Source organism: Diabrotica virgifera, chromosome 7, assembly GCF_917563875.1.
Source record: "Diabrotica virgifera virgifera chromosome 7, PGI_DIABVI_V3a".
NCBI lineage: Eukaryota > Metazoa > Arthropoda > Insecta > Coleoptera > Chrysomelidae > Diabrotica > Diabrotica virgifera.
This window is the reverse complement of record NC_065449.1, coordinates 224,130,787-224,202,875: the sequence shown is the minus strand read 5'-3', so window position 1 is coordinate 224,202,875 and position 72,089 is coordinate 224,130,787. Positions and strand designations below refer to the sequence as shown.

General features: G+C 32.4%; 1 protein-coding gene and 1 non-coding gene across 2 annotated transcripts; one reads left to right on the top strand and one right to left on the bottom strand.

The window, feature by feature from the left end:
* Positions 1–19,604: 19,604 nt before the first annotated feature.
* Positions 19,605–67,105, top strand: LOC126878445 (microfibril-associated glycoprotein 4-like). Its single transcript, XM_050657189.1, has 6 exons — positions 19,605–19,744; positions 27,328–27,370; positions 30,420–30,641; positions 33,424–33,645; positions 42,840–43,073; positions 66,813–67,105. Exons 1-6 carry the CDS (start codon positions 19,685–19,687, stop codon positions 66,992–66,994), a joined length of 963 nt encoding a protein of 320 aa, XP_050513146.1. The 5' UTR covers positions 19,605–19,684; the 3' UTR covers positions 66,995–67,105.
* Positions 45,421–45,621, bottom strand: LOC126889174 (U2 spliceosomal RNA). The gene has a single exon (XR_007699943.1). It is a non-coding gene; the product is annotated as a U2 spliceosomal RNA (small nuclear RNA).
* Positions 67,106–72,089: the final 4,984 nt, after the last annotated feature.

Sequence of the window (72,089 nt, the reverse complement as noted above, 5' to 3'; positions counted from 1 at the left end):
TAATCGAATGAACTATCTTTTAGTAAAGTCGTCCCAGGAACGCAACTCATAAATATTGGCGATATCATTTTAAAGTCTGCTACTTTAAAATGTATAATATACGTCTGAATTGCCAATATAAATGAGTCAGATTAAATAAATTATTCGAAGAATTTTTTTACTAAACAACAACATTTTTGTTTAATTTAGTAGTATTTTGTATTTTGACAACGAAACCCGATTTGGGCTTCGAAACGTTAATAAAATTATTTTTTCAATTTAATTGTGGCTTATTTCCCATCTAAATAGTTAATCATAAAAATTCCACAAGGAAATAGCTTCAGAACAACATTCCTAAATAAGATCTTTAATATTATAGGACAAATATTAGCTTACTATACAAGCTTCCGACAAACAGATTGAAAGTAAAACTCCATTTATACCACTAATAATCCGGTCAACTTAGACATCAAAATGCTTGACAAATAACAAAAATTGCCGGAGAGCCAAATTTTGGTGGAGAGCTAGGGTATACCATAACAAATAAAGTTTAAAAAGCCCCCATCGATCCCATGTGTGCGTCAAAAGTTATTCGGGGTCAAAGGTCAACATTTGAAATTTTTTGGATTTTTTTCGAAAACGGTAAGTTTTATCAAAAAAAACCTCAAACCAAAGTTGTAGATCTTAACATTCTCTACAAAAATTGTCCTTACAATTTTTTTCCTAAGAGTTACCATTCCTGAGATATCGCGATTTTAAAAGTTACTTTATACATTATTGCACATATAAGCCACGTATATACATATGTGGCCCTTAAGGCTATGGGTACATAATTCGCAAATATTTTACGTGTATCCCTACTTTTCTGTCTTTACACGGCAAACTACGTGTAGTAAAATTCACACTGGTATGGATATGTAAACATTACTAGAATGTCATTCTACTTGAAAATGTCATAATTAATTTAAAGAGATGGCTTTTGAATGTTCTTGGATAACTGTTATTTTTATAATTGCAAATTATTAATTCAGTTAATAAATGTGATAATTTTTTCACTAACTATGTTTTCAGTGATTGTAATAATTTATTTGTACAACAAAAACTAATAATCAATCGAGAAAAGAGGAAAAGTGTTAAAGTGATTTTTTAATAATATGTTGTTATTTTGGAACGCTTACAATTTTGAACATCTCTAACAATAAAATACTCTCACAAATAATACACAATAAATAACTTTTTATTAAGTTCACGTCTTAAATCAATTATTTATCAAAAACACTATATATCAATAATATTTAATCAATTTCTCAAAATATTCCCGATGCAATGTGAAATATTTAAAATTGTCACTGATTGTCAGTATCTGACTGACAATATATGCTGACAATATTATATTCGGTTGAGTGCGTTGTAAGACAAAGACAAATTTGGAAAATATTACCACGGCATTGTGTTCATTTTTTTCAAATCCTGAAAAAACCAATATATATTTTTGAAAAATTTAAACGCAGAATGAAAGACTAAATTATTACCGAGGGCCCAAAGTCCCTTAGAATAAATAAAAAGTTTATTTTGAATGAGATATTTGAAATTAAGAATCACACTAAATTTTCTCTTAGTTTTTTCACCCCTGTAACTTATTAAAATAAACATTATAGAAGTTCTCAGGGACTTTCGGCCCTGGCTAATAACGTAATCTTTCATTCTGCGTTTAAATTTTTCAAAAATACTTATTAGTTTTCTCAGGATTCGAAAAAAATGAATCCCCATTTGAATAGCATTGCAGCCGAAAATACGTACCGATCCTCTTAAGACAAGTATAAATGCCTATTTGTGTCTCTTTTATATAGTATATTATACTATTCTGAAAATATTTCTTCAAAAGGTAATCAGTCCCAAACTGAATTTCCTCTATCCACGTGGCCTTGAAAAACATTTGGCTATGCCATTGTTTAAAAAAGAACAGATTGTCTATTATAGGCAATGGCTACAGTATTGTCCGTAGGTCTGGTTCATAATATTATCTGTTTCTTTTAGTGCTAAAGGTTTAGTTCAAGTGAATATAAGTACTTATTACAAGCGTCTACCATTTAGTACCGTTACCGTTATTTGTACAATTTTATAGTTTTAAAAATGTCTCAGTTTTGCTTTATTTGCAATAAACTTTTAAGTGAAACTAAAACAGTTGTGGTTGATTGTGGAATGCCAAATTTAATCGAGGCTAGTGTCGAGAGAGGTGATGAGTTTATTGAGTATTTAAGAACTCAAAAATCCGTTACAATACACGTGAATTGCAGAAAATCATACATTCGGAAAACTTCAATCGCTGCAGTGAAAAGACAACGTGAGGAGGAACAGCCTAGTAGGTACTTCAAAAGTAAGTCCATCTCATACTAGAACGCGAGTAAGTAAATCACATTTTTGTTTTAAAAAATACTGTTTATTTTGTGGCAATGAAGCAAATGAAGAATCTGAGATAAAGAAAGCACAGCATCTTCGAAAAATAATTCGTAACGTGACTACACTAAAATTCAAAGAATCCCTTTTGAAATTAGCTAAAGATCGTTCTGATGATGTTTCGAAGGCTGTTCTTGAACGTATTAATTTTGAGTATGATTTAGTCGCTGCTGATGCAAAATACCATGACAGTTGTTACAAATCTTTCTTAAAACCTAATACTGGTCGTAAAATTGGCCGTCCACAAGATGAAACTGTAAACTATGCGATGGAGAAAATGTTTCAATTCAGAGAAACGAGTGATGATTGCCAGTTTTCGTTGGATGAATTAAGGAATGTTTGTCAAGATGTAGTTTTAGATGACAGAACTATAAAAATACGATTGAAATTGAAGTATGGTAGTAGAATTATTATTAACCGATTAAAACCTTACTCCCACCTACTCCAGAAAAACCCCTTAACACTATTTTTTGCAATTGCAAAAAAGGTTGTAGTGCCAAATGTGGATGTAAATAAGTCGGGTTGCTGTGTTCTCTAGTGTGTATGAACTTCCAAGGTCAGTCTTGCTCAAATGTCCAGTTTAGTACAACAGAGGAAGACTCCTGTGATTTTAATGAAGAGACCAATGACTCAGTCACATTTGAACAATTTTTGAACATCCAGCAAGAGGAAGAGGAAGAGGATGAAATCGAAGAAGACTTGACTGTTGAAATAGACTTTCAAGAATATGAATCTGATTAAAATATCTAAAGAAATCAAAACAATAGTTAACCTAATAATCAATAGCAATATCAATAATCAATATCAATAAGGTAATATCTAGAACTTGACCGGTATTGTTTCCTTAAATTATCCTAAAATTGTCAAAACAGTTAGTGGAGTAGGCCTACAGGGAAACAACGGTAAAAAAAACGCGCCGAGTACACTACCTCACAGGTGGTGTGGAAACGTGTGCATGTGCATATCATGTATAATGTGACTCTTTGAATCGCGATATCTCAGGAATGGCAACTCTTAGGAAAAAAATAGTAAGGACTATTTTTGTAGAGAATTTTAAGATATACAACTTTGGTTTAAGGTTTTTTTTTTTGATAAAACTTACCGTTTTCGAAAAAAATCCAAAAAATCTCAAATTTTGACCTTCGACCCCGAATAACTTTTGACGCACACATGGGATCCATGGGGACTTTTTGAACTTTATTTGTTATTGTATACCCTAGCTTTCCACCAAAATTTGGCTCTCCGACAATTTTTGTTATTTGAAATGTCTATATAGACCGGGCTATAAGAAGATTAAGCAAGATTTCGGTGTGGCCACGGAATATAAATATGAGCATTTGCATTACCTTAAACTATAGTCGAACAGTCTATCAAATATAATAGATCCCTGGTTCTTATTTTTGTTGACTTCCACATTTTTGAAAGAATTGCTTCACTGCAGACAAGTGAAGTCGGGGAAGATTCACAATGCGATGGACTGACTACCTCAATAGTATTATGCCCAATTGTGTAGCAGAGGCGCAGAAAAGTAATAGGAAATATCTAGAGGAGGATTATCTACCTATTCTGTTATAAGTCATAAGAAATATACATGTGGGGTAGAAAATATTAGTGGTTGGGTGCTATGCTGGCAAAGGAGTGGAATGGATATATTAGCAGACTGGAAGAAAGAAGAATGGTCAAAATCGGACGAGAAAGATCGCCAGCGGGACGGAGAAGTATAGACCCAACCAGAAAAAGTTGGAGCGACAATCGCAACGTTAATGCAGCTGGAAGAACTTTAAAAAGGCAACTCACCTTTAATAAATAAAGAAAAAAGAAGAGAAACATTAGAAGATGTTAGAAAAATGTAGTTTTATTACTTTTTCCTCTTTGAAAAAGGGTTTAAAAAAGAAATAGTTAGCTGTACGATTAGAAACTATTATTCCCTATTAGAATCCGAAGCAAAAATGATACACAAAACTGAATCCATTATTTTAATGTGATACTTTAATAAACATTTGGTATCAAATATTTTAGAGGTCTTTTTAACGTCGAATCAATTATAATACCGCTGAAGATAACAACAAAAATGATAAAATAACATTTTGTTGAAAATTTACAAATATTTCAGATAAGAAAAACCCCATACAGTTTAGTGGGTGTTAGATATAGGACAACAAAATTGTACTATTCTTTTCCTGTACGATGAAACATATAAATAGCGAAATTATTTGATATTATTTTAATAAATCACGATCATCTCGTGTGTGGTTCTTTTCTTAATATGTGCCACGTTCGGTGTAGGTGTTCACTACACTCCGGCCGAAGAAGTAAGTAGTACAAACAAAAATAAGAATTACTTCTTACAGTATAATTCATATTTCGACACAAAAAATGATTTTTTTTAATAGTTATATTAAACCTATTGGGTATTGAATATTGATTCAAAAAACCGAAAACCGGTTTTTGGAGTAACCGGTTTTTTTGACCGGTTATAACCGCCAGGTTAAACCTCATGTTAAAAAAAACCGGTGTTTTATCAACAACCGCCATCCCTAGCTGTTTCTAACCAACATGATTCCTGTCATTTGATATGTTCTTCGTGTTCCACTCATTAAAATGCCCAGTTGGTTATAAACACCACTCTGATTTTTGCATGAGTGTTTAATGAATTGGTAACAAATCAATTGGAAACTCTGTCCGACAAAATACATGGAACGTTTCCGTAGTGTGCCGTTCCAAATTTTTAACCTTCTCCACAATTAAAACTTCCCTTGTTTCAGTGTTCCCATACATCAAAGTTTGTCCAACTAGACACCGTTAATCTATTAACAAATTTTCAGCTTGCTATTATTCAACTTTTGTTTGGTACACGGGATCTAGGTCTATTATGTTAATACATTAATATTTCTAATAAAAATTTAATTACAGTCTAACCCGCTTATTAGGATACCTACCGGTTTTATGTTAATTGTTATTTTATGGTTAATTTAAAAAGGTGCCACCCTCCACAATTAGGTCCCCAAAGAAAATCTAAAACTAATAGGCCTGGATCCAGCGTACCAAAAAAAGTTGATTAATAGCAAGCTAAAAATTTGTTAATAGCTTAACGGTGTCTAGTCGGACAAATTTTGATCTATGGGAACACTGGAAAAGGGGAAGTTTTAATTATGGAGCAGGTTACAGGTTTCGAACGTTACACAACAGGGTATTACCAGAGAACGGCAGTTCCCGCCAGTGGCGCACACCTACACCTCCTACACGCAACACTATATATACACGAAATTTTCGATTTTCTAGATCTGACTGAATTGAAAATTGGGTCAACTCCCATCTTAAAGGTCAGGAGAAGACTCACCCATTCATATGTCAACCATCCATTTTGGTCCAAGGGTGTGGATTTTACGGCCCTTCCTATTTAGGGTCTGTTTTTAGTTCTCGTCCCCAAAACTCCCAAAAACTTCGAAAATTTAACTCCGACCATTGAGGCTTCTATGAGAAGCGATCATTACCTTTCCAACGCATGTCTAATTTTGAAAATCGGTTATACCGTTCAAAAGTTACCGAGCTCAGAAATATGAGTCAAGTTTTATTGACAATTGATATTTAGGAAAAAGTGTTTGTGGATATGTATATTATATGAGAAAATAAACTGCTCGTCAAAAGTTAGGGATATAGAAAATTATACTGATTTTCATAGTTGATTTTTTCGCGAACAGACGGATTTCGCTATTTTTTTTTTTATTTTAGCCTTGTCTTTAGTATTTACACAATTGTGCAAAGGTTTACTCAAACATATTTTTTGTACTTATACCGGGTGGAAGAAAAAATATGTTTTTCTTGTGTTAAGTTTGAGACACCCTGTAGGGAGAACGAGGTACAAATGTGAGTATACATCAGAATATTATTGTAGTCTTATGTTTTGTGAACATGTTGTTGTTTGAACGTCCCTGATATCTTTAAAAAAATAGACAGTTTTGTAATTTAACATGTGTTTTAACCGAAACAAAAGTTTGAGACACCTTGTAGGGAGAAAGAGGCACAAAGGTGAGTAGTATACCCCGACATAATGTTGTAATCTCACGTTTTTTGAATATTTTATTTTTTAAATTTCTCTGATATCTTTAATAACAAAGAAACTAGACGGTATTATTCTTTAATATGTTTTTCTATATTTCACATGTGTAATATGACGCATGTCGTCAGTTAAAACACATATTAAAGAGTAATATCGTCTAGTTTCTTTGTTATTAAAGATATCAGATAAATTAAAAAAATAAAATATTCACAAAACATAAGACTACAACAAAATATCGAGGTATACTCACATTTGTGCCTTTTTCTCCCTACAAGGGGTCTCAAACTTTTGTTTCGGTTAGAAAACATGTTAAATTACAAAAACGTCTATTTTTTTACTTCTAAAGATATCAGGGACACTCAAAAAACAAAATGTTCACAAAACATAAGACTACAATACGATTTCGATATATACTCTCATTTGTACCTCTTCCTCCTTACAGGGCGTCTCAAACTTAACATAAGAAATACATTTCTTTTCTTCCACCCGGTATAAGTACAAAAAAAAAGTTTGAGTAAACCTTTGCACAACTGTGTAAATACTAAAGAAAAGTCTAAAATAATAAAAAAAAATTAGCGGAATCCGTTAATCTGTTCACAAAAAAAATCTACTAAAAAAATTCAGCAGAATTTTCTATATCCCTAACTTTTGACGAGCAGTTTATTAACCTTGAACTAGCTTAAGTTCGCCGCCTTCATATTTTCATCGTACCATTCCCAGAGAAACCGCTGATCAAGCAGCAGAAGAACTTTGTACGAACCGTTGGCCAATATTCATGGGAACAGCGATTCAGCACTTCATACCAAACCTATAAATTACCATTTTCAGATGCCGGTACCACTCTTAGCTTCAACTTCGACTAGTCCAGTTATTGTAGTAATTTCAATTTAATTTTGTAATGTTTAAATTTTAATATTTATTGTGTAACAAATAAAGTTCTTTTTTAAAAAGTCAAATGCGTGATTAGTGATCTAACAATTGGCACAGTCAGTAGGATCCGTTTAACGTTGCTAGAACACGTGTATACTCACTGACAGCGGCGGATTCTCATCCCTTAACGGAACAAAGAATCTACGGAAGTCCTCACTCCTGTGATCTACGGAAGGAACACCTAGTGAAGCCCCTGGTAGCCGATCAGAGAGAACAAGACGACCCTTAAATAAGAAAGAATCTCCGAACAACCTCACTCCTGTGATCTACGGAAGGAACATCTAGTGAAGCCCCTGGTAGCTAAGCAGAGAGAACCAGGCGTCCCGATGTTTTTCTTTATATTCTATGGACTCCTTTCTATCGTCCAATCCCAAATTCTTCTCACTCCCGTTAATAATACAATTGGAATATTTTTTTCATGAAAAAGGAACTATATGAATATCTAGCGACAAATGGATTTTATTTGTTTACAGAGAATTATTCCTTATCAAAACTACAATATCCAACAATGACAGGATTTTGGAAAACCTATTAGAAAAATTTATTAACGTACCGAGAAAAATTGCCTTTCAAGCCGAAGTACAGACACATTCATGTTAGTCTGCTAAAACAAATCTCAAACTCCGTTAACTTAAAATATAAAGAAATAACCTCTGACACAGTACCTTATAATATACGCGTAAAACGCGGTTTAGTAAATGGTATCGGAACAATATGGAAATCCATTACTGGAAATGAAATTTTGAAGCTTCTGACGGCGAATACTTTAATAAATGTATAAATGGGATAAATTCCGATGAAACTCAAATTGAAAATCTCTTAAAAAATCAAATATCTGTTACTACTTTAGTTATAAAAACTTTCAACACTACAATTCAAAAATTGCAAATCGACGAAGAAACCTTTAACAAAGACTTAAAAACTATCGAGACTACACTTCTGGACATTAATAATGACATCTCCTTTTACCAAGCACAATTACAAATACTAGATTTATGTGAGTCCTTAACCCGGCATTGGTCGCTAGGTAGGTTGTTACGCGAGTGGTCGCCCGTGAGATTTTCTCTCACATATCCAACTTTTGCCTTTCTTTACAAAAAAAGATGAGGTTTCATCAACGATAAAGCCATTTGCTTTAAAAATCACGACGTTTTTCTGTTTTACTATTATTATCTTTATATAAAATGTGACTAGTGATGCTGCCAATATTTAACATTGAAAAATATATGGTAAGTGACCATCCTAAAATAACCCGTGAATCAGAATATAGGATTTTCATATCATCGACCACATCCACGGCGCCTTTTATTACCTCATAAAAGGATACTATTTTAGGTTTTAAGGGCAAAAATAAAATTAATTTTTATACACAGTTGGTGACGCCGGTGGTCGCTTGATGAGAGAATCTCTCACATGAAGCGCATTGACTCAACAATATGGTGATACTAAGTAAATTGAGTCCGTATCTGAGCAGAGGAGCCTATTATATTGTCGAGGGAGGATAGTTAGGAGACTAGAAGCAACTACAGCGAGTATAATTTCCCAGAAAAAAAGTTGTGCGCAATTTTCTGAAACCGTGAGAGAAAACCTCATATAAAGACCACTGGCGGGTTAATGGAGAGCTACGTATTTTTAGAAAATTATTTAGTTGATATACTAAGTTCTATCATATTTCTCGCCTGCAAATTTTACATAGTTCTATTATTTCGCCCATAGACTTAATGAACGCATTAAAAGAAATCTCACAGTCATTACAAAATAACGAATTGCCTCTACCCACTTATATGTCAAATATAGCTCAGTATATTGACCTAATAAAACTACAAGCTTGTCAGCTTGACTCAAAAATTGTTTTTGTTCTCGAAATTCCGTTAGTTGATCCCGAAATCTTCACCTTGTATCAGTTATATTCAATACAAATATTAGATAATCAAACTGGTTTTCATCATATACTTTCAACTGTTCATAAATACATAGCGCGAGATGATGATTCAATTTTATATGTCTTACCCATGGACACCGAAAAATGCAAACAAATCAGTCAAAACCAAAGAATGTGTACAGACATTCTTCCGTATCCCATAGACACCGATGCTATATGCGAAGCCCAGCTTTTGAAACCTCTCAGCCCAAAAACTTGCCAGATGACCATGCCCTTGGCACAAGGTTACAATGTACAAAAAATTTACCGAAATTTATGGTTACTCACCATTTCCGATCCGTTACCAGTAACAATCAAATGTGCAAGAAAAGACGTCACTACACAAATAATCAAAACAAATTCAATCTTAAGATTAATTCCCGAATGTACTGCATTCATCGGCATTACCAGAATTCATGCCAGAGACCAAATCTAGAAATATACAAACGTACCCTACAGATGCTGTGACCATTTTGAGACAAAGAGTCACCTATCAAAATTGAAACCGCTAAAGCTCAGTAAGATCAACGTAGATGACTTAAATATTGCACAACACAAATTGGACCAATATTCAGAAGAAATGGACCATATCATGTGCCAATCATTCATCGAGGAACATTTACCCTTATTCACTATATCAACTTTATCCCTGATTATCATCCTAGTTATCTTATACCTTTGCTGTAAATATAGAACCAAAATATTCCCAAAAATGGCAATCTCCTTGTCCCAGGATCAGCCTCCAACTTCAACACCACGCAGAAATCCCATTAGACAAAACCTTCAAGACTTTACCTCTTTCAGAAGAAGACCCAATGTCCTACAAGAAACTGAAGAAGAAGCAGAAACACCAATTACTCTGTAAAAGTCAAAGCAATGGCATTGACTTTTCACTAATAAGGGGAGCTGTTATATGAGAAAATATTAACCTTGAACTAGCTTAAGTTCGCCGACTTCATATTTCATCATACCATTCCCACAAAAACCGCTGAGCAAGCAGCAGAAGAACTTTGTAGGAACCGTTGGCCAATATTCATAGGAACAGCGATTCAGCACTTCATACGAAACTTATAAATTACCAATTTCAGATGCCGGGACCGTTCTTAGCTGGCACTTAGACCAGTCCAGTTATTGTAGTAATTTTAATTTAATTTTGTAATGTTTGAATTTTCATATTTATTGTGTAACAAATAAAGTTCTTTTTTAAAAAGGCAAATACCTGATTAGTGATTTAACATGTATGTATGTATGTATGTATGTATGTATGTATGTATGTATGTATGTATGTATGTATGTATGTATGTATGTATGTGTGTGGAAAAGTTAAACCGATCTGAATTTTTTTTCTGTGTTTGAAGAAGCCGATTCAGAACCGGTGTAGTTTGTGAGTTTTGACTACCCATAACCCAGCTACAGGACTTGGTAGGTACAAAACGGCATATTTTTGGCGGTATATATCTTCGGTTCAAGAAGAGACAGGAGAACAGTATATACACCAAATCAATAGCGTTGAGTTAAGCTTTCAAATGGTGTCAGGATTAGACATATACACGGCTCAGTATAGCCAAAAATCTGAAAAACTAACTTTTGAAAATTTTGGTTTTTCGACAATTACTCAAAATTTCAACCTACGAATTACGGCAATAACTGAGCGTTTGTAGAAGGACTCTAGACAAATCTATCGGCGTATACCTTATATCCGGAAAAATTCGAATTTTCAAGTTATAGGCTTCTTAAGTATGATTAAATCTATTTCTTATGGGAAAAACGGTTTTTCAATCTCAATTATTCCTGTAATAGCCTGTAATATTCAGTTATCATACTTGACCTTAGATGCATAAGATACTACTTGTCAATACGTTTCAAACTCACGTTTAGTGAACAAAATCGGTTAAGCCGTTTAGAAGTTATTAAGCTACAAAAGTATAATCCAATTAACGATTATTCCAATTTGCTAATTTGATCTGGCAACGGGCAATTCGAGTTCATTTACCGGCCATCCCAATATTTTTTTCAATCTATTTCGAATAGAAGAAAATCTAGTGTACATGCGATGGACACTAGACCATTTGGGAGATAATGCGACAAAGGCGACCATTTATAAAGCTTAACGTGTAATCGAGAAACATTGCATTCAACTTTATACATTTAATTTATAAATAACGTTGAAAAACTCCTGATACAAGAATGAAAAACCGCTAAACGCCGTAAAAATGAGTGGCGCATAAAATATTCCAGCTACAAAAGATCTGATATGAATATTACGTGGCGCGAAAACGTATTTTCATTTTGATGCAAAACAAAATTCTAGTTTCTTATATAGATTTTTTTCATATTATTTGCTAAATTTGAAGTAAACGCGCCACAAAAGAGTTTCAAAATTTAAACTGTAAAGGATTGTAAATTGTGGCGCGTTTCACTTCAAATTGAGCAAATATTATGAAAAAATCTTTTAAAATAAAACTAGAATTTTGTTTTGCATCAAAACGAAAATACATTTTCACGCCACGTAATATTCATATCAGATCTTTTGTAGCTGGAATATTGTATGCGCCACTCATTTTTACGGCGTTTAGCAGTTTTTTATTCTTGTAAAACATTACAACAGTAATGTCGAAACAGTACAACAAGGTATAAAAATTTGTGGACAATACTTGAACCGTCTAAGGTACACTGATGACATCGTATTTATAACCGAATTGTTTGAAATAATGAAAGAACTGGACATACGTAGAATCTGGAAAGATAGGCCTTAATATGAATGACAGCAAGAACAAAATCATACCAAATACAGATGAGGAAATCATAATGAGCATCGGACAAGATGAAATAGAGCAAGTTCATGATTATATACAGATATCTGGGACAAATTTTAATCTTAACAAGAAAAGCCAAAACAGCAGAGATCAAAAGACGAGTTAGACTGGCATGGGCGGCATTTGGCAAACTAAGCTACATCGTTAACACGTTGACGGACAGTGCATCAAATGTATCAGCAAGTGTTGTGACACTATATGTATTTTGCAAAGTAGAATAAGGAAATATGCAACGTCTATAGACACTGTGTCACATTACATCAATGGAAATTAGACGTATATAGACGTTCTGTTCGTCAACGTGTTAAAAACAAACGATATCCAAAACATCTTAAGACCAAGGTATAAAATCAATGAGTATTCCCTGTTCTCACTTACGCTTGCCAAACATGGACGTTTACAAAAGCAAATATGGACACAATCATAAAAACGCAAAGATCAGTGGAAAGACAAATGTTACACATAAGACTAATTAATAAAAAGAGAAAAGAGCGGATAAGAGAGACAACAAAAGTGAGGATAAAATAAAACTTCCATTTTTATTCAGTTGCAATGCGAAGGCAAAACTGTCTTATTTTTCACTTAGAACAGGGAGCGCAAACCAGCACTCTGAATCGACGATTTTCGATTGTTTTTGGAGTCATCATCGGAGAGGCGTAGGCTTGCTGCTGTCTGCTCGAAGTGACAAAACCACGAAAGGTTATCCCCGCACTGCAACTGACGTCAATGGAGTAGGTGACTAGCGTCATCTGGCCATTGAAAGGCAAAGTTTTCAACCTAATATAAACATTAATAATATTGAAAAATATTAAAAATATTACTAAAAGATTTTTTATTGAAAACTTATTGGTCCAATCCCCTGGTAACATCTCCATGGCTTCTAAAAATTGCAAGCCAGATGGACGGATCGAGATGAACCAATAAGTTTTCAATTAAAAATCTTTTAGTAATATTTTTAATATTTTTCAATATTATTAATGTTTATATTAGGTTAAAAATTGTGCCTTTCAATGACCAGATCACGCTAGTCACCTAATCCATTAACTTCAGTTGCAGTGCGGGGATAGCTTTCGTGGTTTTGTCACTTCGAGCAGAGAGCAGCAAGCCTACGCCTTTCCGATGATGACTCTAAAAAGAGTTGAAAATCGTCGATTAAGAGTGCTGGTTTGCGCTCCCTGTTCTAAGTGAAAAATAAAACAGTTTTTTTTTTATTTAGCTAATGCCTCGACCACTAATGGCCATTGGCATGGTAGGTACGGTAATTTTGAACAGTTAGGTACCTAGTGTCATGTGTAGTGTGTGTGTTGAGTAAGTGTCTTGTTACTTTGCAAAGTCGACGTCATTGTCTTTGCAAAGAGACGCTAATTGTATCCGAACATCTGCGGTCCCTCCGGTGAGTACCGATCCCACAAGGACAGAAGCTATATTCATTTATTAATTTATAATAAATGAAAAATTCCTGACCCTGGTGAGATTCGAACCCACAACTTTTCTGATTTTTTCGATCCAAAGGCAGGCGCTCTTACCACTGAGCCACGGAGGGGGTAAAAACAGTTTTGCCTTCGCATTTTCAACTAAATAAAAATGGAATTTTTATTTTATTTTTATGTTGGTCTTTACTCTTTTGAGTAACTAGGTCCATTTTCCGAATTTACCAGCTGAACGGACGGAGTCGTGAATTGTAAGTTTTTGAATTCCCTCTTGTCTTCTTCGCTTCAGCATCGATCTGGCTGGCAATTTTTAGAAGCCATGGAGGTGTTACCAGGGAAATGAAGCAACAAGTTTTCAATTAAAAATCTTTTAGTAATATTTTTAATATTTTTCAATATTATTAATGTTTATATTAGGTTGAAAACTTTGCTTTTTAAAAGTGAGGGATGGCAACTCACAAAAGTAAAGTTGTGAGAAAAACGCATTTAAATATTATTATACCTTTATACCGCGTAAAAATTGGGTACATTGGCTGTTCAAGTTTTGTTTCCTGATGAAGGTGATTTTCCTTGTCATTGAATGTACCTATGTAATATAACGGCTTTGTAATTTTGTATAAATAAGACTCAGTTAAGTGCAGTTGATGTATTTCTACTGTATAAAAGTTCCGCTAAAACTCATGGTTCATATTTAAGCACGGTGGATGACGAATATTGAGACATAGGTACTGTTTTTCCTGTTAGCATAAAATATATTGATGTTTCTGGATATAATGGTATTAAAATGTAAAATTTGAAAAAAATAGAGTTAGTGGATTTTTCCAGTAGGAACACGATGTGCAGGGTGTCCCGAAAAGATTGTTCATAAATTATACCACAAATCCTGGGGTCAAAAATAGCTTGATTGAACCTCACTTACCTATATGCAATAGTGCACAAAAAAAGTACAGCTCTTTGAAATTACAAAATGAAAATCGATTTTTTTTTCATATATCGAAAACCCTTAGAGATTTTTTATTGAAAATAGACATGTGGCATTCTCATGGCAGCAACATCTTAAAAAAATAAAGTGAAATTTGTGCATCCCATTAAAATTTAATGGAGGTTTTGTTCCCTTAAACCCCCCCCCCAAACTTTTTTGTACGTTCCAATTAAATTATTATTGTAGCACCATTAGTTAAACACAATGTTTTTGAAACTTTTTTGCCTCTTACTGTTTCGATAAGCCAGTGTTTATCGAGATATTTTGAATATTTGTCGAATTCACCACATATTTGTATATGGTTAAGTACGATTATGGAGACCTATTAATAATCTGAAAAATTTATAATTTACATTTTAAGGTATATTTTGAAAAAGAAGCCACATCTCGATAAAAGGTGACTTATCAAAAAAAGACTAAAAACCAAAAAAGCTTTAAAAACACTGTGTCTAACTAATGATACCACAATAATAGTTTAATTGCAACGTACACAAACATTTGGGGGGTTTAAAGGAATAAAACGCCCATAAAATGTTTATGTTAATACATTAAAAAAGAAGCCGCATCTCGATAAAAACTAGCTTATCGAAAAAATACTAACAGGTAAAAAGTTTTAAAAACGTTGTGTTTAATTAATAGTACCACAATAATGAATTGGAACGTACACAAAAGTTTGGGGGGGGGGGTTTAAGGGAACAAAACCCCATAAAATTTTTATGAAATGGACAAATTTCACTATAATTTTGTTTTAGGACGTTCTTGCCATAAGAATGATACATGTCCCTTTTCAATGAAAAATCTCTAATAGTTTTCGATATATTGAAAAAAACCGATTTTCATTTTATAGTTTCAAAGGGCTGTAACTTTTTTTATGAGCACATAATTCGTACTTATATAAGTTAAGTTAGCTTCAATCGAATTATTTTTGACCCCAGAATGTGTGGTATAATAATTATAAATATTATTATTAATTATTTATTACCAATCTTTTCAGGACACACTGTATATGAAAAACTTAACAAGTAGTGAACTCACAAATGGTGTTTTCCGATTTGAATAAAATACAACCCACATGATAGATAAAGACGAAATCTTGTTTTCTAGTAATGTTACAAAAAAAATAATAGTAGGCCAATAAATGATCCTTCTGGAGTGTAATTTTCCAAGTCGCGAGAGATTTGCCTGAAAATTTGGATTTAGAGGTTCCTCTTATCGTCAACTTCACTTTTGAACTTGAGCCTAGGATTGATTTTATTTGGGAGGCAAAAGCTCTCTTTTCCCGGGGGTTAAAAAACGTACAAAAAAACGTCAAAATAAGTCCGGAAATGGATGAACTGACAAATTTTAAGCAACTTTTGTTCTACAGAATTTTTTCACTAAGTCATTACTTTTTAAGTTTTTTGCGAGTAAAATTGTTAATTTTTCAACAAAAAAAACACATTTGTAGACGGTTTTGCGCAAATATCTATAAGTACTTTATCGAATAAATATTCTTAGCAGAAATGTAGCTTATGAAAAGACTAAAAAAATAGTGTATAACGAAGTCCTTAGACCCAACAGAAGCAGAGTTGTAACTCAGGAAAAGTTGGTTTGTATCTGTCAAATTACAAATCCAATATTTCAATGTGATATAACCAAAAAGTGAAATATTTTTGGAGAAAACTCATCAAAACATGTCTCACAATATTTTTGTTTTTTTTTACAAAAGTTTTTAGCGTCACAACTAAGCAAGTTATGGGTACCTTTTTTGTAAAAAAAAATCGTTAAAGTAAAAATCGCCCCCTAATTAGAATTTGAAATAAAATTAATCATTACCGTTTTACAATTTACTTTGCTTATGTATTTCTTATTTGATCTGTAAGTTTGGCGGGTTCAAAGTGCTAATTTTTGAAATAACGTCAGTACAACTTTTCTTGAAATTAAAAAAAAATGCTTTCTTTTTCAAATAACTTAAAAGTTATTAGCGATCCCAAAAATCTCAAGCAGTAAAACAATGTGGATTTTGTCTTTCTGAATAGTATTTTGGATTGTCTTGTTTTTGTGTAAGACAAAAATTGGTTAAGATATATAGCTGTTCGAAGTTCAAAGCGTTTTTAAATACAACTCTTTCAAAAATAAACAATTTGAACCGGTGAAACTTACAAATCATATAAACAGTACATAATTAAAGTAACTTATTGTAAAAAAGTAACGATCAATTTCATTTGGGATAATAATTAGAGGGGATTTTCACGATTTTTTTTATCCAAAAAAGGGACCACATATCTGCCGTCGTAAGCAAAAACGCAGTATCTACACAAGACATGTAACAGAGAAAATTAGGTTAACTTTACAACGCTGTCCTTTGTAAAAAGTTTAAAAGTTACCCATCTGTGAAGTTTTTTTGTTATTAGTAAGTTTGAATTTATAGAAAATAATTTCAAGTAAATATACAAATAGTCCAGAAAGCCACTGCTCATCCGCTAGGAAAAATAGTCTGATTCGGATTTTTTGCACAATCTTGCTTAAAAACGACCCCTTTTAACATATTTGCATGTTGCCAGGTCCAAAAATGAGTCAAAATTTTTTTAAACGTTTTTTTTTTGTTTTTTTCCCAAAATGATTTTTTTTGCATCGAACAAAGTATTTTTAGGTGTTTTGGATCATTTCAAACAGAAAAGGTCTTTAGCGACTTTTCTCTCAAGTTGATAGTTTTTGACATATAAGCGATTAAAAATTTAAAAATTGCGAAATCGGCCATTTTTAATCCTCAAAAACAATGTGAAAAACTGAAAATTTCGATGTTGCCAAGGTAAGAAGATATTCTTTGAACATCAAGTAATGAAATCCCGAAGAGTTTTTTGCAATACAATATCGAAAACACCTTTGTTTTTTTAATTGCTAATTAAGCTGGCGCTTGATTGGCTACCGTTGCATGTATATGCAACGTAATACAATCCCTGCCGACAGCGGAGATTATTCGACAGGAGAATCTCCTTTGTGCCAAAGTCAGTACTGACACGACTAAAGACAGAAAGATTGTACGAGCATTCTATGAAGTGACAGAGAAAGAGCTATATTGGACTATTAGTATAGCTTGAAATGAGAATCTATGTGCCGGGTACGAGGTTGAGTTTATTTACGTGCTGGTTTGTCGCTTTTATCATGTATATTTTCTGTTAAAAAGTTTTTGTATTTATAATTAAACTTTTAATGCTTCATGATCGTGGGTGTAGTATAAATAATATTTTGATTATTTCTTAAGTTTAATTTATTAATTGATAATGAAGATTAGTATCTTAAAACAATTTTTAAGAAATTTAAATTTTTAAGAATATTTTTTTTAATATTTAAAAAAAACTACAAATGTTATAAGATTTTGTGGAGCTTTCGAGTTAGCTTTAAGAGGTCACGACGAAAAAGAAAATTCAGAAAATAGAGGCATATTTAAGGAGCTGGTCAATTTTAGCGCCGAATTAGACAACGACTTAAAGGTTCATATTATTCAAAGTACCAGATCTTTCAAAGGTCTACCTTCTCCGGACATTTAGTTGCTTCTAATTTATTTATGTCGGAGAAGTTTTCTGCTTATAAGCATCAGTTCTCCGAATCATTTCTTAATGAAACATGGAGACAATTTTAATTTTTAAGCAAAACTCGATTTAAAACTGAATTAGAAGTAGATACTGTATTAGCGAGACGAATTAAGTACTACCTCTGGGACTGTTTCGCTATCGGTTTAATTGTAGAGGGAAGGCGTAAAAAGCACATTTGAAGAAACTATTAAACTTTTAAGTATTTTAGTTGCCATTCCTATATCAACATCTGAAGCAGAACGCTGTTTTTCAATGTTAAAATATAGTGTTTTAGGTATGCTATCTGCAGAAAAGCATTTTGTAAATTGTATTGATAATTTTAATAATAAAGTCATTGAAAACTTTGCAACCAAAAAATAGAAGAATGAACTTCATATATCGTAAACTTTAAAAGTGACATTATAAAAATTTGTGCATGTGTGTGAATAATGAAATAGTATTATTTTTATAAATTGGTAAATAGAGACTAAATCGTAATAACAAATTTCAAGCATTATCAGCAGTAAATGCTGGTGGTAGGTTAAGAGGTTTTTATTATTAATTAATTTACGGAACTGTTTTAATCAATGTTGGACAATTGCTTGGATCAATAAACATAAGATGCATAAGATAAAAGTATCCGCGCATATATTTTTTTGGTCTTTGTTGTAAGTATACCTTTTTTGACAATATCGTGAATCCGTCACTAAAAATTTTTGCGGCTGCCCGAGCTCTTGCACTACCTTCTTAAAGTGATACGAGCCGCCACTGAACGCACATAAACGTGGAGAGTGGCGAAAAATGAGAGAGACTTATGTCCAGCAGTGGACAGAAGAGGTTGCATGATGACGATCAAAAGAATCAGATAATTTGGCTTACAAGTGAATTGTCTTTTAAAACCTAATCTCGTTCATTTCAAAATGAACCCTATACTAGTAGTTTTTATCTAATTTATCTATTTTTATCTAAAATTATTGATCATTTTGAAGCACTTGTGTAATTAGTCCCAATAATTTTCAATAATTTCTCGTCGTCAAGCATTACGCCAGATGTTCTTCGTTGCTAGGAGAAAATGAACATTCAGTGACATTAATGACAATTCATATTTTACAACTTGTCAAAGAGAACACCAGGAACAAATTTAGAAAATATTCAGGCGAAGATATCAATAACATATTAGTTAAAATTATTTAAAAAGGCAGATTTATTCATGAAATAATCTTATCGAATTACGCTCGAACTCCTAAAGATTATCGATTTGTTTTGCCCTTGTGACATTTTGACATGTCACTAGGCTGTCAAAGTATCACTCGGGATAAAGATGTATAATTTTAGAGCTCTCTTGTAATTACTACAGAAAATTACGCGGTATCGCCGTATTTCACGTTCATTTACTGATCTATAATAATTTGCTCGCAATTTGCTAGATAGACCTACTCGGTAATCTAGATTTGGTGGGTGTTGTATCAATAGTAATGGTGCATTGATATGCATTTCCTGCGGAGTTAAAATTATAAATATACAAATTATTGAATTTTTATTTCAGTAAATCAAAATGACATCGTTTGCAGGTCTTCTTTTAATATGTGTAATATTGGGTGTAGTGTACGAAGGGGTAAGGACCTATTAAGACAATTTATCCTTCGTTTCAAATGCTATTGAAAATATTTTTTTATAAATCTGTCCTGTATTTATACCTTATTTTTCTTTAACTATTGTTTAATTATTTACATATTTTTATGTTTTATACAAATCACAGCATTTTCAACGAAAACTTTCGTTTATAAATTCACAAAGTCTGTTAGTTCGTTCGCTCGTTAGTTAGTTTGTTCATTCGTTCGTGCGTTGCCACTCCTACAATGGCTAGAGCAGATCTAGCAATGAATTCCAATGTAGTTTTGTCTTCTGAATCCAAATCTGGAAACAGCATTTCGGTATCTCTAACCATCTTCGAAATATCCTTCCTCAAAGTCGACATTGTGGCGTCACAATCCTTCAAATATTTACATCTTCAAATGAATTTAGAAATAATTCTTTCTAAATTCATATTATTTGACACACCCCGTACAAAATTAACAAACTTGGACAACTGATGGTTGCATCTTGAGGCTTAGACCATGCACAGATTTTTAAAAAGAATAACTTTTTTCTCTAAAATTATTATTAATAAAAGAGTTATTACATGTCTAATAAATAAAAATTATGTTCGGAATCGGTAATTTGGGAAAATTTCAGAATTTTTTTTTCAAGTAGAAGGTTGTTATTGCATATTTGAATATGGTTTTTAATTACAAATAACTTTTCTTAATAAAATTTTTTGATATTTTGAAATATAAAGGTAGTTTGCTCTTGAGCGAAATTCATATTTTTTTACATACCTCGTATACTGTTGAAAAAATTTTATATCTGATGATTGCATCTTAGGTTTTAGACTATGCAGAGCACTTTATAAAGAATTACTTTTTTTCGTAAAATTAATATTAAAAAAGTTTCCCATATGGTTCCAAGTTACGCAGACACCCTGTATACAGCGTGTCTACGTAAGTTGGAAACATTTTATTATGGGAAACTTTTTTATTTTTAATTTTATGATAAATACTTCATAAAAAGTTCTGCACGGTCTAAAACCTAAGATTCAAAAATCAGATAGGAAATTTTATTTATATTATACGAGGTATGTTAAAAAATAATGTGTGTGTACTTTGTACGCACGTAAGAAGTTATACTTCTATTATATAATTTCAACGAAATAAATATACTTAACAGTTACAATACCAAAAATTAACAATAATTACCAAAAATTAACCAAAACTTAACAATACCAAAAATAAGAAAAAAATGAAAATGATTCGTCCGGGATTTGAACCAGCGATCTCTCGATCTATGGTCCAATGCTCTACCAACCGAGCTATCAAGCCCCGTGCTATTGACGTGTCGGATATAATTACACATCACGGTGACAAATAGATCAAAGTGAAGTATAAAAATAGATATTTTGTTATCTTACGCACAAGGAAGACAAATCCAAAGACACAAAAATTAAAATAAATAATACATTTCCTAAGAACACTAATATATTATTTTAATGACTTATTTGCGCTGATACATACATAATTTGAAAGATTATCAACGAACTGCATACTGTCTGTCTGTGCATGCGCCAGGGAATTATAAAATTTCACCTTCGATCTTAAAAAGTAAAACTTCAAAAATTATGAATTTCGCTCAAGAGTAAAGCACCTTCATTTCTCACAATATTGAAAATTTTTAAAAGCAGACGTGATTTATGTATATTTAAACTCCATCATTTGTTCCAGTATTTGACCCCCTAGCTTGGTCTGCCACCACTTTGTTATCGAACATCCTGTAACGATCTAACTAATTTTTAAATGTGAAGCTCAAAGTTGACTACTATAAACAAGGAAGTCAATATAAAAAAATATGCATTAATTCGACAAAATTGAAACAAGCTTATATTTTTCTCAAACTTCTTTTGTTAGTTTATATACAAGTTAAGTTAAAAAGTTCTACTCACAGATTTAGCCGCTAATTGTTTATTAATTGTTTAAAAAATAACAATTATTTTGTATAAATAATTTTAAAAATATCATTGAATTCATCATTTTACTTTTAAGGGATCAACCATATGGAAAACTTTTCTATTATCATGTTCAGGAAAAAAGTTATTTTTTATAAAATGCTCTGCATAGTCTAAAATCTAAAACTCAGCCATCAGATATCAAATTTTATCAATTTTATAAGAGGTAGGTATGTCAAAAATATGAATTGTGTTAAAGAGTAAAGTACCATTTTATTTCAGAATATCAAAAATTGTTATTTTGAAAAGTTGTTTCAAATATAAACTATGTTTTAATATGCAATTACATCCTTCTGATTAAAAAAAATTAACGGTTTCTCAAATTAAGAACATCCAACATAATTTTTGTGCAATTATGATAACTATTTTATTATCACTTTTACGAAAAAAGTTATTCTTCATAAATTGCTTCTACCTGCTCTAAAATTTAAGATACCACCATCAGATATCAAACTTTTTCAATTTTATACGAGATATTTAAAAAAATATGAATTTCGTTTAACAGTTAATCTTTAACTACACGCGCTGGCGTATTTTGTATGCCAGATTTAAGAATTCTACTGCAAATATAGTTAAAAATTTAATTTTTGACCTTGTTTATCTCTCTAACCTATCACTGGAATGTGCTTTACAATTTGGTTTTAGTTTCGTTATAATCGGTGTTCTGGAAAGATCGTAATTTACAGCTTATTATTTGCTGTTTCCGGTAGTGGACAATATACGCCACGATTATATTAATATAAGTAGTAATATAAGTGCATATTTCAATTGTGTTTTAGTCATTATGGCATAAAATATATTTTTCTTTATAAACAATACTTTTTCTCCTGTAAAAAATCACATTTCAAAAAATTTTATATTAGTAATTTTATTTATCATGAAATCCAGTGATTCCATGATTCCAGTTATAAATCCCAATTGGCTTACTGAGAAGGAACTTCAAGTATTCACTGATGCCAAATAAGGTTTATAACAAACAACTAAGTGTATTTTTTCAAAAAAAAAACAAATCCGCTGTTTTTAAGTGTATTTTCTTGTGGCGTATAAAGTACGCCACGCGTGTAGTTATCTTATAACTTGATGCGCGGGTAGTTAAAGGTTAAAGTTAAGTACATTTACCGTTTATAATATTTCAAGTAGAAGGATGTAATTGAACATGAACATTGAAACATAGTTTTTAATCTCAAAGAACGTTTTTAATAACAATTTTCGAAATTGTGAAATATAACGGTACTTTAATGTTAAGCGAAATTCATATTTTTTGACATACCTCGTATAAAATTCATAAAATTTGATATTTGATGGTTACCTCTTAGATTATATACGATGCAAAATATTTGTATAAAAAATAACTTTTTTTCGTAAAACTGATGTTATAGGTCTGGATCCCGCGTATGAAAAAAAAGTTGATTAATAGCAAGCTGAAAATTTGTTAATAGCTTAAGGGTGTCTAGTCGAATAAACTTTGATATGTGTGAACACTGGAACAGGGGCAGTTTTAATTGTGGAACAGGTTAAAAATTTGGAACGGTCACAGCACGAAAACGGCACATTTATTTTGTCCGACAGAACAGACTTAAACTCTTCGAACAGAGATTAAACTCTCATGCAAAAATCAGATTGCTATTTATCACCAAATGGGCGTTTTAATGAGTGGAACATGTAGAATATGTCAAATGACAGGAATTATGACAGGTAATAAATAGCAGTCTGATTTTTTTATGAGAGTTTAATCTCTGTTCGGAGAGTTTAAGTCTGTTCTGTCGGACAAAATAAATGTGCCGTTTTCGTGCTGTGACCGTTCCAAATTTTTAACCTGTTCCACAATTAAAACTTCCCCTGTTTCAGTGTTCCCATATATCAAAGTTTATTCGACTAGACACCCTTAAGCTATTAAAAAATTTTCAGCTTGCTATTAATCAACTTTTTTTTCATACGCGGGATCCAGACCTATTAAATTTAAAGTTAAAAATAGGTTCCAAGTTACTCAGATATAATGTACCTATAAGAACTCAAAATTTTTTTAACATTTATTTTTTAAGCTTGTTATTAAATGTATTTTAGATAAGTTGTACAGAAGAAAATTATTTATGATTTTGTACAAACATTTTTTAACTGACATCTTTTGGTTTTTTTATTACAATTTTTTATCTTTATCAATTTTTTAAGAGTTGTTTATTTTATGTCTAAAGTAAAATAATGTAGTGAATTTCAAAGATTACATCTTAAGCTTAAAAAAACAAAAAACAGTAAAATCCTGTATAAAAGATATATTTAAAAACTATTAAATATACCTTTTATACAGGATTTTACTGTTTTTTGTATTACATGGTATACAGCCAACCACAGGAAAACTTTTTCCTTGTGAATCTTTAAAAAACACTTATAAAATTGTAATATATCTGTTCAAACGTGAGTAATGCCCTCTTAAAATGGTAGTAATTCTGTAAAACTATGAAGATTTCAAACATTACATTTTTTGAGAAGTCGCGCGCGTTGTATCGTTTGAATTAAATTTTTGAGCTTTTTTTGACTTAAACGTCATTTAGAGAGATATTCGAAAAGTAAGTTGTGCAAATTTGAGAGTTATATAAGTAAAATTGTATTAGTTCCACATTTTTAAATCATTTTCAAACAAAATTCATGTAAGTCTCAATTTCCGTCCACACCGTACTTATCACCATACATTTTATTCCTTATTATAACTGTAAGATAACTTAAATGTTCTTTTTTCATGTCCAATTTGTAAAATTTTATTTGACCATTATTGATGAACATCTTTACATAAGTTTTTTTGTGTAAAATTTTCTGAATTTGTCAATGGTCATGACAGTTTTTTTTCTAAGATTTATATTATCGTAGTTATTTAAAAAAAAATACTTTCGCAGTTCATTTGTTTAATAAAAAATAAAGCACCCACTTGTGGATAGAGTTTTTTGATATGTTGTTTATTCAATATTTCTTAACCCTTTCGCCACTGAATTCATTTTTACATGTAAGAGACTGAAAATATTCAGTTTTATAATCAAAGTTATTAATTTAGACTCAATATGTATATAATTAGCCGTAAAATTCTCATTTGTCCGTTATATGGAGGTGGGAACTTCTGGCCCCAACAGTAGTTGTGATTGGGATTTTAAGGTCCCATCAGTAACAAAAAGAGCAATTACAAAAGAAATGTTTATTAAGAAATAAGGTATAAATGAAATTCACGTATGGATGGAATGTAAAAAAACACTTTTTGCACAACGGGACATTGCATCCAACACATGAAGTTTTTGTACGACTTTCCTTCTTCTTTTGAGAACAACTAAAACATCTTTTACTGCTACTTTGTTTTAGAAGGTGATCTTCAATATTTGTCATAATTTTTTGTTTTTGTGTGCCTACCTGGACGACCAGAGACTCTTCTTTTAATTTTGGCTTTGGATCTCCCCAAACTTATCAACTGCTCAGCTACAGGTACTAAATAATGAAGAAAAGGAACTTTCTCCTTTTTATTCTGAATCTCCGAAAACGGGCTCCATGAATTAATTACAGATTCCATAAACAATTTGTAGAAAACTTTACGCCACCAATTAGTAGATTTTCTGTCTAAATCATTTGTTGCAATCTTTTGATCAGCCAAATTAACCCCTCCCATATATTTATTGTAAAATACTACAGCTTCAGGGCAATAAAAAGTACATTGTTCGCCTGTTTTTAGTTTTCTTTCAATATGTGATAGAGATGGTGAGTGGCAGTTTGATAAAAGTAAAACTTCTTTAGTGCCCTGCCATATAACGGCCATTACGCCTTTATCATTTACCAATGAATCAGATACAACATGCGTGTTTACATTGGAACTCACGTCAGTAGCTTCGCCACTCCCGTTTTCTTCATTCATGGAATGACATTCATCATCGCTGCTTATATCTGCTTCTTCAGTACTGCTGTTACCTTCGTCCTCTTCGTTGCTCATTTGGATTCCTCCTTCACTTTCATCTTCGCTGTCTCCAGGAATATAGTCGGACTCATCAGATGCTGAAAATGGTTCTTATTCTGAGCCAGTTATATTATTTACAGCTTCTTCTAACTCTTTTGCACTAAGATACCGGTTTCGTCGCATGTCTGAAAGAGAAAAAGTTTATTACTGATGGGTAATTTTAATCCCATATAAAATTACGATAGGGAACAAACGATCCCACTAGGATATTGTTTGCTAAAACACCTTACATTTTAAAACTATTTATTTTATTTTACTTGCTTGAAATAGTATAAACGTCTGCACGCTTTATTCCTTTATTTTAATTGAAATAAGTAACGGATTCTTGCAATTTTACAAATAATAACTCAGACGGCCATGCACATGTCACAATACATCGATGTTAGGTTAGGAAATTCAATCATATTATGACACCAGTGTTGCCGATTGTCGACGGTAGACTATCAATTACTGAAATATTTCATTTGTACGTAAAAGTGGTTATATTTATAGCCATCAGTAAACCTGAACTAGCGGCCGGGAGCTATAGTTCCCCACAGTGGCGAAAGGGTTAATCAAATTAGAAAATGTTCTATCTTGTTTGATTTTTTCCGAAGCCAAAATCTCTACTGACTCCCCTAAAAATATTTTTATAAAATTATATTGTACTCATACTGTACTCTCTGTATCCTGTACAATAAAACTCACTCTGTATTGTATACATGTATTGTATAGAGGGTGTTTGGTAAAGAATGGGCCAAAGCATAACCTTAGATTCCTGAGGTTAAAATATATCGATTTAAGTTAACTTACCTTAGTACGAAAGTTGATAATAATCGAAATACAGTGCATGTGATAATAACACAAAAATTTGGTAAGCGAGGGTTTTTTGGGACGAGAAATCAAAATTCACCACAAAAAATTATGTATTACCCAGAGGGCGCCACATGAGTCTTTCAGCGCTCATTTAATAGGTTCTTTCTGAATCAAAACTTTCATGCTTTTTATATTTTTACTTAAAAAGTTATACTACTAAATATCTAAATATACTTAATATCTAAATATCTAAATATACCTTAATCTCGCTAAACTCAACCGTTTTCGAGATAAACGCATTTTAAATCTGTGAGGCAACATTTTTTTGCATAATATCATTGTAGTTACACCCAAAAAATACCTTAAAACCATAAAAAATTTATTTACAAAAATGTTATTGCAAATTTCTTGAAATATAATTTGCGATGCAATTACATAAATATGAGAACTGGCACAATTATTATGGTTTCAAGTTTATTTTTCCGATCTGACTACAATGATATTTTGCAAGAAATTATGTTGTATCGCAGATTTAAAATGGGTTTATCTCGAAAACAGTTGAGTTTAGCGAGATGAATGTCGTAAACCTCTTTTAAGTAAAAATATTAAGAGAATAAAAGTGTTGATTTAAAAAGTATGTAGAGTGAGGGATAAAAAATTAAACGTATTACATGAGCTCTGAAAGACGTATGTGGCGCCCTCTGGGTAATACTAAGGAAAGTTAGCTTAAATCGACCTATTTTAAGATCAGGAATCTAGGGTTAAGCTATGGCCCATTCTTTATAAAACACTCTGTATATTTACTTTATATATTTTTTAGTTATCCGCTGAGAATCCGGTTACGAAACAACTAGATATAACAGGTGAGTCCAAAAATAATTCGTGGAACAATGGATTAAGACAATTTCTTGTGAGTGTGCAAAAAGATGCAGATTTTTTAGATCTCCAAGAATGGGCGCCAGGGTCATCACCACGTCTTGAACATATTCTTCTTCTTGGGGTGCCTATGTGGCTATGATGATTTTGTTATTTGCTATACGAAATAGTTATGTTGAGATCTGGGGCCATTTTTCCTTCAATTTTACCTTGAAAAATGCATTGAAATAGCTCGTATCTGTCTTGGTTTCTCATTATATGCCCCAAGTACTGCAGCTTACGCCCCTTCACGATGTTGACCAAATCTGCAGTTGTGTTCATCCTCCGTAGTACTTCTTTATTGGTGACTTTATCTATTCATGGTGTCTTCAGGATCCTTCTGGACAACCATAGCTCAAAAGCCTGAAATTTTGATAGAGTTTCCGCCTTCAATGTCCAATTTTCTACTCCGTATAGAAGCAGTGAGTACACGTAACATTTAAGGAGCCTTATTTTTTTCTAGGGTGAGGTCTTGGCTCTTGAACACATATCTCATACTCAATAATTCACTTTTTTTACGAAAATTAAAATCTTTGACCTTTAACCTCAAAAAGTATTGATTTGTTTTAATTTAATAACTTTATATACCAAATTTTGCTTAGAATTTGTCTCCTTATCGATTTGTGGAGTTACTTTTAATAACATAATTTTCACCCACGAGAAGGAGTAGTATCTACCCTCAGGGTAAAAGCGCAAAGTGGCATCATGTCTTTTTTGTTTCTTGAGGTATCCTCTAGCCACTCACCAATTTTTGTGAAAATCGATGGAGGTTCACCGAAGTCAAAGCTAATAGTTTTTTACCTTCAGTGACTGCACTATACAAAAGAAATTGCAATAATACGAAGCAAGTTTTCAATCCTAATAGCAAATAATTAATATTGAAAAATATCAAAAATTACTAAAAGATTTTTAAATTGAAAACTTACTGGTACATCCCCATGTATACGCCTCCAAGACTTCTACAATTTGCAAGTCATATGGATGCTGCAGTAAAGACGATAGGGAAGGAATTCTAAACCTTGCAATTCAAATCCCACGTCTGCAGCTGGCTAGGAACTGAAAGATGCACCATAGTTACTCTACTGAGTAATAAGAAAATAAAATAAAAATGTGTGTACCATTTTTATATATTCGGCTGCAATACGAAGGAAAAACAATCTTACTTTTTAATTAGAATAAGGAGTGCAGCCAGTCCCTTTAACTGCAGTTTTCTGCTCTTATTGGAGCGTCATCAGAAGGAACGTAGGCACTGTTCTCCTTAATGCAATCAAATCGCATCGAAATGTTTTCCCAAATATTGCAGCCAAAATGATGGTAATGGGTGGCTAGCGCCATCTGGCCGTAAAAATACGAAGCAAGTTTTCAATCCTAATAGCAAATAATTAATATTGAAAAATATCAAAAATTACTAAAAGATTTTTAAATTGAAAACTTACTGGTACATCCCCATGTATATGGGGATGTACCAGTTACAATATTAATTATTTGCTATTAGGATTGAAAACTTGCTTCGTATTTTTACGGCCAGATGGCGCTAGCCACCCATTACCATCATTTTGGCTGCAATATTTGGGAAAACATTTCGATGCGATTTGATTGGATTAAGGAGAACAGTGCCTACGTTCCTTCTGATGACGCTCCAATAAGAGCAGAAAACTGCAGTTAAAGGGACTGGCTGCACTCCTTATTCTAATTAAAAAGTAAGATTGTTTTTCCTTCGTATTGCAGCCGAATATATAAAAATGGTACACACATTTTTATTTTATTTTCTTATTACTCAGTAGAGTAACTATGGTGCATCTTTCAGTTCCTAGCCAGCTGCAGACGGGGGATTTGAATTGCAAGGTTTAGAATTCCTTCCCTATCGTCTTTACTGCAGCATCCATATGACTTGCAAATTGTAGAAGTCTTGGAGGCGTATACATGGGGATGTACCAGTAAGTTTTCAATTTAAAAATCTTTTAGTAATTTTTGATATTTTTCAATATTAATTATTTGCTATTAGGATTGAAAACTTGCTTCGTATTTTTACGGCCAGATGGCGCTAGCCACCCATTACCATCATTTTGGCTGCAATATTTGGGAAAACATTTCGATGCGATTTGATTGGATTAAGGAGAACAGTGCCTACGTTCCTTCTGATGACGCTCCAATAAGAGCAGAAAACTGCAGTTAAAGGGACTGGCTGCACTCCTTATTCTAATTAAAAAGTAAGATTGTTTTTCCTTCGTATTGCAGCCGAATATATAAAAATGGTACACACATTTTTATGAAATTGCAATAATTCAATTATCTAAACGCGCGCATTTGGCGAGATCATAAATTATTAAATGATGTAGTCGCCAAATAATTTAATTCATTTTAAGTACAATCCTCTCTTAAGTCGGGAAGATGGGGAGGTTTTCTTGCGAAGGTGTTGTAGCTCAATACTCGAATTGCGCGTAGTTTAAGAGTTCTTGGAGCGTATACGTTATGTGATATGAATTATATCGGCGATACGTTATATTTTTTAATTTCTCTCAGCATTTTTCTCTTAAATTGAACCAATTATAGGTTTGGGGCTAAAGGGGATGAGCTCAAAAATAGAAGCTATATCACTTCGAAAGCTCATAAATAGCTCGTAATTCTGCCGCAAAGATCGATTCAATATCGCTATTTGTAAGCGATAAAGTACCCCCAATATCCCCCCAATAATATATTAAATTCCTGCCCAATGTAACGAGCTCAAATTTTTTAATTTGCGGAATATGAAAGCTCATGTCATAAATCTAAAGCTCATGTCATAAATCAGAGCTATTTGTTTTTTAATTTTTGCAAGTGGGGGGGGGGGGGAATGCTCAACAGGGGTCTAAACATAAGTATTTTTAGTTTACCAATACATACTATAATATGATAATATGTATGTTATGATTTATCAAACACCACTTGTTTGTTAATTGATATTATACATATTGTCTAAAATATTTAAAATTATGTTGTTCAAATTAAATTCTACAGGTGAACAAGGAGAGACCATAAACTTTCCATTGCAAGTTTCCATTACTCTTGGTGATGAGGATGTATCAAAAGGAAATGAAGGAAATTTAAAAAATATATTTGATCAATGCAAATATTTAGTTGGTAGCAGTCAAATACCTTTTTGTCGGTTGAATCCAGCAACTAAATCTTCTGAAGCTGACAAAACTTATCCAAAAAGCTGCAAAGAAATTATGGAGGGAGGTAATTAAGTTACTATTTTTCATATTCGATTAAACTTAAGCGTTACAAACAGATTGATTTTTTTTACTCATTGATTCATAATTGATTATTCCTTCTTCCTCCAAGAGTTTTAAAAATTCAGCTTCGATATTATCAGGCCCTACCTACAGCTTTCCTATTTTTCATCCGTTTTATTGCTTCTTCTACCTCGGATTTAGGTATGTTCGGGCCCTACACACTTATAACGTTACTGTCTATCTAAAGTCAATTGAAAATTGAAATTTTACGAGGAGGTTCAAATATATTATTTAACAGATCTGTTTTACTGCACACGATGCACTGATTGAGGAGCAACGGTAATCCGAGGATATCTTGTAATAGCTTGGTTACGTTGCGTACAACGCTTCATGCAGAAAACAGATCTGTTAAAAATAATATACAGGGTGGGGCATTAGTGTGACAAAGTCCAATTACTCGTTTGTCGTAAGAGATACGAAAAAAAGTTATTTAGATAAAAGTTGGGGCACACATTGTACCATAATTTAAAAATATTTTCAAATATACAGGGGCGTCCGTATTGACAGGGTGACACAAACTTATGTTTTTTTAAATGGAATACCCTGTATATTTTTATTATTTTCGATTCTCCTCAATGTTTACTTTCTCAAAATATATGGTTTTGTAATATTATACGAGGTTGTTTAAAAGTTAATTACGTTTTTTGTTAATTTCGTAGCAATATCTACACCCTGTAGAATTGTAGTGATTTTACATCAAATTTTCTATTTATATTCAAACGATTTTTAATATAGTCTACTAGTGTTAATTATTAACAGTATAGTGAAATGCTTAATTTTAGTATACAGGGTGGGTCGAAACTCGGAGTGAGTATTTTCTGAGTGTTCTTAAATGGAACACCCTGTATTTAAGTATTGTAATGAAATGATATTTTGTGGTACTTTTTTATTTCTTAAGCATTCCCTATACCTAAGTGCATTAATTTGTCAGTTATTCGTGATTCTTTAAGACTAAAAATTAATTGCAAGAAAAATTACGTGAAATTTTATTAGGTGGCCGTGAAAATATCCAATCAAAAATAATTTTTCGAAAAAATACATAATAATCTAGCCTGATACTTAATTTATTAATATTGAATGAGATATCCAAATACATTCGTAGTTAAAGTTGTTGGTGTTAAAATATTAATCAAGCATACAAAATTCTCCCCAGTTGGCTATGACACAAAATTTGCTTAAACATTTGACATTATACTATTTATGCAGTTCCAGCTGATTTGTTACCATTACTAATATTAATTTTTCTAATGAGGAACTGATTAAAATGGCTTTGTGCTAGGAGAGTATAACAAAAATGAGCTACTTGCAATAAAAATTTATCATCAGCAATCCCTGATAGACGACAACCAAAAAGAGAAACTTTTGAAAGTATACTAAGACGGTTTCTAGTAGTATACTAAAACAGACTAGATACTTAGATTGTAAAAATGGTTGTACTAACATGCAGATCCTCAGTGACACTAAGGATTACATTTAATTCCTGTTTTCTTCAATTACAATAGTTTTTGTTCGATCAGATTTATTATAATCTAAGTGTCCAGTCCGTTGAAACCGTTCTAGTATATTTTTAAACGTTTCTCTTCTTAGTTGTCGTCTATCAGGGAATTTCTGATGAAAAATTCTTATTGCTAGTAGCACATTTTTGTTATATTCCACTAGCACAAAAATCTTATTAATCAGTTCCTTATTAGAAAAAAATCATATTAGTAATGGTAACAGAGCAACTGGAACTATAAAAATGGTATAATATCAAATGTTTAAGGAAATTTGGTGTCATAGCCGAGTAGGTAGAATATTGTATGTTTTTATTAATATTTTGCGCACCAACAATTTTAACTACGAATTTGTTTGGATATCTCATCCAATATTAATAAATTAAGGATCAGGCTAGATTATGATGTATTTTTTTTCGAAAAATTATTTTTGATTGAATATTTTCACGGTCACCTACTAAAATTTCACGTAATTTTTCTTGCAATTAATGTTTGGCTTAATGAATCACGAATACCTTACAAATTAAAGCACTTAGGTATAGGGAATGCTTAAGAAATAAAAAAGTACCATAAAATATCATTTCATTAAAATGCTAAAATACAGGGTATTCCAATTAAGAAAATTCAAAAAATACTCATTCCGAGTTTCGACCAATCCTGTATACTAAAGTTTAACATTTCGCTATACTATTAATGTTTAACAATAGTAGACTATATTAAAAATCGTTTGAACATAAAATAAAAATCTGATGTCAATCACTACAATTCTACAGGGTGTAAATATTGCTACGAAATTAACAAAAAAACGAAATTATCTTTTAAACTACCTCATATAATATTACAAGACCACATATTTTAAGAATGAAAACATCGAGAAGAATCCAAAAATGAAAAAATATACAGGGTTTTCCATTTAAAAAAACATAAGTTTGAGTCACCCTGTCAATACGCACGCCCCTGTATATTTGAAAATATTTTTAAATTATGGTTCTATCAGTGCCCCAACTTTTACCTAAATAACTTTTTTTCGTATCTCTTACGACAAACGAGTAATTGGACTTTGTCACACTAATGCCCCACGCTGTATTTGAACCTCCTCGTAAAATTTCAATTTTCAATTGACTTTGAATAAACAGTACACGTTATCAATGTTTCTGTGTTCCTTTAATACTAACAAGGTTCTTTAATATTGCTTTTTATTAATTTAAACCAACTAAGTACCTTATATTTTAGGAATTAATAAATCTGGAGTATACGAAATAAAAACACTTTTAAGCAAAAGTCCTTTTGCTGTTCTTTGCGATATGGAAACTAGGGGAGGTGGTTGGACACACATTCAAAAACGATTTGATGGATCTCAGAATTTTTATCTACCTTGGAGAGACTACAAGTTTGGATTTGGAGATTTAGAAAGGGAATTTTGGATTGGATTGGAGAATATTTACCACATGACAAGTAATAAATTGTATACTTTCTATTACGGTATTCTTTTTAAATTTATAAAAATTAATTATTATAAATAGAGAACGGAACATATGAATAGTACATAGCGACGGTTGAAAGGTAAAAGGTTGTAACCCCCAAATAAACTCTTTTGGGGAAGTAGAAAAAACGTTTTATTTAAATAATTTGATGAGGAATTAACTTAACAATTTTTTCTATAGATCAATAATAATAATTGCTGTATAAGTACTTTTTAATTTTTTGCCGTTTGAATTATTGCCCAGTTAACTACATTTTTTGATATACAGTGAGGACGTTTGAGTTGGAATAAATTCATTTTCGCGAGAATGGGGACTCAGAAGATAAATCCCGAAACAGATCGATTTTTATTTTTAAATTTTAATTTTTTGGCATATATATATATATATATATATATATATATATATATATATATATATATATATATATCATACTAGTGACATCATCCATCTGGGCATGATGATGTAATTAATGATTTTTTTTTTAATGAGAATAGGGGTCGTGTCATAGCTCATTCGAAAGTTTATTCAATTCTCTATTCCCTAATACAGTGTGTCCACGGATGGGGTGCCCAAGAGGAAAAACTTTTTTATTTTCAATTTTAGCGAAAAATGTCATTCTTGATAAAAAGTTTTGCTTGTTCCAAAAAACCCCATAAAATGAAATAAAATTCAAGTTTTTCAAATCCTGCTTAATTTTATAGCCAATTTTATGTAAATCCCTATAAATTTTTGCACTAAGTTTGAAATTGTAACAATAATAACTTGGGAGAACAACCTTTTCGCTTCTCTGGATTATGAAGCCAGATTTTGTTGTTCTCCTTGAATCATCAAGTTATTTATTAATTAAATAATTATTAATCCAATAATTTGAATAATGAAATTTATCACTAAGATAAATTCTTTATTGAACGCTTCGAACAATGTCGAAAAAAAATGACAATTCGCAAATTAATTATCTGAGTTGACAGTTACTAAGCTACATTGTGGCTTGGCAACACTAGATTATTGTTACGATTTCGAAGTTAGTGCAAAAATTTATAGGGATTTACATAAAATTGGCTACAAAATTAAGCAGGATTTGAAAAACTTGAATTTTATTTCGTTGTATGGAGTTTTAGAACAGGCAAAACTTTTTATCAAGAATGACATTTTTCGCTAAAATTGAAAATAAAAAAGTTTTTCCTTTTGGGCACACGAACCGTGGACACACTGTATAAACATTAACATAATTATGTACACAGGGTGCCCAAAAAAAATTGTTTGAATTAAATTAATTGAGACAAAAAGAAAAATGTATATAATTTCTTTAATTCTAAATACCTCTACGTCTTACTGTTGTCCGAAAATAGAAAAAAATTGTCAACTTAAGAAATAAACATTGCCTTTTGCTTAAATTAAATTTCTAGACTGCTAAAAGACAGGTGGGTTGCGCAACTGTAATATTGAACTTAAACGAAAAACAATATTTATTTATCAAAAAAACATTCTTTCCTGTTTTCGGACAACAGTAAAACGTATTTTAAATTAAGTAAATTATATACGTTCTTTTTTGTCTTAATTAATTTAATTAATAAAATTTTTATGGGCATCCTGTGTAAATAAATATGTTAATGTTTATATTAGTGAATAACATTTCGAATGAGCTATCACACAAACCCTATTCTCATTTAAAAAAAATTCATCGATTATGTCATCACGCCCAGGTGGATGACGTCAATAGTATGATATGTAAGCCAGAAAATTATAATTTAAAAACAAAAATCGACCTGTTTCGATATTTATCTCTAGAGGCACCCATTCTCCAGAATGTGAATTTATTCCAACTACAACGTCCTCATTGTATATGGTCTGTTATAGCAGTCGGTGTTCAGTGTTTTACTATTTCATCTTCACATAATTCAGAAATGTAGTTTTTTTCGTTCTTTTAACTGTTCGTTTGTATCTAATATTTTATATCCGTTTCTATCTTTTAAACTTTCGGATAATTGTTTCCGTTTGTTTCAGGCAATCTCTTTTAATTTATTCTGCAGACGAAATGTATCGTGTCTCTTTCCTTCTTCTTCTCCTTCTTATGCTTGTTGTAGATCTGTCAATCTGTTAATTCCGACGTTGAAGTATTTCTTGAGAAGTAGACTGCCAGCTATCTCTCCATCTTTTTGGTGGTCTCCCCGGCGGACACTTGCTAGCTGGATTTCCTTTTAGCGCAATTCTTGGTAGCCTGTGCTCCTTCATTCTTTTGACGTGACTGAACCATCCTCTTCGTCTTTGCCTACCCAATCTTACTACATCTTGCACGCCACATTGTTCCCCGATGATGTTGTTTCGTATTCTATCCCTTCTTGTCTTCTCTGCAATGTCTCTTCTCTTTGAGTCTTCATTCCGGCCGTTCGTATTTTTATAAATTCTAACTTTGCTATCCATTCTCATATATGGATTATTCCAGACCACATCTCTCAAACACCCGGACATGACTGCAGCCTTGTTTATTTGTCCTCTTAGGTATCTGGCTGGGTCATGATAACTTGATAAATCTACACCTAGATATTTGAACTTTTTTAGCTCTTCTGTGGGTTTTCCCTCTACTGCGAGCTTGCATCTAATTGGATCTTTCGCAATGGTAATGCATTTTGTGTTCTGAGTAGTTCCTTTTCTGTCATTGACGTGCTTGGTGGAATTGATAAAGCTGTCTTTGTAGGTCATCCTCATCCTCTGCAATCAATGCTGCATCATCTGCATAGCATAGCACACTATACTGATTCTACTGTGACCGAGAATGTATCCTAGTTGTAGCCATTCCACATCTATTATTTCATCCATCAGCATATGAAATAGAAATGGGCTAAGGCTGTCTTTCTGCTTGATTCCCCCTGGTGTCGGTATGTTTAATTTTTGTCGTGGTGTTCTTGTTCGTCTGTTTTATGACTTCCACAATGTTTGGCGGTATTTTTTTGCTTCATTTTCTGTAATATATCGCTAACTCTGACTCTGCCAAATGCTTTTCTTAAGTGTTGATGAAGAATGTTTAATGGGTAATTCTGCATGAAAACATAATAGCCTAATAAAATAAAAAAAAGTCAAAGTGTAAATTCGTACAGGTTAAAACAAATTTTATATTAAAGTTTAGGTGGGTACAAAAGATATTTTCAAGAAAGTATCCAAATCATACAAGGGGATCATTGTTTAAAATAATTAAAAAGGGGTCATTTTTGCAAAAAAAAATACTTTTTTAACCCGCGAGTAGTCGCGCGGTGAGATAGAATCTCAATTTTTATTCTTTTTCGCGATAACTTGATGAAAAATTTTGCAATTTGGAAAAAATTTCGTAAGTGCCTCGAGGAAGGGTGTAGTAATGCGCAGGAATTTTTTTTCTTCTTCTTCTTTTTGTGGAATTTATGGCTTTGGGGAGAGCCAATTAGCTTTAAACCGCGAGTAGTCGCGCCGTTAGATAGAATCTCATATTTCATCCTTTTTCGTAATACATACAGTAAAATTTGTCAGTAACGGCCACTAAAAATGAAAGAACTATTGGCCGATATAGAAAGGTGGACGGTATTGCCAGTTTTTGTAGTCTACATATAATTGGTTTGGGAAATTTTTAAACTGGTCGTTAGGACAGGTGGCCGATATTGGCAGGTAGCCGTTAACACAGGTTTTTTTAATAAAATTGTTAGAAATATATATATTTTCAATGTAAAAAGTAGACAAAAATAGTACAAAATAAAAATTTGTTTTAAATTCGTATTTTGAAATAGAATCTCACACGCGACTATCGACGTTACAGAAGTGAGCGCGACTACTCCCGGGTTAACTGCTGAGGTAATTCACCTATTAACGAAGATCTATGGGATTTTTTCTGCAAAGTTGAAAGGTAAATATTTCAAATAAGACTTACTAAATTAAATTTAACCCCCTATTTATTTCAATATTTGTATATAAAACTTTAAAAACAAATTTGCAAAAAATTATTTTTAGCGTTTTATAGCGTAATACGCACTATAAAATATCTTATTTTACAGACTAAGTTGCGCTTTATTACCAGTATTAAGCAAAAAAAAAAATTAGTCAAAAAATATTTAATATTTTTTGAGATATTGAATTTGTTTATTAAATGTTACTATATTTTCAATTGCAAAAACGCGGTTGTTGTCAAAGAAATATTCACCTTTTTAAGATCTCATTATTTTTATTTTTATGTGTATTTTCGATAAATGTATTGATAAATTCAAATTTCAATTAAACTCCCCCCTAAAATGGCATTTGAAAATTATTCAAATTTGTTTATAGTTTGTTTTTTAATAACGTCGCAGGGATTATGTATTTTGAAATGCCGTTTCGATAATTGGGTTCCTGGGAATTTTTTACTAATTATCAAAAAAATTTTTGTCGTTTTTTTTTCTTCTTTTTTTTCTTGGAGTTAAATTACTACTGGCTCTTTTAGGGTTAAATTTTATTAAGAATGTCGAATCTCTGAGTTGTAGATTCTAGACCTAAAAATATTAAGATTTATCTAAAATTTGTTAAATGAAATGTGGCTACTTACTGAGTTACAGGGTGTTTTATTTAAAAATTATTGTTAACAAATACTTTAAAACTATTTGACGTATCCTTATCACACTTGGCAGAAAGTGTGGCTATTATACACCCTACTAAATTGTGATTAATAAACGTTTCTAGCTAGTGCCAGAGGCGTACTACATAGGATAGTGAGTGATTGACCCTTCGCAAATTCTACGCCACTGAGTGAATTACTATTTTAGCGAAATTTTTCGATTCTCCAATACTTTGTATGTAATAACTTTATTGGTATCGATAAAGTCATCAGTTTGAGAGATATTGGAAGTTTAAAATGAATGAATGGATGAATCAAAATAACTGTGCCGTTTCATTTTTAACGTCCAATATCTCGAAAACTAATGACTTAATCGTTACCAGTAAAGTATATTATTTACATAGAAAGTATTGGAGAATCGAAAAATTTCTCTAAAACAGTAATTCCCTCAGTGGCGTAGAATTTGGGAAGGATCAACCATTAATTATCCCCCGTCGTACGCCTCTGGTAGTAGATAGAAACTTTTATTTACCACAATTTAGTAGACTGTATAGTACCCACACTTTCTGCCAAGTATGATAAGGATACGTCAAATAGTTTGAAAGTACATACTTGGTAAAAATAATTTTTAAATTTTTAAATAAAACACCCTGTAACTCAGTAAATAGCCACATATTATTTAAGTGATTTTATACCAATCTTAATATTTTTAGGTCGAGAATCTACAACTTAGAGATTCGACATTCTTAATGAAACTTAACCCTAAAAGGGCCCGTAGTAATATAACTCCAAGAAAAAAAAAGAAGAGGAAAAAAAGGCAAAAAAATTTGTTAATTAGTGAAAAATTCCCAGAAACCCAATTATCTAAACGGCATTTCAAAACATTTAATCCCCGCGACGTTATTAAAAAAAAACAAATTTTAAACAAATTTGAATAATTTTCAAATGCCATTTTAGGAAGAAGTTTAATTTAAATCTGAAGTTATCAATACATTTTTCGAAAACATACATAAAAATAGAAGTAATAAAATTTAATACAGGTGAATATTTCTTTGGCAACAGCCGCATTTTTGCAATTGAAAATAGAGTAACATTTAATAAACAAATTCAATTTCTCAAAAAATATTAAATAATTTTGGACCAATTTTTTTTTTTTTTTTTTTTGTTAATACTAATAACATTGCGCAACTTCTCCTGTAAAATAAGATACTTTTATAGAGCTTATTTAAAACGCTAAAAATAATTTTTTTGCAAATTTGTTTTTAAAGTTTTATGTATAATTATTTAAATAAATAGGGGATCAAATTTAATTTAGTAAGTCTTATGTGAAAGATTTACCCTTAAGCTTCGTAGAAAACAATCCTACAGACCTTCATTAATAATTGAATGACCTCAGCAGTTAAAAAAGTAATTTTTTTGCAAAAATAACCACTTTTTAATTATTTAAACAATGATCCCCTTGTATGATTTGGATACTTTCTTGAAAATATCTTTTGTACCCACCTAAAATTTGATATAAAATTTGTTTCAACTTGTACGAATTTACATTTTGATTTACATGTAGTGTAATTTTATTTTACTATAATGACCATTTATTGTTTGATAAACATTATGTCCGCAAATGCTTCAGAGTTTCATAGATACGGTTGAGATATGCAAACGAAATTTGGTTGGTTTTAAGGGGTAGTTATTGCGCATTTTTTTACATACACTTAAGAATTTTATATTCACCATTGGCGTGTTTACGGGTATAAACATTTTATATACTCCCGTATGCATGCCAATGGTGAGTATAAAATTCTTAATTGTATGACAAAATGCGCAATAACTATCTCTTAAAACCTATCAAATTTCATTTACATATCTCAACCGGTTTTTTTGCATACCTCAACATAAGCAAATGAATCAAAAAATAAAGTGTTAAGATAGCCTAAGGCTACAATTATTTAGTTTTAATTTGAATATTTTAAATAATATACTAGAATATTCCACAGGATGTTCCCAACTAAGGAAAAAACATAGTATGATTGTTACACCCGGTATAAAATGACATTTACCTGTCGAGCAACAATATTATTACACCGATATTCATAAATAATAGGGCTATAACATACTGCAAAAGCACTCAAATCGGACAACTGGCTTAGCAAATTCGAGACATCTAACATGTCCTGTTGAGGTGTTCCGTTAATTTTGCCGGTGTGTGTAATTTGATTTGAAAATTATGAAGTAATGTTATAACTCTTATAAAGTTATGATAAAGTTATAAAATAAAAAAAATCACACGAACAAAAAATCAAGACTGAGAATATAAAATAACATTGAGGCGCTCAAAGCAACAGTGACCTAACCCCAAAAACGAAGTTTTGAAACAAATGCAATCTTTGTATCAGTATTTGCATTGTGCTTATGAGATGGTGCTACAAATTATGTAGCGATATTTAGCAAAATATAGAGATAGGTTGTGTCAACCCTTGTTAATCTGAAGATTTATTGTTGCTGCTTTTATTGATATTATATTAATTTAAAAATGCTTAATTTGTGGGTTAGGCCACTGTTGTTCTGAGCGCCTCAATTAGTCAAGAAAGCCACTGCGCATCCGCTAGGAAAAATATTCTGATTCGGATTTTTTGCACAATCTTACTCAAAAAGGACTCCTTTTAACAAATTTGCATGTTGCCAGGATCAAAAGGTGGTCAAAAATTTTTTAAACGTTTTTTTTTGTTTTTTTCCCAAAATTATTTTTTTTGCATGGAAAAAAGTTTTTTTAGGTTTTTTGGATCATTCCAAACAGAAAAGGTCTATACTGACTTTTCTCTAAAAATGATAGTTTTTGACATATAAGCGAATAAAAATTGAAAAATTGCGAAATCGGCCATATTTAACCCTCAAAAACTATGTGAAAAACTGAAAATTTTAATGTTGCAAAGGTAGGTAGTTATTCTTTAAACATCGTTGATAAAATCCCGAAGAGCTTTTTGCAATACCATATTCAAAACTCCTTTGTTTTTTAATTGCTATTCAAATGTGCGCGAAACTATTTTCCACCGTTGCATGTCTATAGAGTATGGTGCAAATGAAAGGAGTAAATTCGTTTTTTCGTAAACCGGCGACTTCAAGGAAAAATCCGGAAACAGGTCGATTTTTATTTTTAAGTTATGATATTGTGGCATATATGGTATACTAGTGACGTCATCCTTCTGGACGTGATGACGTAATCGATGATTTTTTTAAATGAGAATAGGGGTCGTGTGCTAGCTCATTTGAAAGGTTTTTCAATTCTCTATTCAGTAATATAAACATTTACATAATTATTTATACAGGGTGTCCAAAAAAAAGTTTTTAATTGAAATATTTGAAAAAAAAGAAGAATGTATGTAATTTATTTAATTCAAAATACATTTTACTGTTACTCGAAAACTAAAAAATGTTTATTTCACAAGTAAACATTGCTTTTCGATTAAATTCAGTGTTCAAGCCAGCTCCCGCCAGCCATCTGCCTCTTGGAAGTTTGAACATTTAATTTAAGCGAAAAGTAATGTTTATTTGTGAAATTAACTTTGTTTTCTGAAGCAGTAAAATGTATTTTGAATTAAATAAATTACATACATTCTTCTTTTTTTGTCAAATAATTTAATTTACAAAAAATTTTTTGGACACCCTGTATAAATAAATATGTAAATGTTTATATTACTGAATGGAGAATTGAAGAACCTTTCAAATGAGCTAGCACAGGACGCCTATTCTCATTTAAAAAAATCATTGATTACGTCATCACGTCCAGATCGATGACGTCACTAGTATACCATATATGCCACAATATCATAACTTAAAAATAAAAATCGACATGTCTCGGGATTTTTCCTTAAAGTCGCCGGTTTACGAAAAAACGAATTTATTCCTTTCATTTGCACCATACTGTATACACATGCAACGGTGGAAAATAGTGTCGCGCACGCTTGATTAGCAATTAAAAAACAAAGGAGTTTTGAATATTGTATTGCAAAAAACTCTTCGGGATTTCATCAATCGATGTTTAAAGAATATCTAACTACCTTGGCAACGTTCAAATTTTCCGTTTTTCACATAATTTTTGAGGGTTAAAAATGGCCGATTTTGCAATTTTTCAATTTTTAATGGCTTATATGTCAAAAACTATCATTTTTAGAGAAAAGTCACTACTAAAGACCTTTTCTGTTTGTAATGATCCAAAAAACCTAAAAAAAACTTTTTTCCATGCAAAAAAAAAATAATTTTAGGAAAAAAACAAAAAAAACGTTTAAAAAAATTTTTGACCACCAAAATTTGTTAAAAGGAGTCCTTTTTGAGTAAGATTGTGCAAAAAAATTTGAATCAGAATATTTTTCCTAGCGAATGCGCAGTGGCTTTCTGGACTAAATCCAATTAAAATAAATATTCAAAATATTTCTTCTTCAACGCACTTTATCTTTAAAACGGATTACGTTAAAAAATTGTTTACTAAGCGAACCCCAATTATTTTTCAGTTTGTTATCAATCCTAGAGAACGGTGTTGCCTTTTTTTTGAAACACCCTGTATATATTACTTTGATCGGGCATTACTTATTTATTATTTTTTGGCAAATATTTTGTTTTAGCATCTGAAAGAAGTGAACTTTTGGTAGAATTGACAAACACGAATAATAGCAATGGATATGCACAATACACATCATTTGTAATAGGCCCAGAAAAAGATGGATATATACTAAAAGAACTGAGGGGATATTCCGGGGATGCAGGAGACTCTTTAACATCTCATGTTGGGAGTAAATTTTCAACACTAGATGTGGATCTAGATAAAAGAAGTGAATACAGTTGTGCGCAAAAATATGGTAAGGAGCTTTATGTTCAAAAAACAGATTTATATTACAACAATTTTTTTTTCACTTAACAGGGCACCCTCGTTAAGGTAGTCAAAATACCCTAACTACCAGAATATATATATTTTTTTATTTTCTTACATTCCATGTGATCAAAAAATAGGTACCCCGTCAAAATAGCCCCGTCAAAAAAGCTCCGACAAAATAGCCCCGACATAATATCCCGCACACAAAATAGCTCCGACAAAATAGCCTGCAGACAAAATCGCCGCGGAATAATAGCCCGCCGACAAAATAGCCCCGACAAAATAGCCCCGACAAAATAGCCCCGACAAAATAGCCCCGAAAAAAAAGCTCCCTTCAGAATTCATCATGAAATAATTCCTTAAAAATACATTTTTTCGGAAATGGTAATTATCCTCTATTCAGATGTTTATCTTAACCACATTAAATAAAAATTGTCTTTTCAGAGAACTCGAGTCCTGTCTTTCCTGCCTCTTGGAAGTTTGAACAATAAAGTTAAGCAAAAATCAATGTTAATTTATGATATAAACATTTTTTTCTGTTTTCGGGCAACAGTATGCATTTTAAATTAAATAAATTAAATCCATTCTTCCTTTTTGTCAAATAATTTAAATTAAAAAAAAGTTTTTGGACACCTTGTATAAATAATTATGTAATTGTTTATAAGAGGCTGTTTTAGCCGGGGCTATTTTAGCCGGGGCTGTTTTGACCGGGGCTATTTTGTGTGCGGGCTATTTTGTCGGGGCTATTTTGTGTGCGGGCTATTTTGTCGAGGCTATTTTGTGTTGAGGCTATTTTGACGGGGCTTTTTTGACGGGGCTGTTTTGACCGGGCTATTTTGACGGGTCACGCAAAAAATAATACAGCTCAATTTCAACCCACTACCCCCTATTCCTACCCACACCAACAAAACCTTTTTAATTTCTGTTATCTCAAAAAATTCACACAGATAGTTGAGGCTTTTACAAAATATGTCTATTTTTTATAGACCAGTAGGTTGAGTGAACATAACCTCAAAATGCATTTTATTTTGTTTTTGTAAAAAGCTTATAACTTTTTTGTAGACAGTGGCAGCTCTAATTTGTTTTATTTTGTTGGGTTGTGAAGAGTAGGTCCTAAAACCAAAAAATGTTAAGGTAAATTTCCATAAAGTGTTTTTAAGTGTAAAACAATCGTTTTTTCCGATTTTAGTGCTATCTATCCATAATTTGAAAAAATGTCTCGAATAAAAGTTACTTATTTTTACGTAAATAATGCAAATCTGGAACAAAAATTGGGGCTCCTCTTTAAGTAAGATAATAAAGTAACCCTCCATTTCACCTCCGTGGGGGGGGGTCGTGTTTGGTGTCATTCGATAGAATTTTGGAAAATATTGAATACGTGTATTTTGCAGTTTTTTGATCTGATGTTCATTTCGCGAAATATCGCGGGATTCGCATTTAAAATTTTAAATTAACCCCCCACCTCTCTCTATGGGAGGTCGTGTTTAGTATTATTCGATAGATTTTTGAAAAATATTGAACACGCATTTTTAAGTTCTTCGATCTGACGTTCATTTCGAGAAATATTCGCTTTTTTTGAAATTTTGTGACTTACCTACTTATCTCCTTACGCCCCGCTAAAATCGTCAGAGTTTTAAAATATACACTCTTTTTCGTGTACTTAACTTACCTTATCTTAATCTGACGATTTCGAGTTTCCCTAATGATAGATTTTTTTTCGGACCCCCGTTAACGAACTCCCCTGTGTTAAGAGCCAATATATGGTAGAAGTACATTTACAGGAACAAGATTTCTCTCCATCTGATAATCTGACGCGCTCGAATAACAAAAATCCCCGCTTCGGCTCCCCTACCAATATTTCTAATTTTTTTTAGAAGATTTTTTCGTGAGGTGCGCCACGTACAAAAATCCGAAAAACTAGTTTTTGGGTCTTTCCCCCATTTTATAGACTTCAAAATAGATCAAGGCAAGTTTTTTATAGGTTATATTATACAGGGTGTCCCGAAAAGATTGGTCATAAATTATACCACAGATTGTGGCGTCCAAAATAGGTTGATTGAACCTCACTTACCTATATACAATAGTACACACAAAAAAAGTTACAGCCCTTTGAAGTTACAAAATGAAAATCATTTTTTTTTTTCATATATCGAAAACTCTTAAAATTTTTTTATTGAAAATAGACATGTGGCATTTTTATCGCAGCAATATCTTAAAGAAAATGAAAGTGAAATTTGTGCACCCCATACAAATTTTATGGGGGTTTTGTTCCCTTAAACCCCCCCCCCCCCAAACTTTTGTGAACGTTCCAATTAAATTATTATTGTGGCACCATTAGTTAAACACAGTATTTTTAAAACTTGTCTGCCTGTTAGTACTTTTTCGATAAGCCAGTGTTTATCGAGATATTTTGAATATTTGTCGAATCCACCACATATTTGTATATGGTTAAGTACGATTATACCGGGTGTTAGTAAATAAGCTGATAAGAACAGATACTACACTTTGATCTTAACCAGAGGCCGAGAAGCGATGTAGTAAATAAGTATAAAACATTTTATGGGCTAATTCTACATGAAAAATTAATGCCAGTTTGCTCTACAAACATATGTCCGCAAATGCTTAGTTTCGGAGATACGGAATGTTGAAATTTTTATTTCAAACTGCCAATTTATTTATTGCTCTAAGACCAGTTGAGCTATGAAAATGAAATTTGGTGTGTTTTAGGACATAGTTATTACAAATTTTATGACATACAATTAAGAATTTTCTGTTCATCATTGGCGCGCCTACGGGCAATGATCTGAATTATTTTAAAGAAAAAGATAGTACGCCACTGAGATATTTTGAATTAGAAATTATTTTTAAATTCCACGTCTAATTTATGATAAAAAACCTTTCCTGCCCTTTTTTCATATGATACACTGTTTTTATGCAGAAAAATAAAACATCTTGCGCATATTTTCATTTCTTAATACATCATCAAGAACTATCCAATATAATAATACTAAACTAGAACAATAACAGAAAATATTACTAATACCATTTCAACTAAGTGCAAAGCTGCAAGAAATGTTTATAATGATCTCCTTTACAGGTAACAGAAGAATTTTATATTCATCATTGGCGCGCGTACGGGTAATGGTCTGAATTTTTTGAAGAAAAAATAGTACGCCACTGAGAAATGTCAAACTAAAAATCATTTTTGAATTCCTCGTTCAATTGAAGACAAAAAATCTTTCTTGCCTTTTTTTCATATGCGGCGCCGTTTTTATGCAAAAAAAAGGAAAAATCTTAACGTTTACAAAGTATTTGAACTAAGTTTCTATGCATATGGAAACTACCTCAAATACTTGGTAAGCGTTAAGATATTTTATTTTTTTGTATAAAAACGGCGCCTCATATGAAAAAAAGGAGAGAAAAATTTTTTGTCGTAAATTGAATGAGGAATTCAAAAATGATTTTTAGTTTGACATATCTCAGTGGCGTACTATTTTTTTCCTCAAAAAATTCAGACCATTTCTTGCAGCTTTGCACATAGTTGAAATCTTATTAGTAATACTTTCTGTTATTGTTCTAGTTTAGTATTATTATATTGGATAGTTCTTGATGATGTATTCATCATCATTCTCTTTGCCTTATCCCTATGCGGGGTCGGCTTCCCTAATTGCATTTCTCCACACAATTCTATCTTGGGTCATATCAATGTTAATCCCCTTTACCAACATGTCCTGCCTTATCGTCTCCCCCCAGGTTTTCTTTGGTCTTCCTCTCCTACTCCTTCCAGGAATCTGCACTTCAGCTATTCTTCGTATTGGGTGATTAACGTCTCGACGTTGAACATGACCAAACCATCTTAACCTATGCTCTCTCATTTTGGCATCAATTGGTGCCACACCTAGACTTCCCCTAATATACTCATTTCTAATTTTATCCTTCTTTGTCACTCCACTCATCCATCTAAGCATTCTCATTTCCGCCACATGCATTCGTTGTTCCTCTTTCTTTTTCACTGCCCAACATTCAGTTCCGTGCATCATAGCCGGTCTTATGGCTGTTTTATAGAATTTTCCCTTCAGCTTCATTGGAATTTTTCTGTCACACAACACACCACTCGCTTCTTTCCACTTCATCCATCCAGCCCTAATTCTACTGCATGCATCTCCATCTATTTCTCCGTTACTCTGTAATACCGATCCTAGGTACTTAAAACTTTTGCTTTTCACAATCATTTCACCATCCAAAGATACCATTTTATTTGTAGTAACTCCATCTTTAAATGAACATTCCAAATACTCTGTTTTTGTCCTACTAAGTTTTAAACCTTTTTCCTCCAGAGCTTGTCTCCACTGTTCCAGTTTTTGTTCTAAGTCTCTTTCACTATTTCCTATTAACACTACATCATCAGCATACATTAGGCACCATGGAATACTACCCTGTAGTTTCGCTGTTATCTGGTCCAAAACAAATGAGAATAAATAAGGACTAAGCACCGAGCCTTGGTGCAATCCTACTTTCACCTGAAATTTATCATTCTCTCCCACACCTGTCCTAACACTAGTCGTTACTCCCTCATACATATCCCTCACAATCTTTACATATTCACCAGGGACTCCTTCCTTATTGAGTGCCCACCACAGAATTTCTCGAGGAACTCTATTATATGCTTTCTCAAGATCAATGAATACCATATGAGCGTTGGTCTCTTTATTCCTGTATTTTTCCATCAGTTGCCTTACAATGAATGATGAGTTCTTGATGATGTATTAAGAAATGAAAAATACGCGCCAAGATGTTTTATTTTTCTGCATAAAAACGATGCATTATATAAAAAAAAAGGCAAGAAAGGCTTTTTATCATAAATTAGACGTTAAATTTAAAAATTATTTTAAATTCGAAATATCTCAGTGGTGTACTATTTTTTTCTTTAAAAAAATTCAGACCATTGCCCGTAGGTGCGCCAATGATGAATACAAAATTCTAAATTGTCTGTCAAAAAATTTGCAATAACTACCTCCTAAAATTCACCAAATTTCATTTTCATAGCTCAACTGGTCTTAGAGCAATAAATAAATTGGCAGTTTGAAATAAAAATTTCAACACCACGTATCTCCGAAACTAAGCATTTGCGGACATATGTTTATAGAGCAAACTGGTATTAATTTTTCATGTAGAATTAGCCCTTAAAATTTTTCATACTTAGTTACTAACACCCTGTAGAGACTTGTTAATAATCTGAAACTTTATAACTTACATTTTTAGGTATATTTTGACAAGGAAGCCACATCTCGATAAAAGATGACTTATCAAAAAAAGACTAAGAGGCAAAAAAGTTTTAAAACACTGTGTTTAACTAATGGTATCACAATAATAATTTAATTGGAACGTAGACAAATATTCGGGGGGTTTAAAGGAACAAAACCCCCACAAGATATTTATGTAAATATATTAAAAGAGATGCCGCATCTCGATAAAAAATGGCTTATCGAAAAAATAGTAAGAGATAAAAAAGTTTTAGCAATGTTGTGTTTAACTAATGGTACCACAATAATGAATTAATTGGAACGTATAAAAAAGTTTGGGGGGGTTTAAAAGAACAAAACCCCCATAAAAACTTTATGGGGTTGATAAATTTCACTATAATTTTGTTTTAAAATGTTCTTGCCATAAGAATGATACATGTCCATTTTCAATAAAAAATCTCTAACGGTTTTCGATATATTGGAAAAAATCAATTTTCATTTTGTAACTTCAAAGAGCTGTAACTTTTTTTATGAACACATTTGTACTAAGGTAAGTTAGGTTCAATAGAACTACTGTTGACCCCAGAATGTGTGGTATAATTTATGACCAATCTTTTCGGGACACCCTGTATAATTGGGTCTTTTAGAATATTAAAAAATTAGATAAATGCGAAAATTGGTAAAGGGAGAAGCGGTGAATTTATAGGTGATTTTGGTCTAGGACAGAGAAATGAAAGGGGAGACAGATTAAAACTGTTTGTAGAAGAAGAAGAATTTACAATACTAAACACATTCTTCAAACTACCACCAAGACGCTTGTACACCTGGGTCTCCCCGCAAGATCAACCAGGAAACGTAATACGGAATCAAATTGACTACATAATGGTGAACAAGAGATTCCGTAATGGATGCCTATCGGTTAAGGGTTACCCCGGTGCTGACGTATCATCAGATCATGTTCCTGTTGTTGGTAAATTTAGGTTTAGATTCAAGAAGGTTGCAAAAAATAACAGCAACAAAAAGTGCGATATGAGAATACTAAAAGATAAGAAAACAAAAGAGACAGTCGCACAGATTCTTTCAGAGAAGCTAATTAATATGGAGCAAACATATAATGCCGAAGAATCACTCCAAAATATATGTGAAACCTTTAACAACATCAGAGAAGAACATCTAATAGAAAAGAAAGAGATGAGAAAAAGTTGGATGAACGACAATATACTACAACTTATGGAAGAAAGAAGAAAATCAAAAAACAACAAAATAATGTACAACACGATTCAGAGACAAATAAGAACTGAAATAAGAAAGGCCAAAGAAAATTGGTTAAAATCACAGTGTGAAGAGGTAGAGTCGTTAGAGCAAAAACATGATACGTTTAACATGCATAAAAAGGCGAAACAAGCAGCTGGTCTTCAGAAATCCAACACAGCTAGCAAATTGCGAGACCAACAGGGGAATATCATCACAGACAGAAATCAAGAAATCTGCATATGAACAAAATACATACAGGAACTTTTTGATGATACTAGATCCGAACAACCTCCATCCTACATATGTGATGACCACTTACCAATCACATCAGGTGAAGTGGAAAGAGCAATATCACAACTAAAAGATGGCAAAGCTCCTGGACCTGACAATGCATATGCTGAACTCATAAAACTATTTGACACCGACGGTACTCAACGCCTAACCAAAATATTTAACGACATATATTTAAGCGGAGTAATACCAAAAGCATGGTTGAAGTCGACGTTTGTTGCTTCACCAAAGAAAACAAAGTCCGTATCCTGCAGTGATTTCCGAACCATCAGCTTAATGAGCCATATTTTAAAGCTATTTCTAAAAATTATACATCAAAGGATATATAGACTGTGCGAAGAAAAAATCAGCCGAACACAGTTTGGTTTTCGAAATGCAGTGGGTACAAGAGAGGCTCTATTTAGTATACAAGTGCTATTTCAACGATGTAGAGACGTGAATTGTGATATTTATGCATGTTTCATTGATTACCATAAAGCGTTCGATACAGTAAAGCACGACAAGCTGATGGAGATATTAACCAATATTGGAATAAACACCTGTGATTTAAGGATTATCAGCAATCTGTACTAGAATCAAACATCATCTATCCGGACAGAGGTAGGAGAATCCGACGATATCAAAATCAAACGTGGGGTCCGTCAGGGATGTATACTATCCCCACTGCTGTTTAACATCTACTCTGAGGAAATCTTTCAAGAAGCATTGGATGATGTTGAAGCCGGAATTAGAATTAACGGAGAATGTATCAATAACATAAGATACGCAGACGACACTGTGGTATTCGCTGACAGTTCTGAAGCCCTACAGGAGTTAATGAGCAGAATCGCAGAAGTCAGTCAGAGATACGGACTTTCACTAAACACTAAGAAAACCAAATGTATGATGATCTCTAAGAATGAACAGCAATTTGGACGAATCAGTGTGAATGGTCAACAAATAGAAAGAGTAAAAACATACACCTACCTTGGTACGAACGTCAATGAAAATTGGGACCATTCTATAGAAATCAAATGTAGGATAGAGAAAGCAAAATCTGCATTTCAAAAAATGGCAAAGTTGTTCAAATGTCATGATTTGTCGATACCCATAAAAGTCAGATTACTACGATGTTATATATTTGCGATACTGTTGTACGGAGTTGAGTCGTGGACTCTCACAGACGCCACCTGCAATAAAATTGAGGCTTTTGAGATGTGGCTTTATCGTCGAATCCTGAAGATATCTTATACCGACCACATTACTAATGAGGGTGTTTTGCTGAGAATGAAAAAAGAAAAAGAGCTGTTAATCAAAATAAAAACAGCCAAAATCGAATACCTCGGTCACATCATGAGGAACAGTGAGAGATATGGACTGCTGCAACTGGTCTTGCAGGGAAAAGTAGAGGGAAAGCGAGGACCAGGAAGGCGAAGGATTTCCTGGCTGAGAAATCTACGAACGTGGTTCAACACAACCACTACAAATCTTTTCAGAGCAGCAGTGTGCAAAGTACAGATTGCCATGATGGTCGCCAACATCCGAAACGGATAGGCACTACAAGAAAAAGAAGAAGATAAACACGTTCAAACCCCCACAAAAGTGTTTATCTTATTTTTGAAGGTGCTAAAGAACTCAAATTATAATATAACTTATAAAAAACCTTGGTTTTATCGACTTTGAAGTCTATATAATGGGGAAAATACGCAAAATAGAAAATTGCTCCATGGGAAGCTGAGAAGCATTTTTAACGTATACCGATTTTTAACTTTGAAATTATATTTTCTTAAACCTAATTTTTTATTGGAATTTAGGTATTTTTGGCAGTTTTCACTCTTACATACCGATGGTTTTTATTATTATGATAGGTATATGTCATGAGTCATGAGTCTCTTAAAGATATAAAAATTTGTGTGAAGAAAGAAAAACAAAATAAAAAGGTGATGGTTCAAAAATTGCCATTATATTGTTTATAAATTCATCGCATATCCCGGTCAACTTTGACCTGTTGTATCTCAGGAACCACTCATCACAATTAAACGTTTTTCTTTCAGAAAAAGCGTCGTGGCGCGTTATTTTCAATACCGTTTTCATAATTTAATTTGATCCCATAGGTGCCGAGATATTTTATTTGTTTATAAAGCAAAAAAATTATAATTTTAAAACATTCCTGAGGCCACTTAGATAGTCCAATTTGAATCCTGTAAAGTACGTTAGATAAGCATAATGCCCTTTTATCCGAAAATCATAGTTATATGATTTATCATAACTATTATGAATATTACTGAGATTGTAAATTGTTAATTAACATCAAAAATGAATAACCATTTAGTTTTTTGTTAATATACAATTTAATTATTGCTAAACTACCCATTCAATTTCCATCGAATTCTGGAAATAAAATATATACTAAAAAAGCTTCTATGTGCAAGTTATTTAATTATTGATAAATAATTGCTCACCTAAAATTATAGATGAAAATAAAAGATTTTGTTACGAAAACCCGCATTTTCCTACAAAAATTTTCTTCGAATCAAAACGGGAAGAACTCGTCTCTATGCAGAATTCAATTACGGTGAATTTTTAATTGGATTATTTTTGGTGTAAAGTTTAAATCTTCGGAGTTATAGAGCAATAATTTAAAAAAAACACTATCTGGGGCGCCATTTTGTTTATAAAAAAATAGCACACTATCTGCGGACTTTGCATACCTATATCATTAATATATACAATCCTATTCTCCTACAATCTGCCCAGACTAACAACAGACAACTAAGTTGGACTTATTATCAAATATTTTTATCCGTACAGCTGTTTCCAAAAAAACTATATCAGTAATTTGAATTGTGTCTTTATGCACTAGAGTACTAGAGTCTGAAAAAATCGTGAATTCTCGCTGGAACCCACTTTAGCAGAAGATCATTGAAATTTTTAGTACTTATCCGATTTAAGGTATCTCTCACTGAAATCTTCTACAGATTGATGATTTCTTCTACAAACTCTTCGATTAAGTCTACACTCTTAAATTACAAATCGGATACAGAATCCCAAGGATTTTCTTGTCTGAATTCTGAATATTACAACCATACTGTTTGTGAAATTATTTTTTTTTATTATTCTCAGTTTTATTTTTATTTTGAAACGGCGAATCGCAAGAATTGCACAGTTTTTTAAAGTCTTTAAAATTAGAAATTTTCATTTCATACACTTTGAAATATTTGTTTTTTTCCGAAAATTCTAGCCAACTGTAACCAATCCTATGGAGTAGGTAATAATTTGAAAATTAGGGCATTTTTAGCTCTCATTCTATAACTGAGTGTATACTGTCCACCTCCATGTGCGTATGTGCTCGCAAAAGGAATCTGTGAGTGATTTCTTTTATATATGGATATCTCGAAAGTAGATAAAAGTAACACATAATCATTTGTAAGTTCCGGTTTTAGGATGAGCAATTGTTGTTCCAAATAACAATAGAAGTTGTGCTTTGAGGTAATGAATGAATGTATTGGATCAAGCATGAGGCCATTTCGTTTCCACCTCAACCAGCAATTTATTCATCCCACATTAGACAGTTCGCCTGTTTTCTCGTTGAATCATAAATTGCATAATTAAAACACCAGAGTTTTAGACTGTAAAAACTTTGAGGATCAGTAGTTAGCTTTGGGCCAGGAAGACATTTTTGTAAATATATCATTAAAACTTTTGCGGCGCGCAAAACCTATCATGTTTGCGAAAAGTGAGTTGGAACATCTGCCACAGTTCGTCCTTATTCTATTGAGTGTGGTCCAAATTCGTCTCGGTTGGTTGAAGCCCTCAGGTTTGCTTGTAATACATGGCATGTTCCAGTTAGCTTGTGCAGCGTTATTCTCCCATTGTTCTCTCCACCGGTCAGTTACATTAAAGTTTTGATCTACTAGCCTTTTTGCTGTTTTTAGAGGCGGGTGTCTTGAACGGAGCCTATTTATGTCTCTGGCGGAAGTTCCGACATGGGAGCGGAGCTCAGGATCAGTATTGATTTTTGTAAATTCTCTGACAAGGGCATGTTCCCGGCGGATGGGTGGTGGAGCTATATGACTCAAAGCTGGTAACCAGTAAGTGGGCGTGGCCTTGATTGTGCCCGATGTAGTTCGCATGGCTTGGTTGAGTTGGACATCAACACGGTGAGTATGTGGACTGTTTATCCATACTGGTGCACAGTATTCCGCTACGGGGTATACCAGTCCTAATGCTGTCGATCTAAGTGTGGGTGCTGAGGAGCCCCATGTAGTGCCGCAGAGCTTTTGCAGGATGTTGTTACGAGTTCGGAGTTTTGCAGCAGTCTTAGTAAGATGCTCTTTAAAGTTTAGCGTTCTGTCAAGTGTAACACCTAAGTATTTTGGGTGTTTATTATAGTTAAGGAGTCTGTCCTCAAAATGGATTTGAGGTTGATAGTTGGCCATCTTGTTGTTCAAATGGAAGCAGGACACTTCTGTCTTAGTTGGATTGGGTTGCAATCTCCATTTGCGGAAATAATTCCCTAGGGCATTTAAATCGTTTCTTAGAATGCGTTCAGTGACCTCGAATTCTTTATGACTTGCGGCAAGCGTCCAGTCGTCTGCGTATCCAAACTTTTTTGATGTGGTTTCTGGCATGTCTGCTATGTAGAGGCTGAAAAGCATGGGAGCCAGCACGGATCCTTGTGGAAGTCCATTATTCAGTTTTCTTTGGGTACTAGTCTTGTCTCCCAATATAACTTTAAAACACCTGTTGGATAGCATGGCGTTAATAACCTCAGTGGTCTTTCTGCATGGGATTATTCGCATTAATTTATATATTGCCCCTTGTCGCCACACAGTGTCGTAAGCAGCAGATAGATCGATGAAGACAGCGGTTGTTTTTAATTGCTTTTGAAAGTTTGATTCCACATGATTGGTCAGGGCGAGTACCTGGTCTGTGCAGCTGCGGTTTGGCCGAAATCCTGCCTGTTCCACTGGTAAGTGTTGGAATATGGTTTTGCTGATTCTATTATACAACAGTCTTTCGAACAATTTGTACACCATACTTAAGAGTGCGATGGGGCGGTAGTTTTTCGGTGAATTATTTCTTTTCCCTGGTTTTAAAATGGCGACGATTTTTGCATTTTTGAGTTGGTGGGGGACGTTTCCCGTTTGAAAGATGTCAGAAAAGAATTTTGCGAGCCATTGCCTAGTGAATCTGCAGCTATGTTTGAGGAACTCAGCGTGAATGGCGTCGAAACCCGGCGCTTTTCCTGTTTTCATTTCATTTAGGGCTTGCGATATTTCTTCATGCGTAAATGGGTTGGAATATTCTGTTGAGTGTGCAAGACTAGATTTTATGGTTTTGAGGTCTTTTTTTACTTTAATTGTATGTAAACGATTTTAAGGTGCCCTAGAGGTTGACACTATATGTGTAGCTATTTGGTCTGGAGTTACTAGGTTGGTTTGGCGAGCGGGTGGGTTGCTACTTCCGAGTTTCCGTAGTAGGGACCAAGCTTGTCAACTTGACTTCTGAAAGTCTAGGTTTTCTACTGTCTGGGTCCATTTTTCACGCCTGGTAGCATCAATGCTGTGGAGTAGTTCGTCTGCAATCTCCTGCTTTCCATCTTCGCAATATTCTTCATACAGTTTTTCGCTCTGTTCTGTCCAACCAGGGATATATTCTTTGCGGTATTCTCTAGGCATTGTCGCGATTGTCAAGATAACAAAAATTGTCTTTTTGGATCTATGGTTGTCTCATGATTCCAAAATTGTCGGCGGGTTTGTTCTCCCTGAGGCACAAACTTGCCAAATTTTAAAAGAATGTGGACTTAATGCTTTGCCTGAATTGCATTATGTTGGACATAATACTTTTTGGTGGACATAATATGGTTTTGCCCTGGGAAAAGTATACATCATTTTGGATCTAATACATTTGTAGTGCAGAAGATACTGTTTTGCTCTAAGCGAAGTGTGGACTTAATACTGTTCATACAAGACTGTTTTGACAAATTTCAGTCGAAACAACGAATAAGAAACACCAGTGAATAGAGCGGAAAATTTTAAGCTCAGTGTGCTAAAAAAGTAGAAAACTCAAATTTTGGACTTAATACAGTTTTGCTCTGAGGTACGGATACATATTTTGTAACAAGAAAACACAATTCAAGAAAACATAATTTCCTACTAAGAAGATAGAAGAAGACGTTAATTTCTTTTATTCAGATTTTTATCGATATTTATGTATAGGTTTATCGATTTTTTTAAACTTACTTATTTTAGAAATTATTTTGATCATTTTCGGGTTAGATGATTATGTGTGTGTGTGTGTGTCATCGAATTTCCTGACTGTGGACTTAATCCATTAGCCGAACTTATTTTTGCTCTACAGATATTTATCTCACATATTACTATTAAAATAAGATTTTGTATTTTAAAGATATACCTAGATTCTATAACAATAAATGGATAATTTAATCTTTAGCTACAATCATACAATATTTCATTTATATACATATATCTATATCATAAATATATTCTAGTATTATTCAATATTATTCTTTATTATGTTTTTTTTTTATTATTTTTTTTTTTTTTTTTTTTTATTTTTTATTTTTATATATATTTTTTTTCTTTCTTTTTTTTTTCTTTTTTTTTTATTATTATTTTTGTTTGTTTTTTTTTAATTGTATTATAAGGAATGTCAACAAGGAGTACTTCTGCTCAGGGGTCTTTCAGAGCAATGCACACACACAAGACTAGACCACGGAAAGGTAGGTAGACAAATGGGATAAACACAGGTATTATAGTTTACAATTTTAATTTTATACTAAGTATGTGTTTAATTAGGATCTCATATACACGTTCGTCTAAACTAGATAATATTGTTATTAGATTAAAAGGTCTTGTAATATTGGTTTCTCTATATACTTGATTCATGAAATGATTTATTTCGATTATCTTTAGTCTACAGTTTAGTATCATGTGTTCTGCAGATCCTAACTCACCACACTCACAAAGATTACTATCACTAAGACCTATTTTAAATTTGTGTTCTGGAATTAGACAGTGTCCAAATCTAAGTCTGCATATATATGAAACAACGATTTTTTCGCCGTGATAATGATTAAACCAGGATTTAGCTGGAATATTTAATTGTATGTTTTTATAGAATAGCCCTTTTGTTGAGTTGTTATACCATTGTTGCCAGGTTTTGGTTTTATTGCTAGTAATATTAGCGTAAATATCATTTAATGTTAATTTATATTCACTGTCAATTTCTTGTTCGGTAGCCTTCTTAGCTAAAGTATCTACTATTTCATTGTGTTTAAGATTAGAGTGGGCTTTTACCCAACAAAATGATATTTGTTTGCCCTTATCCTTAAGTGCGATATATGCCTTAATAATATCAATATATATGTAGTTTGATATGTCCTTCAAACTTTCCAGTTTAAGTAAAGCACTTTTGCTGTCTGTAAGGATTAGGAATTTCTCTTCATTATTGTTTATACTGCTTATATACTGCAATGCTCTCAGTATTGCAATAAGTTCTGCTGAAAATGTTGTAAAATTTTCATTAAGTCGTATACCCTCTTTATACCTTGTCCTAGGGTCCCACACGGCAGCGGCCACCCTCGAATTCATTTTTGAGGCATCGGTATAAATTTGGTAATGTCCCGGAAATAAAGTTTCTATATCCACATTAAACATGGCATTCCTTAAGTACACTGGAAATTTCGAGTAATCTCTCATGTAGGTTGGTTGTATGTTTGGTATATTGTTTAGATTTATCTGAAACATAGATGGCAGAGTTGATGTATGTAGTTTATTTTTAAATTGTCTTAATCTATTGTAACTTTCAGCAAGTAGTAATGTTGTCTTTTTCCTCCAGTATTCTGTGGTTAGGTCATTTATACAAAGTTTGTGGCAGTTGTTACATATTATGCTTTCTTTAGTTATCATTTTAGTTATAAATTTTTCACACAGAATTTTCCTTCTTAACCATAACGGTGGTTCATTACATTCTACGCTTAGGTTTGATATTGGAGTACTCATCAAAGCTCCTATACATAATCTGAGACATTTATTTGAAAGGATGTCTATTTTTTGAAGATGGGTTTTGGCGGCTTGATTGTAAAAGTAACATCCGTAATCTAATATTGACCTTATATATGACCTATACATTAGTAATGCTATGTTGGGATCTGCTCCCCAGGTTGTATAGTTTACTGCTCGTAACGCATTGTACCCTTTGTCAGCTCTTGCTACGATATACTCAATATGATCTTTCCAAATCATTTTCCTATCCAGTATAATACCCAAATATTTAACTTTAGGTTGAACTTTAAACGAGACATTTTGCAACTCCACTACTTCTGGAATGTTTCGTTTTCGGGAGAATATACAAGCTTGTGTTTTTTTTGTTGATATGTTTAATGCTATTTGATCTAGGTCTTCTTGTAGATGTTTAAATACTGTATTTATTTTTCTACTGCCTTGTTCTATTTCCAATTGGTCTACATATATGCATATATCATCTGCGAATTGTAATATTTTACCTTGTTTGCTAGTAATTATGCTTTGACCTATATGCGCTGTATAAATAGTGTATAATATTGGACTTAAGATGCTCCCTTGGGGTAACCCGATGTTTGAAACTCTGGGTCCTATTAGTTTGTTATTGATTTGAAGATAAAGAGTTCTATTGGTGTAAAGTTGATGAAGTTTCCAGCAGAGTGTATCTGGCAGTCCTATTTCCTTCATTTTGTGGTATAGAAGTTGTAGGTTCACATTGTCATATGCGTTTTCTATGTCTATGAATGTAGCAAATACCGACTTGTTGGCGGAAAATGAGTTATATATATCCAGTATTAAGTGCGTTAAATTTTCCATCGTAGAACATGATTTTCTAAAGCCGAATTGTGTTGCAGGTATTTTAGAATTTTTTTCTAACCATAATTCTAGTCTACATTTAATCATTCTTTCCATTGTTTTTAACACACATGATGATAGTGAAATGCCTCTATACGAATCCGGACAGTTTGGTGATTTGTGTGGCTTAAGAATTGGAACTATGATGTACTCTTTCCATGCACGTGGTATATCCATACTCATCCAGATATTGTTTATTACGTTTAGTAGTTGAACTTTCTTATGTATGGGTAAATTATACAACATACTATAGTGTATACCATCTAATCCTGGAGCTGAATTATTATGTCTTTTTAGGCAGTTCTTTATTTCTTCCAGACTAAATGCTTCAGTGAGAAACATGTTGTCTTCGTTTGCTTCGTCATTGTCATGTCTATTATCCGTTGGGTTCCTGTGATTAATTTCTCCTTCTATAACCCAAGGTCTAGCAATTTTATTAAAAAATATATCTGTCCACTCATTTTCAACTATCGGATTATTGGGAGGATTATAAACGTTTTTTAATTTTCTGATTTCATTCCATATTTTGCTAATAGGTGTATTTTTATTTAAACTACTACAAAAGTTTTTCCAAGAAGCTCTTTTGCTGCCTAAAATAATTCTTTTTTTATAAGCTTCTGCTTGTTGATATTTTAAGTAATTATCGTAATTAGATAGTCTTTTAAACTGCAAAAAAGCTTCTTTTTGTTGTCTTATAGCGTCCCTACAATCATCATTCCACCATGGTTTATTAAATTTTGCATTGGGCCCTCTCTTCCTCTCTGGAATAGAGCTTTTACTAGCTAAATTGATTGAGTCACAAAATGTGGAATATTCTTGCTCTGAACCATCTGATATATTATTATTCTTTTCATTGTTTAAGAGATAGGTAAAGAAAGCCCAGTCTGCCTTTTTAATATCCCATGTAATTCTAGATCTAGATATATCATTAGTGTCAATGACAGCATTGCTATTAGTAACGTTACTATCAGTATTATGGTTAAATTCTATTACTATTGGGTAGTGATCAGAACCCAGACTCAAAGTTTCTGTGTGCCAATCAAATTTGTAATAAATATCCCTAGAGCAAATTGTTAAGTCTATAGCAGATCTATTTAAATGCATAGGTTTACGAATTAATGTTTCTGACCCATCATTTAGGAAATTAAGTCCACATTGCTCCATAGCCTCAAAAAGATAAATACCTTCTTGATCGGTGACATCACACCCCCACATTTTATTATGGCAGTTGAAATCTCCCCCTATTAAAAAAGGTTTGTGTAAACTATTGAAAAATTTAACCCATTCGTTTTTTGACACACATAATTTGGGTTTTGCATAAATGGAATATAAGTTTAAGTTTTTATTATTTATCTTAATCTGTACTGCAACGCACATGACATTATTTATTTTATAAAAATTTAAATTGTTCTGAAAATTGATATTTTTTCTTAATAATATCGCTACTCCTGCATAACCATCTGATCTATCTTCACGAAAGATGTTATATTGGGAAAAGCTTATCTTTGAATTTGGTTTTAACCAAGTTTCACTTAAAAGAATAGCTAAGAATTTATTTTCGAAAATGTACTTTTCAAAATGGCCTTTATTGTTCACTATTGATCGTGAATTCCATTGTAAAATCTTATTATTTACTAGGGCCATTTAAAACTTTTTCTATATTACTTTTAATGTCGTCTAAAATTTGTTTGTTTGCTATTGGAATTAAGTTTTTGTCTAAGAAATTTTTAAATATTGTTACTATATTATCAGTAATTTGTTTACTAGTTAGTGAGTTTTGTTGGACTATTTTTGTTTGATTTTGATATAATGGGTTGTTTATAACTGGTAGCGACGGGTAAGCAGAAGCGCTTGCAGTGTCCAGTATATTTTCGTGTTCTTTTGAATAAGGATAAACTGATTTATTTTGAGCTCCTTCGCTCCATTTTCTTTTGGTTGTCACTGTGTACCTATTTCCTGTGTTTGTTGAATTTAGGACTGTTCTATAGCTACTGCTGTATTTTAATTTTGCTTCTTCAAAAGGTAAATTTTCATTTGCCATTATATATTTAATACCCTTTTGTTTTTCAAACTCAGCGCATTTGTTTCGATCTAATGCTGAATGGTTTCCAAAACATAATATACAAGTGGGATCTGTTAAATCACATACATCTGAATCATGTTCCTGTCCGCACTTGCTGCATCTTTTCTTACCACGACATTGTGACGTAACGTGCCCGTACCTAATGCAATTAAGGCATTGTATTACTCTTGGAACATAAGGTTCCACTTGGTATATCATTCGCTCAATGATTACTTGTTTTGGAATCATTTGGCCTCTGAAAGACACCACTATCGTACCCGTCTCCACCAGTTGATCATTTTCTTTTCGCTTTATTCTTTTAACGTTTATTACTTTAAAATTGCCGTATCTTGGAACAATAATACCTTTTAATTCGTTTTCTGAAATATTTTTGTCTACCCCTTTAATTACCCCACTCTTTTGAGTAAAAAAATTTGGAATATATAAATCGTAATTTCTTTCTATTAACTTTTTACATTCCACTAAAATATTAGCGCTTTTATATGTGTTACATTCAATTTTAATTTTATTTTTTCCTATAATATTAATATTAACAATATTATCTTTAATTGCAGGTACTGCACCTAAAATTAAGCGAGCTGTCGCGATACGATGCAATCGGCCGATGTTCCCTTCCTTATTCTGCATAAAAACAAAATAAGGACCTTGGTCACCTTGACTGTATTTATTTTTCACCTCTGACATTATGGACTGGCCTATATTATTATTTGTTTTATTGCTTACCTGATAATCTGGTAAAAAGTTTTTTGGATTTGTTATCGGTACCTGTTTTGATTGTGTATTAATATTAATATTTATAATTTCCTCAGACTGTTTTTGTTTTTCATTAACTTCATAATCCATATTACTAGCAACATCGTCAATCCTTCCTCTGTCAGGTGGATTTCCTCTGCCATCTGAATTTAATTCCATTTTTTGGTAAAAACAACAACAACTCTAATAATTAGCACTTCGATCACACAGAGAACTATTCGCTTCCGCTGCTACAATCGAACTCTAGATGATTATAGTAGGATACAAAAATGATCCAAAAAAGGCATAATCCAGACATCCAAAGTGAAAGTTTTCCTCCAACACCAAATTGTTCTATATGGTCCACATATTTTTCAGCAAAAAGTAACACCATTTTGAGCGTCGGGTTTGGGGGGGTGGCGGAGGCGGTGGAGAAGTCGGTAAATTAGTAGTTTTTTATGTTTTACGTCGATATTTCTAAAACTATATGGTTTAACGTGATCAATGTTTTATACAAAAATGTTTAAAATTGTATTTTAAACAAAAAATGTTCTATATACTATCCTTCTAAATAGTCCAGAAAGCCACTGCGCATCCGCTAGGAAAAATATTCTAATTCGGATTTTTTACACAACTTACTCAAAAAGGACTCCTTTTAACAAATTTGCATGTTGCCAGGACCAAAAGGTGGTCAAAAATTTTTTAAACGTTTTTTTTTTGTTTTTTTCCTAAAATTTATTTTTTTGCATGGAAAAAAGTTTTTTTTATTTTTTTTGGATCATTCCAAACAGAAAAGGTCTTTAGTGACTTTTCTCTAAAAATGATAGTTTTTGACAAATAAGCGATTTAAAATTGAAAAATTTCAAAATCGGCCATTTTTAACCCTCAAAAACTATGTGAAAAACTAAAAATTTGAATGTTGCCAAGGTAGGTAGATATTCTTTGAACATCTGTTTATGAAATCCCGAAGAGTTTTTTGCAATACAATATTCAAAGCTCCTTTGTTTTTTAATTGCTAATCAAGCGTGCGCGACACTATTTTCCACCGACAGTATGGTGCAAATGAAAGGAATAAATTCGTTATTTCGTAAACCGGCGACTTTAAGGAAAAATCCCGAAACAGGTCGATTATTATTTTTAAGTTATGATATTGTGGCATATATGGTATACTAGTGACGTCATCCGTCGGGGCGTGATGACGTAATCGATGTTTTTTTTAAATTAGAATAGGGGTCGTGTGCTAGCTTATTTGAAAGGTTCTTCAATTATATATTCAGTAATATAAACATTTACATAATTATTTATACAGGGTGTCCAGAAAATGTTTATTAAATTAAATTATTTGACAAAAAAAGAAGTAGAAGGACACCCTGTATAAATAATTATGTAAATGTTTACATTACTGAATAGAGAATTGAAAGACCTTTCAAATGAGCTACCACCCGACCCCTATTCTGATTTAAAAAAATCATCGATTACGTCATCACGCCCCGACGGATGACGTCACTAGTATACCATATATGCCGCAATATCATAACTTAAAAATAATAATCGACCTGTTTCGGGATTTTTCCTTAAAGTCGCCGGTTTACGAAATAACGAATTTATTCCTTTCATTTCCACCATACTGTCGGTGGAAAATAGTGTCGCGCACGCTTGATTAGCAATTAAAAAACAAAGGAGCTTTGAATATTGTACTGCAAAAAACTCTTCGGGATTTCATCAATCGATGTTTAAAGAATATCTACTTACCTTGGCAACATTCAAATTTTCAGTTTTTCACATAGTTTTTGAAGGTTAAAAATGGCCGATTTAGCAATTTTTCAATTTTTAATCGCTTATTTGTCAAAAACTATCATTTTTAGGGAAAAGTCACTAAAGACCTTTTCTGTTTGGAATGATCCAAAAAAACTAAAAAAACTTTTTTCCATGTAAAAAAAATAATTTTAGGAAAAAAAAACAAAAAAAAAACCTTTAAAAAATTTTTGACCACCTTTTGGTCCTGGCAACATGCAAATTTGTTAAAAGGAGTCCTTTTTGAGTAAGATTGTGCAAAAAATCCGAATTAGAATATTTTTCCTAGCGGATGCGCAGTGGCTTTCTGGACTAAAAATGAACGGTTTCAAAGCTACGGAGGTAGTATAGTATAATTGGTCCAAAAAAGGCCCAACCCCTCCATGCGCCATCCCAAATTAAAGTTTTCTTTAACCCCAAATTGTTATATATGGTTCCTATATTGTTCAGTAAAAGGTTACACCATTTTGAGCGTCGGGTTTGGGCGGTAGGGGTGAAGTCAGAAAATTAGTATTTTTTTAACATTTTCGTCAATATTTCTAAACCTCGGCTGTTTAGTGAACAATATTGTATACAAAAATGTTTAACATAACAAACGAAAAAGGTCTGATGCAAAATTGTTCTAAAATCAACGTTTCTGGAGTTGCGGAGGGTGCAAAGTGGAGGTTTTCCATATTTTTTATATTTTTTGGGAAAATTATAATATTATTACTGAGGAAACTAATTTTGTTAACAGAAGTTTCTAAATATAGTATGATAGAATTGATCCCAAAGATGGCATAACCCAGACATCGAAAATGAAAGTTATCCTCCAACACCAAATTGTTCTATATGGTCCAAATAATGTTCAGAAAAAAGTCACACCATTTTGAGCGTCGGGTTTGGGGGGGATAGGGGGAGAAATCGGTAAATTCGTAGTTTTTTAGGTTTTTCGTCAATATTTCTCAAAGTATGCGGTTTAGCATGAACAGCCTTCTATACAAAAATGTTCTACATTAAATTTGAAATAAAAAAAGTTCTATGCATAATCCTTCTAAAATGAACGGTTCCAAAGTTACGGAGGTAGTATAGTATAATTGGTCCAAAAAAAGGCCTAACCCAGACATCCAAAATAAAAGTTTTCCTCCTACACCAAATTGTGCTATGTGGTCCACATATGGTTCAGTAAAAAGTTACACCATTTTGAACGACCGGTTTGGGGGGAGATGGGGGAGAATTCAGTAAATTAGTAGTTTTTTTAAGTTGTTCGTTAATATTTCTAAAACTATACTTTAGCGTAAACAATGTTCCATACAAAAATGTTCTACATAAAATTTAAAACAAAATAGGTCCTATACATAATTGTTATAAAATCAACTGTTCCAGAGTTAGGAGGGTGAAAAGTGGAGGTTTTCGATACTTTTTATATTTTTTGGGCGATTGATGATGATTTTGGGTGGTGAGGTTAACGTTTCTTCAAGAGCTTATCACTAACATACCATCGGCCACTGAAATAGCAAATTTAATTTATAAAATACAATCCTGGTAAAGAAAATCAGTAGGAAATTGCCCAATAAAATATAAAAAATATCAAATACCTTCAATTTTCACCCTCCGTAATTCTGGAACCGTTGATTTTATAAAAATTATATATAGGGCTTTTTGTGTTTAAAATTTTATGTAGAACATTTTTGTTAAAACATTGTTTACGATAAACCATAGTTTTAGAAATATTGACGAAAAACGTAAAAAACTACTAATTTACCGACTTCTCCCCCATCTCCCCCCCCAAACCGGACGCTGAAAATGGTGTAACTTTTTACTGAACAATATGTGTACCATATAGAACAATTTGGTGTTGGAGGAAAACTTTTACTTTGGATGTTTAGGTTGGGCCTTTTTTTGGACCAATTATATTATACCCGTACTACCTCAGGAACGTTGAAACCGTTCAGGTTAGAAGGATTATGCATAGGGCCTTTTTTATTTCAAATTTAATGTAGAACATTTTCGTATAGAAGGTTGTTTATGCTAAATCATATAGTTTTAGAAATATTTAGGAAAAACTTAAAAAACTACGAATTTACCGATTTCTCCCTCCTCACCCCGCCAAGCCCGACGCTCAAAATGGTGTGACTGTTTTCTGAACAATATGTAAACCATATAGAACAATTTGGTGTTGGAGGATAAATTTCACTTTGGATGTCTGGGTTTGGGTCTAGTTATACCATACTAATATAATTTGCTATTTCAATGGCGGGTGGTATGTTACTGATAAGCCGTTAACCTTCGGGTGACCAAGGGGGGGAAATTTGAACCCCAATGCATCTTTTTATTTAATAAATTCAGAAGTTTTTTCAATTTTAAACTCATAATTTTTTTATTTGACTTTGATATCATTCTAGCAGATACCCTCATATTTTGTAATAAAAAAATTCCCTATATTTTACGAAAAAAATTTTTTTTTCTGAATTTGGGGTCAAAGACGAACTCCCTTATATTAAGTAAATACCGTCTATTATGTGGAATTGTATGTAAGAAACATTTCAACATTGAAAAAAAAATGTTTGCTAAACCTTTGGCGAGGAAATTAGTGTATATTTAAAAAAAAAATAGTTCTAAGTTCAGAATGATGATTCCTGTTTTTGTTCAGTTGTAATTAAAAATATGTTTTACTAATGTTTATTTATTATTTATTGATACAAGAGTAACATTCAAATTACGAATACATTATTACATTTCTTAAAACAACTTAATTTTTTTGTCAATTGACATTTTTGACTTGGGGTCATTTTTTACCTCCGTTGGTCATTCGCGTAACAAAAACGGTTGGCCATCGGAAGGTTAAAGGAATCAACTTCCCACCTTCAAGGGGCTTCTGCAGACCTAGGTCATCTGGTACAAAGAAACCACTCTGAACTTTCTATGGACAATGTCACATGCATATCTTGCTAACCCGACGCTAAAAGCACTTTATACTGAAGAATATGTGGACCATATAAAACGATTTGGTGTTGAAGGAAAACGGTTTTTTTTTTATGTTGAGGTTAGGCCTTTTTTGGACCAATTATACTATACTACCTCGCTAATTTTGGAACCTTCGTTTTAGAAGGATTATGCATGAACCTTCTTTGTTTAAAATTTAATGTAGGACATTTTGTATAGCGTGAACATTTTTCACGCATATTTTTAGAATTATTGACGAAAAACTTAAAAAGTACTAATTTACAGACTTCTCCCACACCACCCTCCCCCCCATACCCGACGCTCAGAATGGTGTAACTTTTTACTGAACAATATGTAGACCATAGAGAATAATTTGGTGGTGAAGAATAACTTTCACTTTTGATGTCTGGGTTTGGGTCTAGTTATACCATACTGTTGTAGAAGTACTTATTCCTGGATATTTCTGCAATACCTACACTAGTTTTCACGTCAATGTTATCATATATTATGCGTTGTTTTAGGAGCTGCTTGGTGGTATAACAAATGCTTCGATAGTAACCTTAACGGAAAATTCATGAATATAGTATTTTCTGAGGAACCCTTGCCCCCATATGGACTCAGTTGGTTCACCTTTAATAAAAACCCAAATAAAAATTTAGCTGGCTCAAGAATGATGTTACGACCAATGGTGGATAAAACATAAATCAAAATATTTTTTTCTGCTCACATAATATATAATTTGTAATGCTTACCTACAATGTACTCACAAAAAGCAGTAATTCTTATTACATAAATTGAATTCTGATTAATAAAACTTTTATTTTTTTTTACTTTACTATCCAAACTACAGTCGAACCCGCTTATTACAATACCGGTTATATATAAGGAATAGAAGTTTGAGGTCCCGAAACGTTTTTAATAATATATAATATGTAGATATGATCGGTTATTAGAATATCCCTATTATAGGAATACTTTAGTATGGCACAAGGCTATTCCAATAAACGGGTTCGACTTTAAAGTTTGTTTAGCTGTTAATAGTTGACTTCAGTTAGTGCGGTCGTAAATATTATTAAATTTATCTAACTTGGCCCATTGTTAAGACTGGTCCTTTTAGACAAGTCTTTTGACAATTAACACTAACTAGACGTTACTCCTATAATAAAGCAAAGGATCCACAAAATTTACAATAATTACGAGGACAAAAATAAAAAAAACGGATGTAAAATACATTGCTTTGCCTTATATGTATACCCGAAATTAATGTTTTCAGATGAGTTTTAAAATAAACTAAATCTATTTTAATTGCTAAGATTATAGAAAAACAAACATTCAAACATATTTAAATTTTACCTGAAACCGGGCCTTTTATACTATTATCGGTTAACCAAGGATGTTTATAGTCGGTACTATTTGAAGTCAACCATTTACTACTAAACAAACTTTACCTACTATTAATTTGTAACTGACTGGTTAACATTTCTACCCCGGGAATAATTTAACCAAACTCCGTGTCCTGGTAGTTCAGAGAAATACGGAAAAATATATCCTGTTGGTGATACAACCCCCTCCAGGCAGAAACCAAATTTATAGCTTAAGGCCTTTAGTTTGGATATGCAGAATTTGAAACTCTTCATTGAAAGAATGATTATGATCTAGAAGGTGAAGTGCGTATGTAGAAGTGTCTGTTTTTCTATTGTTGAAAGCCCTTTTGTGTTCTGCTATCCGTTTGTCAAAGGTTCTGCCAGTTTGACCGATGTAAGTTTTCGGACAGTCACCACAAGTTAGTTTGTACACACCACTCTGTAGTTGCTTTCTCTTTCGGCTTTTATTGTTCTTAATATATTTACTTAAGTTGTTGACAAAATATAACTTCGAGATAGAACTAAACATCATTAAACAAATAGCAGTAAACAATGGCTATAACGAACAAACAGTTAACAAAATTTTAAACATAAAACTCCAAAAGAAAGCCCTGAAATTACTGTATCCACCACCACAGAAAGAACCCAGTACCTTCTGCTCTCTCACATATACTGGCAAGATAACAACAAAAATAGCCAGATACATAAAAAAGAAAGGAATAACACCAGCTTTCAGAACTAACAACTTAAGTAAATATATTAAGAACAATAAAAGCCGAAAGAGAAAGCAACTACAGAGTGGTGTGTACAAACTAACTGGTGGTGAGTGTCCGAAAACTTTCATCGGTCAAACTGGCAGAACCTTTGACAAACGGATAGCAGAACACAAAAGGGCTTTCAACAATAGAAAAACAGATACTTCTACATACGCACTTCACCTTCTAGATCATAATCATTCTTTCAATGAAGAGTTTCAAATTCTGCATATCCAAACTAAAGGCATTAAGCTATCTTTTTTAGAATCTAAGGAAATTAATAAATTGAAAAATACAGATATAATTCTGAATGACCAACTCGAGACAAACATCTCCCCACTCCTCAACCTCTTCAGTTAAAGAATTAAAAAGGCAAACACATTGTAAACTATATCACTTGAGAAAGGCAATCTGCCGAAACAGCTGTAGTCACTTAGTTGTAATAAATTTTGTGGAAGTATAGAAAACAAACGTTTTCAGTGTTTTATTGTTAGATTTGCAGAATAGAAGAGTACTTGCAGATAACAGTATTATTCGCGAAAGAGCAAGAAAACTTAAGCGTAACTTAGAAAATGGAACTCAGAAACAAAAATAAGTAACCTAAAATGTCAATAAAGAGAAGACACAGATAGTGAAAATAACAAGGATAAAAGACACGGATGACCTAATCACAGTGGAGATAGGACAACAAAAAATAAAGCAAACAAACATGTACAATTTATCTGGAAACAGTAAAAAATAACAGAATGCGTGGAGGACGATCTCAATAGTGAACTAGAGAGTACTTCTTCTTCTTGTAGTTCCTTCTCCTATCGAGGTTGGCTATCATCACAGCTATCCTTACCTTATTGGCGGCTGCTCTGAAAATATCTACTGAGTTGCAACTATACCACTCTCTTAAGTTTCTCAGCCAGGAAATTTTTCTTCTACTTATAGATCTTTTACCCTTCATTTTACCTTGCATTATGTGCCTTAATATCTCATATTTCGCACCTCTGGTAATGTGGCCTAAATATTCTAGCTTCCTTGTTTTGATGTTCTTTATCACCTTGCAATCCTTTTGCAGCTTTCTTAACACTTCTGCATTTGTAACTCGTTGGATCCATGGTATTTTCAAAATCCTTCTATAGCACCACGTGTCAAAGGCTTCCAACTTCTTTATATTTTCTACTTTTAGTGTCCAGCTTTCCACTCCATACAACAAAGTCGAGAACACGTAGCATCTTAAGGCTCTTATCCTTAGCTCCAGAGGAAGGTCTCGATTAACAAAAATCTTTTTCATTTTTATAAATTAATTGGAAAAGACTGTAATTGGAAAAGATTTTTATAAATGCTTCTCTTGAAATTTCAATGAGTGTCCTGATTTCTCTACCCTGGTCATTGTTTTCGTTTACCCAGAGTACAGGAAAACTCTACTTTAACCCATTAGTTCCTAGCGTTACAATTATGTAACTGCAAAGTGGTGCCGGTGCCATCTAAATAGATCCTCTGTCTATCGCATGCGTCGCAAATTTTCAGTTAAAAACAGGTAAGTTCTTGTCAGAAGGTTATATTAGGTTTGTTCTAGCAAACAGTCAAACTGGTCAGAAACCGTCAGCAAACAGTTGGTCAGTGAGAGAACATAATACAGTCACCAGTGCTATCCCCTCTACTCGCGCTGGTCGACTATTCGCTGATCGTTTCAAACCGTTTGAAACTGATGCTAGAATAAACCTATTGTTTACATTGTTTTAAATGCGTGATTTTTTTGAAACTTTGTTTTGAATCTGTGCGTTGATAAAGTATAACAAAAAAAATAAAGCTTTAAATAATGGACTTCGTTGATAAAAAATAAGTAAATAAATGTTATTTTGTATAATAAAGTTATTATTAAATAAAAAAATATGAAAAAAAAAATTTTAGGAAACGCTTTTCTTTAGTTCCGAGTGACTAAAATTAAAAATATTAAAAAATCAACTAAAAAGCAAAAAATAAAAAAAAAATTGAAAAAATCCAACACATTCGTCAAAGAAAAGCGTGGTGCGTCTTCATCGAATAAACGGTTTTCGCCCCACGCTTTTCTTTGACGAATGTGTTGGATTTTTTCAATTTTTTTTTATTTTTTGCTTTTTAGTTGATTTTTTAATATTTTTAATTTTAGTCACTCGGAACTAAAGAAAAGCATTTCCTAAAAATTTTTTTTTCATATTTTTTTATTTTTTACTTTTTAGTCTTACACTTTTCAAACAATAAAATATATAAAAATACCAAGTTTCTTGTAAAAGGTATATATTAAAATACCCTAAATAAGGGTCACAATACAAAACGTTTTCGGATTAAGGAATCCATCATCAGTGTTTAAAAGCCCTAAAATTAAGTATAACCTAATTAAATGAGATAAAAGTTAAAATTGACAGAGGTTTTCAAGAACAAGAGGTCATACTTACAAAATTTGCATGCCTGAGCCACCAAAATGTATCGGGTAAAAACCCTTTAAATGTAAATAATAAGGATGTTTTACATATTTATATAAAATTCATTGGATGGTATAGATAAACCTGGATGTTACCCAGGGCAACACAGGACTCTCTCCACGTGGTTGGAACTTTTTTTGGAGAAAACCTCACATATTGGATTTCAATGGCCAACTGACAAGTGAATTCAAGAGCAACCCAAAATGACATCAAGAACTGTCAATGTAACCTAGTTGTAATATTACTTCAGCCACAACATTAAAGATTAATTTAAATGTTTTAAGATAAAACAGTATCAAATTTACAAATAGTAAAATAAAAGATGTTCACAAAATATGAAAGATTTTATTCTAAAAATAATGCATTAATTAAGTATTCAAAATAGGGAAATGAAATGTTTACGTTACAGGAAGTTATGCAGTCAACAATACCAATATCTCATTATTTCACACCAGCTTTAATTTTCCAAAATTTAGCTCCTACATCACATATACAACCACATCCATCAGAATTGAGTCTCATTCCAGCCACCTGTCTTCTTAGCCTCATCTCATAGCTTATAGATTAGATAACTATTATTTCATACCAACACACTACACATCTTCCATGGTCCAATATCACAACATACTCTGTCAGACTTCTCATACCGTCCTACTCCCCCCCATATTTTACAACCATTTCATTTTTAACCAATTTGATGTCAGGTCTCTGGAGGACTCAGTTTCATCAAGTTACTTTAGTCTCATTTTCAGATAAAAATCAGATAAAAACAAAACAGTATTTTTACAATTATCATATCACTTTTTCTATCATTATACAATTTATGTGGGGTCGACTACCAAGAAAGTTATCAGTCATTAAACAATTATCATTTCATCAATACTCTAAAAATCGTACACATATGTACACATTACATACTATTTTGTGTTCCTAGTATAAGGCCTTTACCATTATTTGTCTAATCGTATTGACAATTTTATACCACCAATACAACACCTATTGGTATTGTCGACTGCATAACTTCCTGTAACGTAAACATTTCATTTCCCTATTTTGAATACTTAATTAATGCATTATTTTTAGAATAAAATCTTTCATATTTTGTGAACATCTTTTATTTTACTATTTGTAAATTTGATACTGTTTTATCTTAAAACATTTAAATTAATCTTTAATGTTGTGGCTGAAGTAATATTACAACTAGGTTACATTGACAGTTCTTGATG

Bases quoted from the DNA above. Each gene is read 5' to 3' on its own strand.
- LOC126878445 (XM_050657189.1), top strand. From the start codon at position 19,685: ATGACATCGTTTGCAGGTCTTCTTTTAATATGTGTAATATTGGGTGTA. The intron at 30,642-33,423 runs GTAATTAAGTTA...CTTATATTTTAG, and splicing joins CAAAGAAATTATGGAGGGAG to GAATTAATAAATCTGGAGTA. The intron at 33,646-42,839 runs GTAATAAATTGT...ATTTTGTTTTAG, and splicing joins GAATATTTACCACATGACAA to CATCTGAAAGAAGTGAACTT.